General features: G+C 42.0%; 2 protein-coding genes across 2 annotated transcripts in view; one reads left to right on the top strand and one right to left on the bottom strand.

The window, feature by feature from the left end:
- The window catches only part of cep68 (centrosomal protein 68), a 73,524-nt gene extending 45,145 nt beyond the window's left edge, over window positions 1-28,379 (top strand). The window contains exons 6-8 of the mRNA XM_084321141.1: window positions 416-512; window positions 25,516-25,723; window positions 27,440-28,379. Coding sequence (XP_084177267.1) covers window positions 416-512; window positions 25,516-25,709 — 291 coding nt within the window. The 3' untranslated portion in view covers window positions 25,710-25,723; window positions 27,440-28,379. The remainder of the gene's footprint in view (window positions 1-415; window positions 513-25,515; window positions 25,724-27,439) is intronic.
- Window positions 28,380-36,755: 8,376 nt separating this feature from the next.
- LOC311233982 (ras-related protein ORAB-1-like) lies at window positions 36,756-66,674 on the bottom strand. The gene is made up of 6 exons (XM_084321055.1): window positions 66,181-66,674; window positions 45,585-45,657; window positions 43,659-43,754; window positions 43,135-43,230; window positions 38,811-38,942; window positions 36,756-37,862 (listed from the first exon to the last, which is right to left on the bottom strand). Exons 1-6 carry the CDS (start codon window positions 66,192-66,194, stop codon window positions 37,665-37,667), a joined length of 609 nt encoding a protein of 202 aa, XP_084177181.1. The 5' UTR covers window positions 66,195-66,674; the 3' UTR covers window positions 36,756-37,664.
- Window positions 66,675-72,089: the final 5,415 nt, after the last annotated feature.

Genomic DNA, 72,089 nt, shown 5'->3' with positions numbered 1-72,089 from the left:
CTGTTGGCAGACTAGCGTCATGTCCAGTTGGGGGCGGTTGTACGTGAAGTTGCTGCACGCTGCAGAAATGGAACAGCCTAGAAGAATCCTGGCTCGATACTTCTGTATCCATCCTTGTAAAACACATTCTCTTTGTCAGAGAGGCACTTGAGGGGAAGATTTGGGGGTGGGGGGGGGGGGGGGGGTATTGAAGGTGGATGCCATCACACTTAGAAATGATGATCGGTGATAATAGATTTAGATAATAGATTAGAAACAAAACATTGATTTACCCGTCTACCATCACCTTGTTAAATTTGAACAAATTACCCACTGCCCAAAGTCAAAATAATATTATAAATTATAATATATAATATTATTATTATTATTATATTATTATTCTTTTTATTAAAATAAAATGTGTTTTGGTCCTCAGAGCTTTCAGAGGGAAGTGAGTGCCCACCAGCCTCTTACCTGCTCTGTTCTCCTCACTGGAGAGCGTCTCCTCAGCTGCATAGACTCTACCTCACCAGGTAAGGCCTGCCAGACTGACCTGATAAGAGGGAGATGAGATTTCAGTCCATGTTGGACTTTCCTCCCAGACTGAGACATGCATGATGATTCACTCTATAAACTCTACAGGTGTGTTTGTAATGACCTGACCTGCTGGCAGTTGGCTCCATGTGTGTCCAAATCAAGCCCTAGATCAGGGGTTCCCAAACTTTTCAGGCCGGGACCCAGAAAATAAGGCGTCAGAGAGCCGCGGCCCAATGCACATCGTCAGGCTTTTTTTTTTTGCCAGTCGACCGATTTTTTAAGCCAAATATCACTTCAATCCTATTAAGTTAGTTCAAGTTAGTTATTCATTTATATGTGCTATTTATGAGAGGGCTAACTTGTTGCAAAATAATAATGATAATAATAATAGCCTCATTAAAATACTATTGTTGCTTCGGTTGTTTTCAGCGTTTTATGTGCATAATCTGTTATTTAGTTTGAAATGTTCGTTGAAATAAGTAGATTTTTCGTTTTTGTTTATTTATTAAGTTAATATAAAACCATATAGTCACATTTTCGAATACAATAGAATAGAATTTTAGAATACAACTAGAAACACTGTCCTGGCCTGCTTCTAAGTTCAGTGGCCTGACAAAAAAAACATTTTTTTTTTTTTTTTTTTTTTTTTAATCATCTCGCGGCCCTCCCGTGGCTGCTCGCGGCCCACCTTTGGGTCGCGACCCCGACTTTGGGAACCACTGCCCTAGATCACCTGCAGAGAACCCCACATATAGGGGGACGCATCATGCATGCCTCACTTTGCACTGAGGAAAGTCCAACATGGACTGAAACGTCTGCAATATATATTTCTCTGTTTGAACAGCCCCGTTATGTGTGTGTGACTGTGTGTATATATATATATATATGTGTGTGAGTCCTTCCTCACTGCACTAGACGAAAGGGTGCCACTAGATACTCTAGACAAGAATCATTCATTCAACAATGACATCAATAATCACATAATAACAACAATATTAGAAGAGGTAGAGCTCCGGACTCATGATCGGAAGATCACCGGTTCGAGCCCCGGTCAAGGCTGTGAAAGTGGTGTTGTTGTCCAGTGGGGAGACATCTGTCCTCTGGACTTGGCAGTTACAATGCCCCTGTTATGGTGATAGGGACACAAATTTTTTTCATACCGTCATACATTGATGACCTAATACCCCGGTATACGGTATATGACGGTATGACTTTCATTTTCATCAGCGCGGGGGGGGGGGGGGGGGGGGGTTCCCCTCCTCCACCTCCTGTGTGTAGACAACCAGCTCTGCGGCTCGCTCCACTAGTGAGGACTGGTCTCGCCCTCTGCTGGCACGTGTGTGCACTACAACCAACCACTGTTAAAACTCCGTTTCAGTGTAATATAAACTGAAACGCATCTGTGATTTTGACTGTATTGATTTTCAATACCGTCGGGATTTCTAAATACCCTGGTATACCGTAATACCGTCATACCGACCAAGCCTAAGGGACACCGTATAGCTGCGAGTGCCGTCCTTCGGATGAGATGCTAAAGTAAACCGAGGTCCTGATTGAATTTGGTCATTAAAGAAACCAGGGCATCTATCGCAAAGAGTAGGGGGTTCCCCATTCTCTTGGCCAAATTCCCAATCAGGTCTTTGACATCAAGGCCACCTAATCATCCCTCCCCCTTAATTGGCTGATAGGCGAGTCAATATATGGTTTAACCCCAAAAAAATTGATACAAAAGGTTTTTCAATGGATTCTGGTAGTATTGGGCATGCTAAATAACATACTAAAAGTCGACCAAAATCGACCCCTCCGAAAGCCGTCATTTCCAAGATGGAGTCCCAGATGGCGCCGGGGCGATTAAAATGGCTATATCTCAAATTAAGAAAATGGTGCAAAGGATTTCTCAACTGATTCTGGTACCTCTGGGCATGCTCACTAACATACTAAAAATCTAGGAAAATACACCTTCCAGAAAGGCTTCATTTTCAAGATGGCGTCCAAAATTGCGGCTGGCCAAGCTTAAAATGGCTATATATATGTCAATATAAAAATTATATAAATGATTTTGTCATTTGATTCTGGTACCCCAAGTACCCCTAGACATACTAAAGGTTTAGGGAAATACACCTTCCGAAGAGGCTTAATTTTCAAAATGGTGTCCAAAATGACGACTGGGAGCTTAGAATGCCTGTATCTCAAATGGGAAAACATTTCTAAAGGATTTATAAACTGATTCTGGCACCTCTATACATTAATAACGAGCAAAATATCTAGCTAAATATATCTGCTAGGAATGCATCATTTGCATCATCAAAATGGCTGCCTGTAGCTTATTTTGGCTAAAATTAAAATTGGTTATTATATTCAACCTAGAAAGCTGGCTTTGGTGTTGAACACAAAATAAATGACCCACTTATTGTGGTCTTTAGGCCTACTCATCATCATCTTCAGGATCCTCTGGGAGAAACTTGTTATGTGGATTGTCACATTCATGAAGTTGACATGGTCCACAGACAGTAGTACAAGGTAGTCCATATTTTCTGCATGAGCAGCGAAGTGTCTTGCAGGCAGTGGTACAGTTACAATGAATGACCTTCAAGAGACTGTCTGGAGCAGCATTCATTGTTGACATGAGTGGGATAAATCTATTGTCCTGCAGGTTCCAGCCCCAGTCTAGAGCATCTATACCATCATCTGTTCCCATCCAGACCATGACCTGGTAGTATGCTCTACGACAGTGGAATTTGGTAGCAGATTCAGTTGGTGGTAGACGTTCAGGCGTTACCGTTGATGAAGCTGAGACAACCTTCTTGCTGAAAATGTTATATCTCATTTTTGCAAGCGAATCTGTGCACTTTCCACCAAAAAAGACAGCCATTGCTTGGCACCCAAGGTCATCGATCACATCTGTTGTCTGGTTTGGTACAGTGAATGCATTGGCACAAGCCTGAAGGACAGGATCCCTTTTTACAAGTTTTTGGAATGCTGTCTTTTTGCCAACTCCGAAGATCCGGGAAGTTGTGTCACAGCCAGTCACAGCATGGATGAACAGCAACTGAGAACACACATCCTGTCCGAGTACTTCTTTCAAATGGTTTATGGCGTACACTTTAAAACTGCCATCAGCTTTCGACTTGTCTGATCTGAAATAAAGGCCCTTGCTATCTCTCTGTGCATAGTAAAGAAGTAAGACGAGGAGATCAGTATCTTCTCCAATCAGCGTTGTGGTGTGAAGAAGAGATGATCCCACTGCGGCCCTTACTATGTCTACATCAGCATCTCCAAGTGAATTGACCACAGTGCAATCCCGTTCTTTCAGTTCATCACTTATCATGTGGATCAGTTTCTGTTTATTCAGATCTCTTGACAGGAACTCCTCCTTCTTACCTGAGAACTCTGTCTCAGCAGTGAAGTTGACAATGGGATGAATATTGTTTCCTCTTCTTTGATGTGTGTTGTCTTTAATGGATGGCCCATCCTCATAGCCATCAAACACAATGGTTGTAGCTGAGCCATAATGTTGGATGGTGAAGTCTGCATATGACTGTGCAATTTTACCATAGCTTTGTCCGTGCTTCCATTGTATTCGGTGAAGGAGTGAACCACCATCAAGAACATAATGCTCCGTTTCTGGTACAGAATCTAGGATTGCATCACTTGCATGATCACAGATCGCGTGCGCTAGTTGTGGTTTATCAGCTTTGCGGAAGACGTTTCCGGCTTCAAAGAGGGCAGGAGGGAAAGGACTGAGTTCGTAACGCATAACCTCCTCCAATGACAGCTCTCCAGTTTGGGAGACAATAAGGAAACGTTGAAAAAGAAGTGCATAATCAATGATTCAATCAGGAGCAACCTTGATAGACGATTTTTGTCCAAGGGTTATGGCTTTATCCTTTCTACTAAATGAAAATGTGAATGCCGGCTGTCCGATCATTTTGTGCATGATGTTGCGTCCAACAGAGTCATAATCATGCACGTTCACTCCATCCTCAGCGACAACACCTGTAACAACATTCCTTAAAGAAGAGTCTGGAGAGAAAGGTGAACATATAGCAAGTTTTGAAGTGATCTTCTCCAGGTCAGCAGCATCCCTTTTCATCCTTGCCTCTGTTGAATCCTTGTGCTGTTCTGATGTTGTGTATGTCTGGTTTGAGAACTCCTGCATTGCGGTGTTATACTCTGATGTTATGCCCTTTGACATTGTCCAAAGGGATCTCTGATTGTCGGTCATTCCACTTCCATGTGTCATCCCTCCTGTAGTCTTCAATGACCTCATCAATGTTGTTTCGATTACAAGATCTGAGCTGAGGCCTGCCCATGATTGGCTGCTGCGACGGATAACATGAAAACCCTTTTCAAATTGTCTGAAGACATCTGGGTGGTTGATGTGAAGCTGACTCATCTCTTGGACATAAAAGTGTGCCGATTTCAAATAATTGTAATGCCCAGCCGCAGCGAATATCGGCATGCATTCAGAAACAGCGCGTAGGTGCAAAAGCCAGGAACCTGTGCGATCTGCTGTTATCAGTGACCTAGCAACTTCTAACATGTGTTGGTAATTTAGCCACAACTGACTAGTTTTGGATCTAGCACACAGTTCCATCTTCCTTTTTCCCAGCTCTTCATTTATTGTAATGAGGGTCTCTGATGTGAACACTGTTTCCAATGGCATTTCACCCTTAACTATTGAGGTATACATTGCTTCAGACTGTTCAACCATTGCTGCAAATTCATGACTATCATCTACCATTTCTGATATTATCATGCGGTTAAGACATTTGTCAACCAGAAGATGGCCACGGAATGCTCTCTGAACTGATTTGCCTGTCATCATATGGGCTACTGAGTTCTCCCCATAGACTACCCCTAGAATGTCCTTAAGTCCTGTACCGTCCATCAGTGTACCAATTGCTCCTAGCAAATTCATAAATGTGTGAAATCCTCCTAGGAGCAGGACAAAGGACTTGAGGTGACTGCACTGTGGTGAATCTAGGATTATCTCCGCTGCTTTCCAATATAGGGGTTGGTCAAATGTAACTACTGGGGCAAGGTGGTGTTTGGATGCCAGACCACAAATGAACTCCAGTGTTGACAGAATGCATGTTTTGTCTCCGGAGTACATGTCTATCATTGGTAAGTATCTCACTGAAGACTGCCCTGGATGTTCATCTCCCTTATGAACAGTGTTGTGCTAGTTACTGAAAAATAGTAACTCAGTTACTTTACTAGTTACTCATTTAAAAAGTAACTCCGTTACGTTACTAGTTACTTACACCCAAAAGTAATGCGTTACTGTGAAAAGTAACTATTTAGTTACTTGAAGAAGAAAAAAAATGCTCCCATGCAGCCAGATACAGATACTCAAAATCGGTTGATCAACTTGACAGTTTCCATTCACATCACTGAACTCTGCTAAGCAATGTGGTCTAGATAAACACAAATCTGACACAAACACAAATGTCCCGACGTAATAAGAAATGCACCGTGCCTAATTGCTCTGGGAGGTTGAGCGCAGGCACGTTTAGGTTGCGCGCATGCACGTTTAGGTTGCGCGCATGCACGTTTAGGTTGAGCGCATGCACATTCTAGGTTCTAGGTTGAAAATAAGTGCTTGAGGAACAGCCTTGATATCTGTCGCCGGAGCGTTTCATTATAACAGTCTTGCAACGTTGTTTAAGATATCAATCGTGCATTGCAACGTTAGAATAGTTAGGATATCAATTGTGCATGAAAGGACTATATTTATATTGTTTGATTAGTATTGATGAGATTCCCTGGCAGATTTGTAGTCAGAAATGCGTTGATCAACTTGAGTTTCCATTCATTTACATTCACATCACTGCACTCACCAGTGTCTGTCGAGATGTAAAGTTAGTCCTGCAGCCCCTTAAACATTTTCTTTGTTTCATTTCCATGTTGTACTGTATATTCTCTCTCCAAGTAGTTGAAAAAAGTTTTCCGTCCCATTTGCTGTGTGTCGCCTCGTATCATTCTACGCGGGTGGCGAGTGGATTTGGATGAGTCCTCGTAGTTAACGTTATACTCCAGTATCTTTGAGCCAAAACAAAAGAGAAATACGCGAGTAGCAGTAGCTGGGCGCTGCCATTATCAGTCAGGAATCTCAGGAATAGTAAACAAAACACGCCCCCAGCATAGCGTTTCCTCGCAGCCAGGCAGACAGGATATGAGGATAAATAATAATAATAATAATAATAATCACTACCGCTCGCTATCAATCTACGCCGTATATAACGCAAATAACGCAGTGACGAACCATTCAGTAATGTAAGTAGCGTTACTGAATTTGAAAAGTAATGCGTTAGAGTACTATTTATCGCAAAAAGTAACTTCGTTACTGTAATGCGTTACTTTGTAACGCGTTAGTCCCAACACTGCTTATGAATAATGTGCATCATCCCCTGCCAACCAGGTGCAGGCTGTTTGAAATTGAACGATAACTCCCAAAGCAGATCAACCATCTTGTTACATTCTGCGAGTCTTGGAAGTTCTTTAAATGTGGTGTCTCTGCAAAAGTGTTTGGCAAAGTGATAATCTATTATCACAACTTTTGACCTCTGCACAAGATTCAGTTCATTAATTCTGAACCTCGGAATCCTTTGGTCTGTCTTCTGTCCTGGTGTCAAGGCAGCTATCATGCCCATCCCATGAAATGTCCCTTTCCCATCAATTGTTAGAATATTATGATCTACATTGTCTGCAGCAAATAAGACGGTCGTGTTCAACACATCAATATCCTTACCAAGCATGTTTGGTGCAGTACAATTTGGGCGCCAGTTTGGACGCCATCTTGAAAATGATGCCTTTCCGGAAGGTGTATTTTCCTAGATTTTTAGTATGTTCACAAGCATGTCTAGAGGTACCAGAATCAAGTGAAAAATCATAGTTATATATTTTTTTCTATTGAGATATATAGCCATTTTAAGCTTGGTCTGCCGCCATTTTGGACGCCATCTTGAAAATTAAGCCTTTCTGGAAGGTGTATTTTCCTAGATTTTTAGTATGTTAGTGAACATGCCCAGAGGTACCAGAATCAGTTGAGAAATCCTTTGCACCATATTCTCAATTTGAGATATAGCCATTTTAATATCTCCACCGCCATCTGGGACGCCATCTTGGAAATGGCGGCTTTTGGTCGACTTTTAGTATGTTATTTAGCACGCCCAATACTATCGGAATCCATCGAAAAACCTTTTGTATAAATTTTTTTTGGGTTAAGTGCTTTTTTTTCATAGATTGACTCGCCTATGATATCAATCCCTGTCTCCTGAGCCGTTCAGCCATTGTGTGCCTGGTGCCAGTGTGTTAGGAATCCAGGTAAGAATGTTGAGTTCAAGTGTGGCACAGAAGAAGGAGACGGAGAGGGTGTTGCTCTTCTCGAATATGTGTTTTTTACCTGGGAATCGATACCGGTAGGCCTACCCAATGGTACCTTTTTTTCTGTACTTTACTCTCCCTCTCTGAAGTCTAAACTTCAGAAGACACAATCTAAAACCCCTTAACTCCCTCTCCCAAACCGATCTTGTATCTCAATGGGACTTCCTGGTTAATTTTTTTTTTATTGCGATATATATATTTTTTTGCGTTTTTATAATTGCATCATTCCAAATCGCCATTTCAATTAAAAATCGATTAATCGTGCAGCCCTACCCGGCACTGTCCAATATCTTATAAGTTTCCTTGTGTGCTTGTGACTCTGCAGCAATAGGGTATATCTGCAGAGCCACAGAGCCCAACGTCTGGGCGGGGCTTCGTGGCGTGGACGGGTTTGAGGCGGGGCTTCGTGGCGTGGACAAGTATTGTGGCCTGGACAAGTCTTTGCACTACTGCGCATGCGGATGAGGGGGGGGGGGGCTCTCTCGTTTGCTCTCTCTCTCTCTCTCTCTCTCTCTCTCTCTCTCTCTCTCTCTCTCTCTCTCTCTCGTTTACGACATACACAACTTTTGTCTTGTTTACATCAGGGTCCCCCATTTTCAATTCATCATAACATGACATACAGATTAGGGATGCACCGAAAATTCGGCTACCGAAAATTATCAGCCGAAAATGGTTAAAAAGGCTCTTTCGGCTTTCGGCCGAAAGGGTTTTAGCACCGAAAATATATGACCGAAAGTCAAATAACGTGTTGTTGTGATGACGTCATCAAAACGCGACTACATACATACCGGTAGCATGCGCAACATGTAACGTGAGCAGCTTGGCAGCTCTTCCTGCATTCTACAGCCTGTGAGTATTGATCAGCTCCGACGTTAACGGTACTGCTATCAGTAGTCTAGGAGCGAATTAGCTACGGAGCTAACAGTGTACCATCCATCTGCGACGCAACGGTGGCAGCAACAGTGGACATTGAGTAATGTTAACGTTATGACGAGTTCATACTACACTACACGAAAATGTAACGTTAACCGGAAAACCGGAAATGGAATGCGAGGACAGGAAGTCGTCATCAATCGTTGTAGTCTTTTAGTCTTAACAGTCTGGAATTAATGTATGCATTCAAAAGTGCTGAATAAATGTTTTATGGGCCCATAATAGTGATTATTAATATTATTTAAGTTAAGTTTAGCCATAATCATGTCTTTTGCCATAATCAGGTAGCTAAAAAAAAACATATATATATATTTATATTAATCATTTTCGGCCTTTCGGCATTCGGTTTTCGGCCAACTGTTTCCTATTTTCGGTATCGGTTTCGGCCAAGAATTTCCCATTCGGTGCATCCCTAATACAGATAGACAGTAATGTTACATCTAGACATTTATGACATACCAGATCTACAAATATACTAGACATTTATGACATACCAGATCTACAAATATACAGCACTGTTTGTGATACAAAAATAGTAGAGTATGTTACATCTAGACATTTATGACATACCAGATCTACAAAAATACTAGACATTTATGACATACCAGATCTACAAATATACAGCACTGTTTGTGATACAAAAATAGTAGAGTATATATAGTAATAATAGAGTATATACATTTGAGGGGGAATAAACTGTACATTGGAAGAGGTCTACAAATATACAGCACTGTTATTTACTCCTAAAAGCAACATTTGGTATACTATCTTCCCGGGCCCCAAGATGGCGTTTTAATACGATGCTGCTTAACAACAAGGAATTCATTACACAACTCAAAGAAGCTCTCACAGTATTCCTACGGGAGAATGCAAACGCGGTGCAAGACCCCAGAATAATATGGATGTCGGTAAAGGGTATGATCAAGGATTTCACGGATAGATTTTCCTCCATATTGCGCAAGAATCAATGCACAAAACTGTCTGAACTGGAAACGCTTTACTCAACGTTATTTAATTCTTTAAAATACAACAACTCAACTAGACTAGAAAATCAAGTTAACGTACTAAAAACAGAGATCAATGCCATATACAGACAAAAATCGGAAATGCAAATACGCAGCACAAGACAACAGCAGTACTCCCAAGGTTCTAAACCTAGTCACCTATTAGCCATGCGATTAAGAATTAATGCAAAATTTGCAGATATAACTGCCATTAGAAAACAACAAGTACTTGTAACAGACCCCAAAATAATAAACGATACATTCAAAGAATTCTACTCCGACTTATATAAATCAGAAACGACCTTTGATCAAAACAAATTGGACACATATCTTAATCAAATTATTCTCCCTAAACTTTCGGAGGACGACGCTAAACAGTTAGAAGCACCGATCACATTAGAGGAACTCAAGAAGGCCATATCCGAAATGAAAAATGGTAAGGCTCCTGGAAGAGACGGTATCCCATCAGAAATGTACCTTTCTTGTTGGGACATATTTGGACCCTTATTACTAAATATGATCTTATACTCAGTCAAGGAGGGGAGCTTCCATAAACACGACAATATTGCACTCATTTCAGTCCTTCTCAAAAAAGACAAAGACCCCACCGAGTGCGGTAGTTACAGACCCTTAAGCCTCCTCGGAACCGATGTCAAACTGTACTCTAAGGTATTAGCCATCAGATTACAAAAGCATATGACGTCTTTAGTTCATCCGGACCAAACTGGCTTCATAAGAGGTCGCCTGATCAATGATAACATAAGACGAATACTGCACGTACTAGATGCAGACAAAGAAGACACCATACCTAAGGCGATGCTGTCCCTGGATGCTATGAAAGCATTTGACAGGCTGGAATGGTCGTTTCTATGGGCAGTATTAGAAAGGATGGGGTTAGGAAAAGGATTCATTGATATGATTAAAGTATTATACAAAGACCCATCGGCCATGATTACAACAGGTACATTCATCTCCAAAATCTTTCCGGTATCACGCTCAGCCAGACAGGGTTGCCCTCTTAGTCCCGGACTATTCGATCTATCATTAGAGCCTTTAGCACAATATATAAGACAATCCCAATACATAGAACCAATCGTAATCAAGGGCACACAACATAAAATTTGTTTATATGCGGACGACGTAATATTGTTCATGCAAAGCCCCAACACCACATTGCCTCATCTACTCAAGTTGATAGAGAACTTTGGTGATTTATCGGGATTTAAAATAAATTGGCCGAAGTCGGCTTTCCTTCCACTTAACACCCATGCAAAAAAAGACACAACCCTCCCAGGTGAGATACCCATGGTAAAACATTTTAGATGCTTGGGTGTGGAAATATTTCCCACCATAAGACAAACGGTGAAGCACAATTACACAAAAATACAGAACAAAATCAAAGACGACCTGGACAGATGGGCAAAACTTAAAAACTCAGTACAGGCAAGGGTATCAATAGTTAAGATGGATGTACTACCAAGAATCAACTTCATCAGTTCAATGCTACCGTTACCCCCTCCAGAGGGTTACTGGAAAAGATTACACTCCTCCACATACAAATTTATTTGGAATAACAAACCACCTCGCATAAAAAGATCCACTGCACAGAGAAATAAAGCAGACGGTGGCTTGGCAGTTCCAGATTTTTTCCAATATTTTAAGGCATACACATTAAGACCATTGACAATATGGTTTGATCCCCAGGCATTGGCATCCTGGAGAAAATTGGAAGAAAACATAGTAGCCCCACATAGACTGAAGGACATAGCACACACTAAACTACCAATCAAGCACTGTGAGCGGAAATTTGGCCCCATAATTACCCATGCAATCCGGATATGGCGTGAAACACAAAAGAAATATCCTAACCCTCAAAAATGGCATAATCATACTCCCATATTCAATAACAATGCACTCTTAATGGAAAAACGTCCTATAAGATTCCCTATATGGGAAGAGCAAGGCATACACTCATTAGGGGATATTTTTAATAACCAGGGTTTTTGTAGTTATGGAGAAATATGCACAAAGTTTAACCTCACCGAGTCCACATGGCTTTTTTACATACAGTTACGCCTATGTTTGAGGTCTCATGGTGTTCCATTAGACATACCAGTTGAACACCACAGATACCACAAATTCTTCTATGAAAGAGATACATTGAGAGGTTTTGTATCAGGTTTTTATTATCAATTACTAACGTCCTCGTATGAAACCCTCCAACTAGACTCTGTCTGGAGGAGGGATATACCAGACCTGGAAAGTGACTTTGATTGGCAAGAAGCATGGGCAAATGTCCATCTTACATCAAGGAACCCGGACCATCAACAAATCAATCTTAACTATATTCACAGGACATACTTGACTCCTGTAAGACTGAACAGAATGGGCCTTAAACAAGACTCAAAATGCTCCCAATGTACAAATGGAGACGAAGGGACATTTATGCACATGTATTGGGACTGCCCACCAGTTAAGACATTCTGGAAAGATGTGACCCATCAATTATCAAAACTCGTATCTTGGAATATACCAGTACACCCCTCTGTATTACTATTGAATGATGTTTTTGAGTTTGCAGTAAATCCACAGCTAAAGAGATTGGTTTTATCGGGTATCACAGTAGCTAAAAAAACTGATCGCATCACGCTGGTTTCAACCGGAAAAAATGTGCAGGAAGGTTTGGTCTCTTACATATCTCGATGTGATTTATCAAGAAATATCTACAGCAAGAATTCTGGGTCTCAACGAATCCAAAATGTCAATGTGGTTAGAAGTGGTGGAGAGAATAAAAGCTAGCTTATAATGGTAGTGTCTGGTTAGAGTGAGGGATAATGGAGGTACTATCCAAGGAGGGGTCCGGGAGGGGGGGGTTCGAGCTGGAGCATATGTGTGTAGGGTTTTAGAAAATAGGTATTAGGGGTATATCCTGTATAAGGCATTTGTATAATTGGTAATTTCGTTGGATATACACTATATACGTTAAAATATTACTATAGACTTTTTTTTTGTTTTCTGTTTCTGTACTTGCATGTCATTTTAGCCACCTTGTCTGTTAGTTTCATTATGATTATGTGTTGAGTACTGACTTTTAATAATTTTTGTTTTGCAATAATAAAAAAAAATATATATATATATATATACAGCACTGTTTGTGATACAAAAATAGTAGAGTATATATAGTAATAATAGAGTATATACATTTGAGGGGGAATAAACTGTACATATACAGCACTGTTTGTGATAAAAAAAATAGTAGAGTAGATTAAGTAGATTAACCTGGCACACAACATACTTGTTCACATGTCCTTTTTCTTTCACTCTAAAGGAAATATGTCTCACATACAGTAGACCCCCCAGTACTTTGTGGAGACGAAGATGATGAGTACCAGTCTTCTCCTCAGACATATAAAATCAGTTTTAGACAGAGGTTTAGACAGATGATGTTTTATGCTTTCCCATTAGGGGTGTAAAGGTACACATATCCGTACCGAACCGTTTCAGTGTGTAACGTACCGAACGGTATGTTAACCACTAATGATTGGGACGGTCAGGTGGCGTAGCGGAGATTGTGCTCGTCACCAATGCAAGAGGCTGCGGCCAGTCATTCAAAAGAAGTGTCCGATATGTAAGATTACCATGAACACCAGAAATCTGAAGAAACACATCGAAAGGAAACACACAGGTCAAACGCATGACATAACAGCAAGGCATCACCTTACCAGTGAGTGCATAGATTCAAAGAATAGAATGTTCATAGTATTCAAGTCATTCCAGGGGGTGAGTACTCCACTGCATGTCGTGCAAAAATTTTGGGTGGAAAACATTGATGTTGGTTGTGAGTCACAGGAGTGCCAAAAAAATATGAAGTTAGCATGGCTGAGTGGATTCAACTCCTTCAAGTGTATACATCTGAGGTCACTTGACTACTGCACATCCAACGCTCCCATTGAAGTGCTAGCCGAAGAAACGCTCTCTAGGATGGTGAAAGAAAAATGGTTTGGTGAAGATAAGAAGAAGGACTGCCTTAATCATCAAAGCCGTAGCCCAATATGTACCACTTTCTGTTTTTTCTAAAATTGCAATCCCTCCGTCAAAGAAGTACATTTCCGTATATGAGCCCAAAGCTTCATGGTACAGCCGGCTTGGAAGAGTCATGGTTGTGTACGATACCAAGATCAATACGTGGCACTGTCCATGCGCCAAACCCAAAAAGTCATGTATCCACAAGTACATAGCAAAATGGCACTTGTTTCAAACGGACAGTCAATTGTTCAGGACAGCCAGAAGCACAGAGTTGGATCCAAGCACTATACCACCACATGCATCACAGAATGAAGGTGATTGTGACATGTACTATCCACCGAAAGACAAACTGCAGAGCATGGTTGAGTACATGCAGGAAAAAAAGATGATCCCCGCTGTGCTCCCAGAAAACTTGAGGCTTCCTTCAGTGGAAACTGTTTATCCACCATGCCTAGTTCCTGAGGAGATGATGTGCCAGCGATGCCCAGACAATGTGCCCCTCTCAGATCCTGTCCTTATTACTACAAAGGCCAAAATCCTGACTAGCACCAAAATTATTCAAGGTATTTTGATTATGATATTGAAATGTACAGTGTTAATTTAATCAACCATGTGAGAAAGTACTGTATCAAGTGTAATGCTGCATATTTCCATCTCTAGATGTTTCCACCTACTACAAATACTGCAAACAATGTAGAATGCATTACCGTTACCAGGAATGGAAAGATGGTCTACACAACTTCAACGACAGTGTTCTCCTTGATCTACCCTTGTGCCTTTTCTTGAGGAATATGTTACAGGTTAGAAACTGTGGCTCAACAACTTACAGTACTGTATATTTGAATACCGTATATGTCACATGTATCGGTACTAAATACCTGTATGTCCCTATGTCGATATGAATTGAAAATGGGGGACCCTGATGTAAACAAGACAAACATCTTTCTCTGGTCTGCATCCCCTTAACAATTGTGTGTATTGAGCCGTACTGTATTGTACCCATTCTGCAATCTGTTAAAATAAAGTTTTCATTCACACTCAAATCTGTGTTCATTTTTTATTTTGCATACTAATGTTCTGTGTCTTGAGTCGTACTTGTATTGAAAAACTGATTTTATATGTCTGAGGAGAAGACTGGTACTCATCATCTTCGTCTCCACAAAGTACTGGGGGGTCTACTGTATGTGAGACATATTTCCTTTAGAGTGAAAGAAAAATGACATGTGAACAAGTATGTTGTGTGCCAGGTTAATGTACTTGTTACAAAGGATCAGATTAAACCGAATATATATATTTATTTATTGATATATATTGCATAGTATTTGTATATCGTTTGATATCCCTTGTATATTCCTTGTACATATACACGGAATATCCCTTTAGCCCAGACCATAATATTTCATTCTCCTATTGGACAGCGGTCCACCGGCGCCAGGGACCAGCCTCCAGAGTCAGGTTCAAAGTCACCGTCAAGACATGTCTGGACATGCCCGGCCTTGCCCAGGGATACGCGACAGAAATGAGATTGGCACTAGTTTGTTCACCGTGCATATAAATACGGCGCAGGTGAATACAGAAGCACTTAGTCTTAGTCTTACTTAGTCAGAAGTCAAGAGTTACCCTATAAGTTGAAGCCTCACCCACGATACAACGTGCGGTGAAGTATGGCCTGTTTTGGCCCCAGAATAGAGCATTGAGACCGCGTGCGAATTAATAACTGAATTGTCAGAGTTTGGCGCTATACTGTCGAGTGCGACATATTTCTATTAAGTCAGTGATAGTCTATTTGTGTATAGTGTATCGTGCGGCTAAAGTTCTACAGTGACCAGCATCCCCAACGCTTCCTCGTATTAGCTAGAGTTCTTATCCAGGCTGGGCTGCTTTCATGGCGCTTTCACCCGAGGAGACCTAGACGAGAACCGTGTGGACATGTACACTGGATTAATCTACCCGACGACTACATAGCCCTTTGCGGCTGGAATATATTTGCTTTGGTCCCGTGATTTATGGAGCGGAGAATCGCAGACGCCTGCACGTGTTGGATTTACCCCGCTAGGAGCCAAGTCGAGTCGGCGCCTCAGAGAGCCTGAGGCCGGCTAGCTTTCTTCACTGTGGAGCTACAGTCTACGGAGAACAGCTGTATTCGTCTGTGGATCAAGAGGCTATTGCACCGTCTCCTGTACCTGGAGTCTCCTTAGTCATCGTTGACCAGACTCTCTACTACCGACAGATCTTCTACCCCTGCTGGCTTACAACCAGGGGGACCCTTCCAGTATCTCCCGCTATATTACTAGTGTACCATAGATATAATTCCCTAAGATTCAGGTTGTATAATTACCTCCTGCGTAACCAGAGAATGGACATTCATTGTTGATTTGCCTACGCACATTCCTTTGCCTTACAAGTGCATTCAAAGTATATCGAGAAGTATTATGTACCTTTTGCTGCAATAAATACTTAAAGACAACTTTGATTGGAACCGGTTCATTGTGGGAAGTGTTCATTATATTTATATATCATGTACTGTATGGCCAGTAATTAAAGTACATAAAGCGGTAGTGGTTTAATGATACCATACTTATCAATACAGTCAGGGAATTGTACCCCTCAGTTACAATTGGTCCTTCGAGCCGGAGGGTAACTAGTGTAATATTAATATAGTGGTATTAATATTGACATGGCCTATGATGAACACTCCACAAAACGGTTCTCCTAAAGTAGATCGCCCGCAGCGTAGACGGCAGACACCTCAGTACTTAGAGGATTACGTTGCCAATATACTACCTAGCCTTCTACAGACGGTAAACGCGGAAAAAGTAGATAGTAAAATTATGTCCGACCCTATCGCCCAGGCTACCCCGCCAATAGAGGCCCTAGTGGGTTCTAACGTAACTGACCAAGCTCACGGTAGGGACCAGGAGGGACCTGACACGACTTTACCCCCCGCCAAGACCGAAGAAGTAGTCCCCGGAGAGCTCCAGGATAAAGACAGCTCTCCAGGGATGGAACTCTACCCGCTACAAGAAGAGGAGAGCACCCCGGAGATGGATCTCCAGGACTCGCCACAGGAGAACAGATCTCCAACGAGTACTGCCGGGAGCCGATCGCCTCGACCGGCGTCTTCCCCCAGCGAAGCGGACAAGATGCTGGCACAGGCACTCATCGCCACCCTGGCAGCCTCCACCGAACGCGATCGACTTCAAGCGCAACAGACGCGCGAGCGCGAACATTCTGCAGCCGAGCGAGAGCGCTTCCAGGCGCAACAAAGGAGTGAAGACGACCGCATAAGACTGGAGACCAGACGCCTTCAGACGGAAGAGAACATTGAAAGAAGCCGCGCCGATGCACAGCACGCCGCCGCCAATGCACAGCGCGACGTCGCAAATGCACAGCTCCACGCCGCCCATGCCAGCGCCAATGCCCAGCGCGACGCCGCCAACGCACAGCGCGACGCCAGCGCCAATGCGCAGCGCGACGCCGCCAATGCCCAGCGCGAAGCAGCGCGCGACGCAGCCCATGCCCAGCGCGAGGCAGAGCGCGACCGGCTGCAGGCGCAGCTGATGGACAAATTGGTTGCCATGGCGACACCCCCTCTCTCCGCACGGAGCTCCCGGAGATCGTCACGACAAGGGTCTAGGACGCATTCCCCTACCCGACCAAGCGACCCGGGACCCCGCCAACAGGAGGATCCTGTCCACGTCTCCGAACCCCCTTCCCGGCCGGTCCATACGAGACCCAGCAACAGGGAAGAACCGGACCACGCCGAGAGACTGAACAGAAGACTCCAGGTCCTAGCAGAGGAAGAGGAGGAGGAAGAGGAGGAATGTCAAGCCGACCAGCAGCAACGTGCTCTGGACCAGGAGGCCCAGTACAGCCCCGACCAGCAGCAACGTACTCTGGACCAGGAGGTCCAGTACAGCCCAGACGTCAGCCCAGAGGCACTGCGCTACAAACCCCCGACTCAACTCACGGGTGAGTTTGACGCACCGCCAGCCCAGAGGAACAGCACCTGGGTACCCGGCCCTTGGTACCCACCAAGTACCAGCCCAAGACGACACGTAAGAGGAGACTCGCCTAGGAGGCCTCTCCCCCAACGCTCACCGATGTGCCAGTCATCCATGGCATCGTACCTTGGCACACCGACGTTCCCGGACTTCACACACGAGAACAGAGCACAGTACACAGAGCTACGAATGTGCTTAGAGACAATGATGTCCGATGTAGTTGATGAACCGTACAAATATGCTATCCTACTGAAGCACCTCAAGGTGCCCCCGAGCGCACAATATAGCGCTGGCCTATGCCACCTCTACTACCCCATACACCGCGGCTCTAGCAGCACTCGACCAAAGATATGGACGCATATGGGACTACGTAATACAAGAGATAAGGCATATTGACCGCCTACCCCCAGCCACAGACAATCGCTCACTAGATGACCTGTCTATCAAGGTACAATCCCTGGTAGGGATGCTGGGGGCGCAAAGAGAAAAGGGTATGCACGAACTGTACGCGAACTCTAATGTCGAGAGGATTTTAGAGAAGCTTCCGCCCGCCCGACAAGAGCGCTTCAGGCGGCAAAGAGACCACCGTGATCCTAACGGTCCCGAGCCATCCCTCCTAGACCTAGCCGACTTCCTGGCGAGAGAAGTCAACAGCCTACGGTTGGATACGTTCATGCGGAGCACACCAAGCTCCAGAGAGGGACCTAGGAGAGCAAACGATGGCCGCAGATTGGTGACCGTCATGCACCAATCAGAATCAGTACCGAGCAGCAAGAACCACAACACCCCCTCGACGAAAGAGGACCAGTGGAAGATTGAGTGCCAGTACTGTGAGGGAGAACATCGGCTGTACCAATGCGACACTTTCGGGAAGCTGACCGCGGACGAGGTGAGTCAGTGGATCAAGGACCACCGCCGCTGCTTCCGCTGCGCGCGCAGCCACCTAGCAGCTGAGTGCCGCTTGAAGAAGAAGTGCAGCAGGTGCGGTGGCACCCACTTGGAGGTCCTGCATGACATCAACAGGCGTCAGACAGGACAACAGAGTGGGCCCGTCGCGGTAATGTACCATGCCGAGGCGGTGGCACCAGTACCGAAGAGCCACCAGACCGCTCCCTACTGTACCTACTGCGACGGCGGACACTGGCTGGCACAGTGCGCCGAATATAAGACACTGAACCCCGTCCAAGTTGACCAGTGGCGTGAGGCGGCCCAGGCGGGCACCGCTTACCGCGCAGGGGCGGCCCAGGCGGGCGCCGCTTACCGCGCAGCGCGGTGCGGAGCCCACCAGAAGATCCAAGGCAACCGACCAACAGGAGTGCTCCACATTGACCAGCATAGCGGGACCCCCCGAGTGCTCCTCAAAGTGGTCAGAGTGCTCCTGAGTCACGAGGACAAGGTCCTGGACACTTACGCCGTCCTGGACGATGGGTCTGAAAAGACTCTCCTCCTCGCTTCCGCAGCAGCCCAGTTGGGCCTGCGGGGTGTCAAAGATACCATGACCATACGCACCATCAGAAGGGACCAGAAGACCATAAAAGGTGAAAAGGTCTCCTTCAAGATAGCAGCGGTGGACCAGCCCGAGAAGCAGTATAGTATAACCAACGTCTTCACCAGCCACGACATAGGCTTGACTCAGTACACCTACCCCATCCCACAGCTGATGGCTAAGTATGTGCACCTACATCAACTACCTATACCGCTTATCGACGGCGCCACACCGACCCTGCTCATCGGCTCCGACCACGCGGACCTCATTCTCCCAATTGAGGCGGCCCACATCGGACCCAAAGGATGCCCAGTCGCGGTTCAGACCCGACTGGGATGGACGCTCCAGGGCCCCCTCTACGGACTTGACAGTCAACCCACGTCTACACGCTGCCTACACACAAAGGCGAGCGACACCGGCCACTCCCTCGTACAGCAGAGGCTATTGACATTAAGCGAGAGGCCCGTGAGAGAACCGTGGGCACCAGAGGGAGTTCGGAACTCCACCCCCCTCAGCTGCGCTCCAGACGTAGCTGACCTCGAACCTAGCACCCCAAGCGACTCCTTGATGGGGCGGCCGGGACCGGCCCCTCCTCAGACGGGGTACAGAGCAAACAAGAGAAACAGACGGAGGAGGAGGAGGCACAGCCAAGCACAGATCAAAGCAGTCTCAGGCCCGCTTCCTCCTAAGCCCCCCTTCATCCCGTCCAGTCGTCATGACCATAGACCAGTCACTACCCCGAGCTGCGTGGCCGGCCGGCCGCGTAAGCAAAGTGACCACTGGTACCGACGGAAGGGTCAGAGCGGCAGAATTGCTCGTCCAAGGGCGGACCTACAACAGACCCGTGGCGAGGCTGATAGAGTCGCCAAGGCTCCCCGACTCGCTTAATGACGACCATGACCCCATGACTTTGTGAACTGCCCGACCCCTCACAACAGACATTGAGTAGTGGACAGTGCGGTTAATCTGTCTCTGCTTAGCTAATTAGGTGGGACTAATTAGGGGGCGGCTGTTACAAAGGATCAGATTAAACCGAATATATATATTTATTTATTGATATATATTGCATAGTATTTGTATATCGTTTGATATCCCTTGTATATTCCTTGTACATATACACGGAATATCCCTTTAGCCCAGACCATAATATTTCATTCTCCTATTGGACAGCGGTCCACCGGCGCCAGGGACCAGCCTCCAGAGTCAGGTTCAAAGTCACCGTCAAGACATGTCTGGACATGCCCGGCCTTGCCCAGGGATACGCGACAGAAATGAGATTGGCACTAGTTTGTTCACCGTGCATATAAATACGGCGCAGGTGAATACAGAAGCACTTAGTCTTAGTCTTACTTAGTCAGAAGTCAAGAGTTACCCTATAAGTTGAAGCCTCACCCACGATACAACGTGCGGTGAAGTATGGCCTGTTTTGGCCCCAGAATAGAGCATTGAGACCGCGTGCGAATTAATAACTGAATTGTCAGAGTTTGGCGCTATACTGTCGAGTGCGACATATTTCTATTAAGTCAGTGATAGTCTATTTGTGTATAGTGTATCGTGCGGCTAAAATTCTACAGTGACCAGCATCCCCAACGCTTCCTCGTATTAGCTAGAGTTCTTATCCAGGCTGGGCTGCTTTCATGGCGCTTTCACCCGAGGAGACCTAGACGAGAACCGTGTGGACATGTACACTGGATTAATCTACCCGACGACTACATAGCCCTTTGCGGCTGGAATATATTTGCTTTGGTCCCGTGATTTATGGAGCGGAGAATCGCCGACGCCTGCACGTGTTGGATTTACCCCGCTAGGAGCCAAGTCGAGTCGGCGCCTCAGAGAGCCTGAGGCCGGCTAGCTTTCTTCACTGTGGAGCTACAGTCTACGGAGAACAGCTGTATTCGTCTGTGGATCAAGAGGCTATTGCACCGTCTCCTGTACCTGGAGTCTCCTTAGTCATCGTTGACCAGACTCTCTACTACCGACAGATCTTCTACCCCTGCTGGCTTACAACCAGGGGGACCCTTCCAGTATCTCCCGCTATATTACTAGTGTACCATAGATATAATTCCCTAAGATTCAGGTTGTATAATTACCTCCTGCGTAACCAGAGAATGGACATTCATTGTTGATTTGCCTACGCACATTCCTTTGCCTTACAAGTGCATTCAAAGTATATCGAGAAGTATTATGTACCTTTTGCTGCAATAAATACTTAAAGACAACTTTGATTGGAACCGGTTCATTGTGGGAAGTGTTCATTATATTTATATATCATGTACTGTATGGCCAGTAATTAAAGTACATAAAGCGGTAGTGGTTTAATGATACCATACTTATCAATACAGTCAGGGAATTGTACCCCTCAGTTACAGTACTCTACTATTTTTGTATCACAAACAGTGCTGTATATGTACAGTTTATTCCCCCTCAAATGTATATACTCTATTATTACTATATATACTCTACTATTTTTGTATCACAAACAGTGCTGTATATTTGTAGACCTCTTCCAATGTACAGTTTATTCCCCCTCAAATGTATATACTCTATTATTACTATATATCCTCTACTATTTTTGTATCACAGACAGTGCTGTATATTTGTAGACCTCTTCCAATGTACAGTTTATTCCCCCTCAAATGTATATACTCTATTATTACTATATATACTCTACTATTTTTGTATCACAGACAGTGCTGTATATTTGTAGATCTGGTATGTCATAAATGTCTAGTATATTTGTAGATCTGGTATGTCATAAATGTCTAGATGTAACATTACTGTCTATCTGTATGTCATGTTATGATGAATTGAAAATGGGGGACCCTGATGTAAACAAGACGAAAGTTGTGTATGTCGTAAACGAGAGAGAGAGAGAGAGAGAGAGAGAGAGAGAGAGAGAGAGAGAGAGAGAGAACATTGTTAGAAACACTACACTTAAACACTTCTTGAGGCACAGTCAGAACTGCATTTTGGGTCAACAGGCTGTCATCTTGGGCACTTTCTGTTTTATCAATGAGTGGTTTTATCAACCACTCTTTAGAAGGGGTATGGGGTGCAATTGTCTCCACAGACTCTTCATTGAGATCAGTGTGAGACTGAGAGACTTGGTTTTGAGAGGAAGTGGGCCGCACATGTCGGCTTCCACCAGCAGGGGCAGCACATCTTGCTTTAGCTTGGCCACTGGTCCATCTCTTCTTCTCCATCCTCTTCCTCATCCTCCTCATCACCATCCTCCTCTTTGTTTTCATCATCGTCGTCCTCTTCTTCAACCTTGACAACCTAGGATGGCTTAGAGTAGACGACAGAGTACAGCAACTTGCAATGGGCCTGGTCTACAAGATACACTACACGACCAAGGTACCCATGTACATGTCAAAATACTTCCCAAAGGTCAGTGAATACCACGATCACAACACCAGAGGGAGCTCCACGAATCATGTTAAACCCAGATTCGGCTCAAACAAGGGACTAAACACGTTTCGCAATTATGCCACATCAATGTGGAACGCCCTACCCAAAGCTGTAAAGGAATGTGAATCACTACCCACTTTCAAAACCACTCTCAAAGAACACCTACGGGAGACTGCAATTCGAAACTGGCCCCTGTAAATGTCTAACCCAACCCCCTCCAATGTACAGTAAATGACCAAGTATGGTTTTGTCAATATTCCAATGTACAGTTTTGCTTGTACAGTTGTACAGTGTCCCCCACCCACCCCTCCTACTCCTAATTTTTTTTTAATCTCAATTCCATAAGAACGTAGAATACACATTTACAGACTTTTTTTAATATGGTCCATTTGCATGTTCTTGGTATCTGATTCTAGGGACATCTATGGATCTCAGGGAATGTATTCCCAGTGTCAGAAACACTGGGCTAGATCCACAAAGAATGGATTGCAAGTTGCACCCTTACTTACAATTCATTATGAATTGAAAATGGGGGACCCTGATGTAAACAAGATGAAAGTCTTTCTCTGGTCTGCATCCCCTTAACAATTGTGTGTATTGAGCCATACTGTATTGTACCCATTCTGCAATCTTAATAAAATGTTCATTCAATCAATCAGTGATTGATTGAATGACATTTTTAGTAAATTGTAATGAACCAAATGAGAATATCAATACAATTTTTTTTTATCTTTGACTGTGAATAACACCATGCTCAAATTGACCAGACCTGAAAAATCTAAGCAAATTAATAGATGGAAGATGATTAAACAGAAGGTTTTGTAGATACAGTACTGAATTCTGCCATTCGGACACATGCAATTTGAAATATGATTATAGAATATAGAATATCAGGCATAAAATGGTTATGCAATTAAAATGTGATTAATTAGATTAATTAATTACAAATCCTGTAATTAATTAGATACATTTTTTTAATCGCCTGACAGCACTAGTATGTATATATATATATATATATATATATATATATATATATATATATATATATATATATAAATACATATAAACATATAAATATTTAAAATCCAAACCCTAGTCTGAATTCCTCTTTTGTTCTTGCATGTCCTTCCTTATTGCACTAGAAGAAATGGTGTCACTAGATACTCTAGCAGCCCATTGAAACCGGGAAACACATTTGTGTGTATATGCAGGCTATATAATGCATTATTAGCAGGCGTTTTAGGTCTAAATGGGCTAGACAAGAATCATTCACTCAACAATGACATCAATAACAATACTAGACATTAAAGCATCACGTTAGAGCACATCAGAACATCTCTGTGCATTCAGTGGAAAGCTATCCGCCTGCAAGCTAGTCTAACTTAGCACAAATGAATGGAAGTGGATACGGACCAGCTAGCCTAGCTGTTGGCCAAAAACACCTCTCCCGGAGTACATCACTGTTGACTCGCTGCCTCGACCCTTGAAGTGCAGAGGAGAAGTCAGCGAGGGCATGTTAAAGGACTAATGAGGACGTGAGGACGTTCAGCTTCAACATCTAAAACCCTTCTTCAAGTAGCATCAGCACACTAACGATTCCTCATTACATTACATGACTGGCTTAGGTGTTGGTGTGAATGCCATCTTGACCCGAGGCTTGCGTTTCCAGCTGGCGAACAGTGAAAACTTGCTTGCCTGCTTGGGGTCCCAGCAAGGGTCAGTGCAACAGTTAGTATTGGTGTACAGAGGTCTGTTGTAGTGAGCTAATGTAACTCTATACCACAGTCCTCTCCACTGACAGAAACAGGAAACGCGGTGTGAGGAGAATGCAGGCATGCATGCTTAACATTTCTTTGCTCTTTCAGCCTAGTCCTATTTGCTACTTTCACGTTTCATTGAATGAATGAAAGTATAAAAACAAAAATATATCTGTTCATTTGACATATACAAAAGATAATAAAAAAAAGACAACAAAAAGAGAAACGGATAAACAAATCATAGTTTACCCTGTTCGAAAAAGGAGTAGGAAGAAGTATACACTTTTATTTTATTTTTTATTCCTACACCTTTTTAACTCAAATTATATAATTCTATTCTATTGTTAATTATGTATAAATGCTGTATCTCTATACAATCCAATACATTTATATATAAATATATAATATATATACTAAATAAATACCATATGATATACATCATTTCTTCAATTTTTTATTTACATTTTACACATACTCTCAATCAACACACTTCCTCTTCCAGATACCCATTTAAGAAAGAAATGTGTACCGGTACATCTTTTTAAACTGATTTATGTTTGTACTCCACCCCACAGATTTACATGCACACACTATTCATTTAGGTTCTGACACTGAGTTTAGCTGAGAAGTTTAGCTCTCCTCTCAGATTATAGCCACCTTTCCCTGAACATTTTTTGTATATTTTTTGGCAACAGGTTATTTCTGGCTTTGTACATGATTTGTGATGTTTTAAATTTGACCAGATCCATACATTTCAAGGTGTTTGATTTAAGAAACAGTGGGTTTGTGTGTTCTATATATCCTACCTTGTTTATTGTCCTTATTGCTCTTTTCTGTAATATGCATATTGGCTGTAGGGTGCACTTGTACTTATTTCCCCAGACATCCACACAGTTAAGACAGATACGGTCAAAACAGTGAACATTCCTTTCACACCAAATGGTATATCGATTTGTTTTCTCTCCGTTCCTCCATCCATCCTTTTACAGTTTTGAAAGACACCCTGGCTCTCATCGAGAGGCAGTCCAGAGCCTTGGAGACCCACACGGAGCACCTCTTCTCCTCCATCCTGTCTGCTATGGACAGCCTGACGGGTCAGGCCAGAGGACCAGAGCCCAGAGGGGGGCTGGAGACCGGGGCAGGATACCTGGAGACGGCGGAGGTCCAGAGGGCAATGTTGTGAAAACAATATTCATGGTATGTATTCAGGCATATAATGTCATACTGAATGTACAGGCATGACATATTTGATGCAGTTTATGTGGGAAAATCTGAACCAATTTTGAGAATACACACCACAAAATTAGATGAGGGCATGTTCAACATCCTGATTTAGTTTGACGAGCTATTGTAATGTTCAATTAACGTTAATGTTAGGTTAAGGGTAGGGTATGGTAGAGCTAAGGTAAGGGTTAAGTTTAGGATTACGGTTAGGGTGAGGGTTAGTTAAAGAATGAATGTACATCTATGTAATCTCCCCATATTTCACCCAAACATAAGTATGTGTGGGGGAGGGGGGGCGGGTGGTCCTGGTCACATTCCTAATGTAGCTATAGCTCCCTCTAGTGACACAGGATGGTTTCAATCATTCATTGCCTGGGATAACCTAATGTTCACTCCTCTTGTTTCGATAAGAGTTGAAGTTTGGACTCCCTCACTATGTTGGGAGTGAAGAACTGAGTTTAACCCTTAATGTTGGTTGAACTGTACTTTTAATCATCTCCCAACTCCTTCCTACTCGGAGTTAATCCATAATCTGGCCAGACTGATTGATTGATTGAAAATTGTATTAACAGATTGCAGAATGGGTACAATACAGTATAGCTCAATACACACAATTGTTAAGGGGATGCAGACCAGAGAAAGACTTTCGTCTTGTTTACATCAGGGTCCCCCATTTTCAATTCATCATAACATATATGACATACATGACATACAGATAGACAGTACTGCTACATCTAGACATTTATGACATACCAGATCTACAAATACAGTACTGTTTGTGATACAAAAAGAGTCTAAAAAAGAGAGTATATACATTTGAGGGGGAAGAAACTGTACATTGGAGGAGGTTGGGTAGGTGGGATGGGGTTGGGTTGGGTAGGTGGGGGGGGGGAACTACATTGGAGGTGGTTGGGTGGGTGGGGGGGGGGGGGGGGTTGGGTAGGCGGGTGGGGGGGGAACTGTACATTGGAGGGGGTTGGGTTAGGACATTTACAGGGGCCAGTTTCGAATTGCAGTCTCCCGTAGGTGCTCTTTGAGAGTGGTTTTGAAAGTGGGTAGTGATTCACATTCCTTTACAGCTGTGGGTAGGGCATTCCACATTGATGTGGCATAATTGCGAAACGTGTTTAGTCCCTTGTTTGAGCCAAATCTGGGTTTAACATGATTTGTGGAGCTCCATCTGGTGTTGTGGGCATGGTACTCACTGACCTTTGGGAAGTATTTCGACATGTACATGGGTACCTGTGTGGTGTAGTGTATCTTGTAGACCAGGCCCATTGCAAGTTGCTGTACTCTGTCGTCTACTCTAAGCCATCCTAGGTTGTCAAAGTGGGCAGGGGTGAGGTGGACCATGGTTGATGCATGACCTGAAGAGGTTAAACAAAACCAAAACATAGATTTTTGAACCACCTCAAAATGATGAGGATGGTTTCACTTAGCACATACTCTCACACGTTTGCAGCTGGGAATGATGATGATGATCAGTTAGAGATGCTCTTACTACTAATAAACAGTATCAGGCAAACCCGTAACTGTTAACCCATCAATTTCTAGCTAGTACCGTTTGTTTGCCATTAAATAAGAGCGGATAAAACATCATCATCACCATCAACACATTTAATAAGAGCTGATAAAACATCATCACCATCAACACACTATCACTGAAAATATATTTTGTTTATGTTCCAGGGATGGACGTTATGGTGGAGCAGATGATGACATGGAAATAACCTTGACCACAATGAGAACCATGACTGTTGTCTTGTCCATATGTTGTGCTTTTGTTTTGGTGAAGAGCTTTCAGAATGTGTCTCTGAAGAATTTATGTTTGCCTCATGAAGTATGAAGTTTACTTGTGCTTTTGTTTTGGTGAAGAGCTTTCAGAATGTGTCTCTGAAGAATTTATGTTTGCCTCATGAAGTATGAAGTTTACTTGTTTTTTGCTGAACAACACTAGTAGTAACCTAATGCACTTTTGCTACAGATACCATTAGTATTATACTGTATATATATTTTCTAAGACTTCAGTTCAGCCCTTTTCGATCATTTGTTTTTAACATTTTGAATGTAACATGCTCACATATTTTAAGTAGCTGTGTTTTCTGTCAGCCATTTGTAGAGAAATCCTTTTTGTCTCTGCAAACAGAGACAGGAAATCCTGCTTGTCCTAATCCATGGCCAAAATACCCACTTCTTTCTACCTACACATGCAAGGTTTTGTCCATCTTCGAAGTCAAATACACACAACTGCATTACATGCACTCCATGTAATCAGGTATTATGTGGTATGGCATTAATCTGACGGCAGCTTAAACCAGATGGGCAGCTAAACACAGGATGTGGCTACTGGCTACTTCACTTAGAATCACCAGCAAGGGACAACTCACTCCCCAGCACTGTCTCCTGATTGATCTCCTGATCTGTCATGAATACAGGGCATTCTTACCTACTTTTGAGGAGTATTCATATTAAAAGTGCATTTAAACATAACCACAGCCTTAAATTAGATGCTTTTTGTGACGTTTAACAGGTACAACATCAGTGACAATTTTATAGAACTGCTTCAACCACTTAAAATAAGAAGGCTTTGTACCTGAAAGGCTCAACCCTTTTTATAATATTGTAATTGTCTCACATTCACACATTAAACCTGGTTAGAATAATAATCTTGCCTCTTCTTGTCTATGTGTGCCCCATAGCTCTCCCTTCAACAGAGTTCTATGTGGCTCAGGTTCTACTAAATGCTGAGTTATCAGGAATATAGAGGCCGGAGATTCGTAGGATTTCCTGTAGGATTCTGCTGACTTGTTTGCACTGGAAACTAGGCCACGCATTAGCTGCTTAGGCTCCCGGTTGAGGTTAAAGGACTAGACCAGTGCTTTTGACATGTGGGTTCCAAGTCATTCTTGCCTTCATACAATTTCTTTTTACTGTTACTAGGAACATTATTTTCTGCCGATTCACCACTGCAGCCAGAAGCTTCCAGTGTATCTGATTCACCACTGCCAGCGGCTTCCAGTGTATCTGAAAATGCATCTTAAAACACCACATAAACGTCACATTTGTCTAAAATGCCATGCTAGCATCTTCTGTGTCACTCCCTTTCTGAAAGGTTTTGTCATCGTGATACAATACAGACTGAGGAAGTGTCCTTTTTAGACACTGTTTCACAATAGAGCAGCTTTTCAGGGAAACAAATGCACCTCAGATGTTAGCAGGGCATTCTAGTCAGATGTACTGACTTTCATGGGTTTATAAATGCAGACCTACAAAGTACAAATCTTGCAGGTCCAACTATTTTAGTTAGTATATTTGTTTCTCTGGCCGAACTAACGTTAACGTTATTAATCCTGCGGCCGCACTTTATTTAAAAACAGACGATCAATGGAAAATTAATACCCATGCTGTTTGGTCCTTGTGCAAGACTAGAAAGTGGGGATCTTTGATAAAACACCTGCTATCAGAAGAATAGACTGTCAGAAAAAAAGTTAAAACTTTGACTTTTTAGTACTTAAGTAGATTTAAAAGTAGAAACTTTTTAACTTTTACTCAAGTGTGTTTTAGCCAGATACTCAGACTTTTACTTGAATACGATTTTGAGACGGTACCCATACTTTCACTTAACACATTCGGGGCCATCCACGTATATATACGTTATTGGGAGCCGATGCTTGAAGGCCAACCACGTATACGCGTTAAACTCGTTTGTGCTTTTATTCCATTTTAATATCCTACTCAATGTCACGGAGCTGTATTTTGGCTGGAAAAGGCATATTGGGACTCGGAAAGTGCAGTACCGGACAGATCCTGGTAGTGGCGCTGTCTCGAGAATGCAGTAATCCTTGATTCACACCTGGTGTCACTCTTTTTTAGCCTGAAGCTATGGCTTCACCAGATCGCCTGGAATACTTTCTGCGATGCCGAATTCAGTATGCAGTAAAGGAATATAGCATCAGCCAATGGACATATCGATCTACCAGATGGCGATCAAATAACTGGGAATTTTTTTTGGAATCCAACCGGCCACAGGTAAGAGCGATTTGACGTCAATTTCAGCCTGATCCGGCCTTGTTCTCATAGCCATCCATCCGGTCAGCGTATGTTGTTGTAATAACGAATGTCGTTATTGGTCATCAATTATCAGAAACGACTTCCCCCGCCCCCCCCCCCCCTTTCATGCATTCATGGTGGAACATGATACCGATCATATGCATTTTTTTTAATCCACTTTTTCTCCAATTTTTTTCTATTTTTCTCCCATCCCAATTTAGCCGTGCCAATTCTCCCCTTCCCTGTCTTGATCGTTGCTCGCATGTGCCCCCCACTGGCCGGTGGGGGGCACATGCCCAAAAATAATGAAGAAATATAGAAACGGCTCCTTGAATGCAACAAAATATTTATTAGTGCTATAGTTGTGCACAGAATTCAACAGACACTCAGAAGCCAGGAACACAAATGGCTGTATACTGTACATACATCCAGGAGTAGCAACTAGTTTCAATGCTGCCTGAGGAAGAACACTAGTTCAATGCTGCCTGAGGAAAAACACTAGTTCAATGCTGCCTGAGGAATAACACTAGTTCAATGCTGCCTGAAGAACACTAGTTCAATGCTGCCTGAGGAAGAACACTAGTTCAATGCTGCCGGAGGAAGAACACTAGTTCAATGCTGCCTGAGGAAGAACACTAGTTCAATGCTGCCTGAAGAAGAACACTAGTTCAATGCTGCCTGAGGAAGAACACTAGTTCAATGCTGCCTGGCTTGATTGAATTGATTGATTGAAAACTTTATTAACAGATTGCAGAATGGGTACAATACAGTACAGCTCAATACACACAATTGTTAACACTTTAACTGCCGGAAGACGTGTTTAGGCGTCCTTCCCCGCCATGCTCAAGTTGCTGAAGACGCCGTAACTCGTCTTTGATATCAATATTTCAAAAATCTGTGATCGGATTCATATTTCCCATCCGCTGGCCTGAGACCCACCAAAAAGCCCCACTGAACCCTCTAGCGGTTCAAGAGCGCCATCTGGTGGCCGATCGGCGCAATCGCCTAACAGGAAGTTACTTGGACGATGTGCTGTTCTCCCATATTACTTCCGGGCACTCGGTAAAGGTCCCGGCACTCTAGCTCGTCACAATACATAGCGATCCGTTGCCAATAACTCGATAAACAACATGATTTGGACGTATATACCATTATACAACCTGGAAATGGACCGGGTATTCCAACATCCCATAATAGGAAAATGTATACTCCACGCTCATCGCCCAACGGCGCGAGGAAGATACGGTAAGATTCAGCGTTATTTTTCAATGTCTTCTATACTAACTGATCTGATGAACATTTGATCCACATTAGATGAATGGTATAACGCTGCCCACGGAATTATAAACGCCCCCTCGCCCATCCGGTCAACATCAGATGACAACATCAGATGACAGAAGTCCGTCCAGTTGGATTTTTTTATATCGCGCCGATTGCTATCAAACTGTATTTGATCATCAATATAATGCATTTGGGGCTATAAATCACGTTCTGGAGAAAGCTGCAGAAAGAGATGAAAACATACTTATACTTTAGATCATATTTTAGTATGAATATGTGAATGAAAATGTTTAACGTTCATACACACTGAACAATACATATAGGACATTGAATGGGCCCTAATAATGGCAATTTAGCAATAGAATTTAAAAAGTTATAGCCCTGCAAAGAAGGGGAATTTCTCCATAGACAAATAGAGCTGGCAACCTATGGTATATCATGAATTTAGCCTTAGGCAATCAAAGTGTTAAGGGGATGCAGACCAGAGAAAGACTTTCGTCTTGTTTACATCAGAATCCCCCATTTTCAATTCATCAGGACAGGACATATATGACATACATGACATACAGATACAGTACTGCTACGATCTATACATTTATGACATACCAGATTTGCAAATACAGTACTGTTTGTGATACAAAAAGAGTCCAGAAAAGGGAGTATATACATTTGACGTAAAAACTGTACATTGGAGGTTGGGGGGGGGGGGGGGGGGGTTGGGGGGGGGGGAAACACTGTACAACTGTACAAGCAAAACTGTAATTGGAATATTGACGACCATACTAGGTAATTTACTGTACATTGGGGGGGGGGGGGACACTGTACAAACAAGCAAAACTAGTTCAATGCTGCCTGAAGAAGAACACTAGTTCAATGCTGCTTGAGGAAGAACACTAGTTCAATGCTGCCTGAACTAGTTCAATGCTGATTGAAGAACACTAGTTCAATGCTGCCTGAGGAAGAACACTAGTTCAATGCTGCCTGAAGAAAACTAGTTCAATGCTGATTGAAGAACACTAATGCTGCCTGAAGACCATGTGTTCACAACTGATTGATTGATTGATTGAAAACTTTATTAACAGATTGCAGAATGGGTACAGTACAGGACAGCTCAATACATACAATTGTTAAGGGCATGCAGACCAGAGAAAGACTTTCGTCTTGTTTACATCAGGGTCCCCCATTTTCAATTCATCGTAACATATGACATACATGACATACAGATAGACAGTACTGCTACATCTATATATTTATGACATACCAGATTTGTAAATACAGTACTGTTTGTGATACAAAGAGAGTCCAGAAAAAAAAGTATATACATTTGACGTAGAAACTGTACATTGGATTGGGTAGGTGGGGGGGGGGGGGGCTGTACATTGGAGGTGGTTGGGGGGGGGGGGGGGTTGGGTAGGAGTGGGGGGGAGGTTGGGTAGGAGGGGTGGGTGGGGGACACTGTACAACTGTACAAACAAAACTGTACATTGGAATATTGACAAGACCATACTTGGTAATTTACTGTACATTGGAGGGGGTTGTGTTAGGACATTTACAGGGGCCAGTTTCGAATTGTAGTCTCCCGTAGGTGTTTTTTGAGAGTGTTTTTGAAAGTGGGTAGTGATTCACATTCCTTTACAGCTTTGGGTAGGGCGTTCCACATTGATGTGGCATAATTGCAAAACGTGTTTAGTCCCTTGTTTGAGCCGAATCTGGGTTTAACATGATTTGTGGAGCTCCCTCTGGTGTTGTGATCGTGGTATTCACTGACCTTTGGGAAGTATTTTGACATGTACATGGGTACCTTGGTCGTGTAGTGTATCTTGTAGACCATGCCCATTGCAAGTTGCTGTACTCTGTCGTCTACTCTAAGCCATCCTAAGTTGTCAAAGTGGGCAGGGGTGAGGTGGGTTCTAGGAGTAAGGTCAAGCAGTAGTCTGACCAGTTTGTTTTGAGATGTTTGTAATTTTGTTTTTAGCACCTTTGAGGTGCTTTGGTACCATGAGGTGCAAGCATAGTCGTAGTACCCTTGAATGAGTGCTCCTGCCAGAGTCTTCAGGGTATTCTTGTTTACCAGTGAGGAGATCCGGTACAAGAATCGAGTTTGTTGGTTGACTTTTTTTATTACATTGGATGCCATTTTGTCACAGGAAAGATTTGCCTCTAGGATGGAACCCAGGTAGGTAATATCTTCTTTCCTCGTGACAATATTGTCACCCACTGTAACTGAGAAGCCGTCGGTCTTGCTGAGTTTGTTATTTGAACCGAAGAGAATGGACTCTGTTTTGCCCATGTGTAATGATAGTTTGTTATCAGCGAGCCATATGCAGATTTTGCCTAGTTCTGAGCTGAGGGCTTTTTCAACCTGTAACTTGTTCTTGTCAGAGACCAGCAGGGCTGAGTCGTCCGCAAACAGGAACAAGTTGCAGTCACAAGCTGACGACATGTCATTTGCATAAATTAGGAACAGTAGCGGACCTAGTATGCTTCCTTGTGGAACACCACAGCTTACTGTGAGGGGGGGGGGATAGGGTACCGTTTACCTCCACCATCTGCTCTTTCCCCTCCAGGTAGGATTGCATCCAGCTCACTGATAGACTATCAAAACCAATTGCTTTTAGCTTGTCAATCAGAATGGTGTGATTGACAGTGTCGAAGGCCTTTTGTAGGTCCAGCATGACCATGCCGCAGTATTTGCCCGCATCCACCTCTTGTTTGATGTGGTCGTTTAAATAGAGAAGGCATGTGTCAGTGGAGTGGGATGTTCTGAAGCCAGATTGGAATTCGTAGATTAGATTTTTTTCCACGAGGTATTTTTCGACCTGTTCGTATACAATTTTTTCCATGACTTTCGAGATGGAGGTAAGGATAGAAACAGGGCGGTAGTTGCCTGGGTCTAATTTACTGCCTTTTTTGTGCAGAGGGGTCACTCTCGCGATTTTGAAGTCCTTGGGACGTGTGCCTGTTTATGGAGAGGTTTATTATGTGTGTGATGACTGGGGTGATGGCGGCTGCTGAGTCTCTGAGGAATTTGGAGGGGATGTTGTCATGCATGGCCAGTGGCCTTGTTAGGTTGGAGGGCGCTCAGTTTTTTGAGTACCTCATCTGTTGTTACCATTTCCAGTTTGAAGTCGTCTTTGTGGACCCCTAGGTTCTTGTAGTATGCTACTATGTGTTCTACCCCATAATGCCCTGAGTGGAGGGTAGTTTGTTTACCAGTGTTGTGGCTATGTTTGTGAAGAAACTATTTAAGTAATTGGCTACATCCAGCTTTTCTGTGATGAGCGTGTTGTCCGTCTTTATGTTTATGTTTGAGAATCTGATTTTAAGTTTTTACTGCAGCCTAGTTGGTTATTGAGTAATTTCCAAAGTTCACGTGGTTTGTTTTTGTTTTCCTCGGTTTTGTCATTGATGAATTTTTTTTTGCTGTTCTGATCATGGAGTTTACATCATTTCTTAGTCTGTTTCTTTCCAGTTTGAGTTCACTGCTCGTGCTTATGGTAAGCTTTGACTGACTTTTACGAAACTCAGAGCATTTTTTGTCTCTGGTTTTCAACTACGTGTTGCTACAGCTGAATAGATATACTTATACTCCTTTATTGATCCTCTTGGGGAAATTCGGGAATGCATATCTACAGCTACATCTTAGGGCCGGTTGAATTCTTTGTACAACTATAGCACTAATAAATATTGTGGTGCATTAAAGGAGCTTCCCATTTATATCCCCCCCCCCCCCCCCCCCCCCCCCCCCAAGGACCTTGAACCCACATGTCACAAAGACTAGTATGGTCCTTTAAACTCACAAGCGCTGCATGTGAGTGTGGAGACCCTGAGCAGACTGTTGACCACATCCTGACCATCTGCCCCCTATACAAACCACCCTCTTTGATGTGGGACCAGAGTTAAGGGCATGGCTACAAGATACAGAGTTGGACCTCTGATGTTACACGAAAGAAGAAGTCCTTTAAATCAGTGTTTCTCAACTGGTGGGTCGCGGCGCCATTTTGAGTGGGTCGCGGATGTGTGTAAAAAATTATAATAATAATAATAATTTCTGCACTACCTATCTTTGTGAAAGTGGTTTCTCAGCTCTGGTCAAGCTGAAGACAAAGCAGAGGAAAATATTGGACATTGAGCATGACCTCAGAGTTGCTTTGTCTACCATCACCCCAGACGTTGAGACTCTTGTCAGGAGCAAACAACATCCCCAGTTATCCCATTAGTTCCCTGGGATGTTAAGCTAAGAAGTCTGCTAAGGATATATTATTTATTATTATAATAATTTTATTTCATTGTGTTTTTAGCCCTAGTTGCACTTTTGTTGCAACCCCAGTTATCCATTAGTTCCCCCAAACTTACTGTAGGTCTGTTATGTTAAGCTAAGAAGTCTGATAAGCATAATTATTTATTATTATAATTTTATTTCATTGAGTTTTTAGCCCTAGTTGTACTTTTGTTGCAACCCCAGTTATCCCATGAGTTCCCCCAAACTTACTGTAGGTCTGTTATGTTAAGCTAAGAAGTCTGCTAAGAAGCATAATTATTTATTATTTTATTTCATTGTGTTTTTAGCCCTAGTTGCACTTTTGTTGCAACCCGTTATCCCATTAGTTCCCCCAAACTTACTGTAGGTCTGTTATGTTAAGCTAAGAAGTCTGCTAAGAAGCATAATTATTTATTATTATTTTATTTCATTGTGTTTTTAGCCCTATTTGCACTTTTGTTGCAACCCGTTATCCCATTAGTTCCCCCAAACTTAGGCCTGTTATGTTAAGCTAAGAAATCTGCTAAATATATTATTTATTATAATTTTATTTCATTGGGTTTTTAGCCCTAGTTGCACTTTTGTTGCACTTTTTTGTGTTTATTTCATGTTTTTAACAGTGCATGAACGATTGTGTATTACTGCAAATAAATTAATAATTGGGAAATAAATCAGTGGTTAAAAATCTGGGTCGCGACTTAATGACTAAGGAAAATGTTGGGTCCCGAGGCTAGACCAGTTGAGAACCACTGCTTTAAATGGTGCACAATGTAGAAATTAGAAAAAAATGCGGAAATTAACATTTCATGGTATATTTTAATTATTAAATAAATAAACTGAGTCTACAGAAGTTTGAACTTACCTGACAATTTACTTAGTTACTTTAGATTTATGACTTTAGTCATCTAATTCTAAATGGCATGCATGGTAAATATTTTGTAAACTAATTGCAGGCTCTGCTAACATAATCGGTTTTCTCTCTCCAAACTGCACAGTGCACCTTTAACAAGAAGTATATGAATGGCTGGTGTATGCACCTACCCTCCATAGGTTTTCTGCTTTGACCCGACCTTCATGTATCATGTTACAATACACAGCGAGTCAATAGACTACTGTTCTCCTAACATGCTTATCCATAATAGCAAACATTGAGCTGGCCAAACGGCGCTGGAGAAATGGTTCCAGAATTCATTTGAAACTGAATTCAGTTGCCTTTATTATGAAAAACAAAACAAAAAAAACAGTGTTTTATATGCAATTCTGTATAGATTACACAGGTAATGGCCAATTTGCAAACATACCCCAAGTTAATGGGCTGGTACAATAGATTTTCCATACAAATGTAGAATAAATAATTAAAACATGTTTTCTACATATCCCATCAAGAATTGCAGACCGATCTTTCTTTTCATACAGTATTGGTAGTACAATATTTATTTTTCCTTTTAAATGTTACATGTTGGAGCAAGAAAATGACAATTGTCTTCAGCCACACATTTGATGCAGAGATAAAGTCAAGACTACCCAATAATGTATTGAGTACTACAGAACTGGCAAATCAGATTTTACATATATATACATAATGTATATGTACATATATTTTTCCACTACACTTTCGATGCTGGACAGTGAGACACTGTTGTGCAGAAGTTGATGAGAAAAAAAAACACTTTCAAAAAAAAAAAAAAGGCGATAACTACGCATGCTGATACAAACAGCAACATAATAATGAGGGGACAGGGATCCAATAAAAACAAAGATGATACCTACAAAGAGAAAACATAACCACTCTTGAAACACATACCAAACCCCCTGTAGGAATGCAGTGAAATAGACACGTACACACTCACGCAACACACACACACTTCTCATAAACCTGCACACAAAACCCATAGTCTCTGAAGGAGTTATTTTGGGTGGGGGGGGGGCTTCCAGGAGAGGGTAGAGCTAATGATTAGCATGACTGTTATTATTTATCATCTATTACCTCTGCAATAAGAGAGGGAGGATCCTTTTTTTGTCTTTTTGGTAGCGCGGCTACAGTATTTACAGTACAAATACAGGCAACGTCATTTAGTATTTTTATTTTTTTGTTCTTTTTCGTATTTTTTGTTTGTTTTTTTGTCGTTTTGATTTCCTTCTCACATACATCCTTACATACATACACACGTGTTGTATCACTCTCTCCCTCCTCTCATTTTGCAGTTGGGTTTTGCTGGGACATGGCGGAGCCTAGAGAATGGGACCAGGTGGGTGGTGGATGGGGCTGACAGGACAAAGAAAGGGGGGAGGGAGGGAGGACCAGGGGCGTCTCTCTCTTCCTCAGCAGCATCCTCCAGGGGCAGGCTTGACGGGGGTGCTAATGATCTTGATGTTGGGCTTCTCCGAGCCGCCGGTCGTGGCCCCGGGGCCCATCCTCTTCTTGATCTCCGCAGCCATGGTCATGAAGGCCTGCTCCACGTTGGTGGCGTTCTTGGCGCTCGTTTCCAAGAATGGGATCCCCAGGGAGTCCGCAAATTCCTGGGTGAATAGAGAGGAAGAGATATGGGGAGGGGGTAAAAGCGATCCATCACCATTGTTAAAGAGTAACTAAACACATGGCCATTTTGTTGTTTTCAACCTGCTGCACACTTTGCCCCACTGCAATCTGTGATGTTAGAGTACACCCCCCCCCCCCCCCCCAGTCTTTGATAGATTACATTCTAATTTATTGTCATTGTACAATACAAAGAAGTTTGGCATCCAACCAGAGTGCAAATGTAGCAATAAACGATGTACAGGTGATTAAACTGGGTACAAAATATACAAATGAGTACTACAGAGTGTAGTGCTAATCAGATGTCTGTACAGAGTTGTAGTATAATATGTGCAGTGATACAGGTGTAAAGACAGTATGGTAGTAGTCATACTGGCCAGCTGCGTAACTAATAAGAGTAGGATATGTACAGATATAGATCTGTAGTATCTACAGATATGTAAAAGGATATGTGCAGGTAAGTACAGACCGGACTATATGTATATATATATATGGTATATAGAGCATTATTGTACATGCTATGATAATAATAATAGGTTATATGCAAGTAAGTATATTAGAGGGGTTATATGCAGGTATATTCAGATCCATATTCAATATGGATATATATGCGGTAAATATAAAGATTCTGTATATACAGCACTGTTGTACATGCTATCATACAGACTATGAACTAAACACATGGTAATTTTGCTGCACAAATTGATGTTTTCAACCTGCTGCACACTCTGCCCCACTGCAATATGTGATGTCAGAGTACCCCACCCCGACAGACTTTGATAGTACCTCCAGGTACTCTGAAAGCACCTATTCCAGTGGGGTGGAGGACGCAGCATGGTGCAACTATCACCCACTAGGTCAGCAAAATGACCACGTGTCTTGTTACCGTTTAATGAATGACATGCATGTCTCAAGTCATGTCCGTCTCTCACCTTTGCTGTTGTGTAATCTACCACCTTCTTGGTCGTCAGGTCACACTTGTTTCCAACCAATAGCTTGTTGACATTTTCACTGGCATAGCGGTCAATTTCCTGTAGCCACTGTTTGACGTTGTTGAAAGACTCCTGAGACGGGGGGGGGGGGGGGGGGGGGGGAACGGATCAAATGACCAACCAGTATAGACCTTTTCAGTGGAATTGCGTTGCTAGGGGAAGAGCTCAGGCCTAGCAACGCAATGTGTATTTCCAGCCAGCTATTGAATTTATATGAGCGAACACTGAAACAGGAAATAAACATGGGTCCATTTAGAACGTGTATGTTGTGAAGTTAGAAGAGAAAGAACAGCTAAATTACTAAATGTAGGTATGAGAACCCATGAACCATCAACTCAGTGTAAAACACGCCAGAGAGCCGGTACAGATCAAGTAGGAGGATAAGAATCAGGGCTGGGCAGTGACCTGGGCCCTCATTTATCAACAATTCTTAGAAAGTGTTCTATGTTCGTACATAAGCACAGAATTTAGAATGTGTGTACGCACAGAAATATTGGGATTTATCAACCGTGCATACAAGGGTCCTACGCTTCTCTCCGTGTTGATAAATACCTCTTTGTTCTACGTCAATGCTCGTGCATGATTATACATATATGGTCATGAAACCCCCCCCATGGGATGTGAAATAATGGACTGACCGGAGCGAACTATGAGAAACTCCATGAGCGAGATTGTTCACGGAACCAAGAAGACACAACCCGTGTTATGGGATAAATAACAGGCTGGCGGACTTGTACATGGTGATGTCAGATATCAAGACTCCCTAAGACCATTGCTGCAATTCTGCCTGGGCAGCTCAAAATACTAATAAAGACCGTTCGTTAACCACTGTTTGGCGTTAGTGTGTCATTATAACCATGCTGGAATATGAATGCCTTTATTCGTTCTGTTCGATTGGCTACCGGGTATAATATGATTTGTACTAGAGGCATACAATCTATTTCATTGTCGGTATTAGGTAGTGTGACGTACGTGGGTTGGTCATTATCATTTTTTTTTTTTTTTTTTTTTTTTTTTTTAAACTTTATTTTTTAGCGTGTATCGCTTTTCTGGTCAAGCATGACCGACAGTTGTAGGGTGAAACGGGAGAGAGAGCAGGGGGAGACATTCGGCAAATGACGGCGAGTCCGGGAATCGAACTCGGAGTCAACCAGATCCGTGACGCAGCACGGAGTCCCGCGACGCAGCGCGGTAACATGGTGTGCTACTGGAGCACCTTGGTCATTATCATTATTACTGTATTTGGAAGACCATGTGAACATCAGATTAGTATAATTAGTGTTATGTTATGTTTTGTATGTGTGTGTGTGTGAACATGAGAGCTGATGCTGTCTCTTCTTCTCTTCCTGTCAGGTGCTGCCCGTCCCTACACTGAAGAGTGCTGATTGCCTAATGAGTGACAGCTGAGGGCAATCACTTCGAGAGGGACGGGTGGACAAGTAGCTGACAGGACACACACGTCGGGGCGCCTCACTGTGTCATTTTGCCAGTGACCAAGTGGAGTGAGGTTGCCTCTGCTTGCCACTATTGTGTGGGATTATCATTGTGCTAGTTTATACCAATTGCCACTGTGTATGGACTATTGATTATGTGCTGCCTGCGTGGACCAAACCCTGTGTGGGGTATGTATATTGTTGGCCATTTTAGATTCATCCTACACTGTGAGCTACATGGTTAGAGTGGGGTTTTCTTTGTTCCCAGATTGCCAACCACGTGGCAGGTGGTTGTGTGGTTAGTGTTTGTTTGTATTATATGTATATCTTGTTTGTCCTCCCCTACCTTTTCCCCTGTGCACCATGGAGGAGGTTTAAATCCCTACCTCCATTTAAATACATAATTTACTATTTGGAAAACGTCTTGTGTTGTGTCTTTTTTACCTACCTGGGACATTGTTTTGAAAGCATTTACTGAGAGAGGCTGCTTTTGCTCATGTGCAGCCAGCTCCAGTCATTATTCTGTGTGGTCCTTAGACCTTCGTACATGACAGGTAGCCTATATGAATTACATATAATAGCAGCCATAGCCTACATTATGCAACAGTAACGTGCGCATATTTAATAACACATGGCACAGCCCTGCGAAGCCCTGCATACAGTAAACCAACTTGATCATTAATCTAGCTGTTGTATCTTTATGCTTATGAAAACATTAAATAATATGTATAGGCTATAGGCCGTCGCTTTGCATTAATAGCCTATATTCTCAAATGGCATTTAATGGCTATCAGACTCCTCGCTATCCTCAGACGGACCAGTATACCTTTATATCATATCATATTCATATCATAGTTTACTCTATCAGCCTACCCAGCATGTAATACGTTCTTTGTTAGAACTCAACTCGTTATTTTGCGCATAGATTGCAGAAATACGGGAACGTTTTGATTTATATTAACACTATGGCGACCGACGGGGCGCGGCGATTTAGGCCTCAGAGGACAGCGGATTGTAAACAAACCGATGTACTTTCTAAGAGCTTTATATATCATTTATAGTATTGCTATCTGTCCCTTGTCACTTGAGTGCATAAACCGTGCCTTCATAATGGCTTAAAGAAAATAAAAATCCATCGGTTGGTTGTCATTTTATAGCGTCGTGAATATAAGGTATATCGCGCTTTTAGTCTAGGTTTTTCTGCAGGAGGCTGCAAAATAGGCCAAACGTTGGCGCCGTTATATCAAACGCCATTTCTGCTGTATATATACGAATGAAATAAAACAAACTGCGTAGCATCCGGACTATTACAGAGCATCTATGGATGAAATGGGGGCGGCGGGGAACGCCGATTACTATTATTGATTAGCAATACAGTGTGCGTTCAATATAGCATTCATTGATGATCACGTTACGTTATAAAACAATGTCCAATCCAGCTGTAATTTGGGGTAATATTATCCTACCGTCAGGCCATGTGATCGCCGGCAGCATTTCCTCACCAGTCATCGGATTCTGGTAGATCGATATGCACATTGGCTAATCATAAATCCCATTATTCCACGCTGAAAAAAACGCTCTGCAAGCTGATCCAAGATGAGGGTCTTCTTTTGGAATCAAGGATCTATGATCCGCCCACAGAACTGTATTTGCATTTTTTTTAAATCCACATAATGATACTGCAGTGGAGCGATGGCGCCCCTAAGCGGGTGTGGCCGGTACTGCATGTTTCGAAAATCAAATATGTGAAAAGATCCGGCTAGTGGATCGGGTACCTAAGAAGCGTTATAAATATGGAATAAAACAATAACAACTCGTCACGTATATACTCGTGGCTCTGGTCCACAACGCTCTTTTTCGAAACACGTATACCGGTATATACGTGGACGGACGACAGTGTTAAAAGGCTTTGACATTGTAAAACTAAATACGTGGAATTCTGTAAGCAGAATACAAGTCATATCACCCACACGATATAATATGCCCTGTATCCAGAGCATGTATGCTTTTCATTCATTCAAGACACATTTATTGCAAGGGTTTTGTATACACATAAACTCAACAAATAACCTCTGTTCTCGTTGCAATGCGTTTTTTATTCTTTCTTATAGGAAGGGGGAAGAACACTATCGTGGGTGTTCATATGACTTGTATTCTGCTTACAGCTTCGGGGGTTCCACTTATTACGTTTAGGAATGGCAAAGCCTTTTAAATATAATCAAAACGTTCCCGTATTTCTGCAATCTATGCGCAAAATAATAACGAGTTGAGTTATTGAGTTGAGTCAGTGCTTATTTCCCCGTTGTAAACATATTCTACCACCGGGCGCCAGCTACGCATGCTCCGAGCTGTGTGTAGATATACGCACAAAGTCAAGCACAAGTTCAAATTGATAAGTCCCACACTTTGCTTAAAAATGATCATACGCACGGGTTACGCACGTATCTGTGCGTACGCAACGTTGATAAATGAGGGCCCTGGAATCTACATCATGGTATATTATGACATTTACCTTGGTAACTATGAATGAAACCCTAATTATTTAAAAAAATATTTACACCAGCAAACAAATACCACATTCTCTATCATGTCGGCCCTCTGTAAACATGTTTGTAACATGTTTCAACAAAAAAAGGGCACAAAACTAAACAGCCTATCCCCTGAAGGGATAGAACTTCATAATGTTGGTATCTGTAATTTGTCGGCCTATCGCCCAGCCCTACTAAGAAATTGACCTATCTCAAACCACACACTCTTTTCTTGATCCTTGATTAATAAAAAGAGGGCAGGGTTTGAGACCGGTCGATTGGATATTTTAGTGTTGAACTAACCTGGTCTGTGACATCGTAGACTACTATGATACCGTGAGCGCCTCTGTAGTAGCTGGATGTGATCGTGCGAAACCTCTCCTGCCCTGCCGTGTCCCACTGGTATCACAGAGAGAGGAGTAGGAGAGACGTTTAACAATGCTGCCAAGCAGGTTAACCTTTTTGTTATGGTACGCATTCTGTAAAGCAGGTTTCTGCCAAATCTTGACTCAAAAACATCCACTTCAAATTTAACCATACAACTCTTCTGTGATTCATCTAATAACTAATATTATTTTCACAAAAGGTATAAGAATAACTTTTCTGATAATAACATTTCACTCTCTCCACAGTGATTTCCCCACCCACAGTATAGGACAGTTTCTGTAATAAATCGTATCCAACAACTACTATCTCTTCAGAAAATCAAATGGGGGTCCACAGCTGTTGAGAACCAACACTATACAGAAGTCAGTCAGAGAATCATCATATGAGAGTCTACAATAAACACCAAGAGAAAGCGGAAGGAGGGTCTTTAGGCTACTTACGATCTGAAGCTTGATGGTTTTTCCGTCTAGGTCTATGGTTCGTATTTTGAAATCCACACCGATAGTGCTAATGTAACTTTCTGTATATGTGTCATCCTGGGGAGAGAGGAGGAAGATAGTCAGGGTGAGACATCCTGCCAGTAAAGCAACTGTTACATCAACAGTATGGTTACTCAGTCAATATTAGCACTAGTGGGACATGAAAGGTTAGGTACACTAATAGTTCGTAATTATAGTATGGATATAAATCTAATCGTTTTTATAGTGTATACACAGCTAGTATGGATATAAATCTAATAGTTCTTATAGTGTATACACAGCTAGTATGGATATAAATCTAATAGTTATCATAGTGTACACAGCTAGTATGGAAATAAATATTATAGTTCTTATAGTGTATACACAGCTAGTATGGATATACATCTTAGTTCTTATAGTGTATACACAGCTAGTATGGATATAAATCTAATAGTTATTATAGTGTATACACAGCTAGTATGGATATAAATCGAATAGTTCTTATAGTGTATACAGCTAGTATGGATATAAATCGAATAGTTCTCATTAGGGCTGCAACTAATGACTATTTTGGTAGTCGACTAATCTGTCGATTATTATAATTTTTTTTTTTTTTTTGTTTTTTAATAGATTTTTTTTTTTTTTGAGACCAGGTGCTGCTGACTGTTCTAATAATAATGCCAGTTCATTTATATAAATATTGAACAGTGTGGGGCTGAGGTTGCAGCCTTGCTTCACCCCTCTGCCTTGTGGGAAGAAGTCTGTGTGTTTATCTCCAATTTTTACAGCCAATTTGTTATTTTCATATATGGATTTAATAACATCAAAGGACTTCCCCCCTATACCACTTTCTATTAATTTAAAAAGTAAACCCTCATGCCAGACTGAGTCAAACGCTTTCTGGAAATCGACAAAGCATGCATGAATCTTTCCTTTATTTTGATTTACATATTTATCGATTAGTGTGTGTAGGGTGAAAATGTGGTCAGCTGTTCTATAGTTTGGGAGGAATCCAATTTGACTTTTGCTTAAAACATTGTGCTCATTGAGGAAATCTATAATTCTTGAATTTAGGATGCTGCCAAATAATTTCCCCAGATTACTACTAACACAGATGCCTCTATAATTGTTGGGATCATATTTGTCTCCGTTCTTGAAAATGGGTGTGATCATCCCTTCACTCCAGCTTTCAGGGAAATATCCCACACTTAGTACCAAGTTAAATATTTTTAAGATGGCCAATTTGCATTTTCTGTTTGTATGTTTTACAAACAGAAGAGAGAGAGGTATCTCGAGAGAGAGAGGTATCTCGAGAGAGAGAGAGAGAGAGAGAGCGCGAGAGCGAGAGCGAGAGCGCGAGAGAGAGAGAGAGAACATACCTCTCTCTCGAGATACCTCTCTCTCTCTCTCTCTCTCTCTCTATTATTTTAATAATCACATTTTATTTTCCTTTTCGAATCCCATGCCCATCGAACTAAGCTTCGAAGTATTTAAGACAGCCCTAATGTGTACATGGTATATACCTTTGATTTGAGAGTATAAGGTTTCAGGGGATCAACCAGAACGGTTTGGGCTTATTGCACATAACGCGTTTTATCTCGCGATCTATGGAAAAATACTGGATTATATTGGAAATGCGCGATGTTTAGCGTGTAATAAACTACCAACTACAGTGTGTAGAAACAAACTATTTCTTCCATGTTGGACTACAAGTAGTGTCTGTCAAATGAGCCACACCATTGTCTCCACAGCTATAATACAGAACACACGCACACAGATCTGCAAACATCGTGAAACACCGCAAAAATTACAATTTTAAGCTGGCCTGAAGCGTTAAGAGATGGGGACAGCTTATGGCGCTGAATGAGTTAAGGGCACGAGCGTACGGAACATCCCAGGAAAACTTACTGCGAATCGGAGAAGAAGGCAAGACTTTCCAACACCAGAGTCACCAATCAGGAGCAGCTTGAATAAATAGTCACTGTGGAGAGACCAGAAACACCCCTGTTAGGCTAAAACAACAGATCACCATCCATGTCTCCACATTCACACTTAAAGCAGGGTTGGAGAAAGACTTCAAATCAACTATGAAAATCACAATATGGATACTTGCAATATCCTTGATGAAGGAGGCTGGAATATTTTGATAAAAATGTCAAAATGTGTGTCAGAAGGCCATTCTAAATTATTATAAGCCCTACTGGTGCTGCAGAAGTCCTCTGGCCAACGAATCAGAGTCTACAGATTTAAGCAAACGTCTTTGTTGTTGGCACAGACACCTGCAGAATTCACATCATCATTGTAAGAGAACACTTTTTTCAATGAAAATTAAAACAAGGACACAAAAAACATGCCATCAGGGTTAGAAATTAACATTTTTTTTCAAGGGCTTTTTTTGCCCCCCTTAATTGATTTTCGGGGGCTTTTTTTTGTATTTCGGGGGCATTGAATTTTTATGAAAATTAACATAAGGATTATAAAACATTGTTGACACTTTTTTTTACAGTCTTCGTCCCTATGTTTGATAATGTAATGTTAATGTCTCCATATATAGGGCTCTACGCTAACCTTTTTCCCAAGGAGCACATGTGCTCCTAAATAAAATGTTAATAAATAAAATCTAAATAAAAATTTAGGAGCACACAAAGAAATTTAGGAGCACAGTGAAAATTGTTCAAGTAACACAGAGTTTATTAACTATTTATCTCATGCATTATTATACTGTGCGTGTGCACACTATGAATTGAAAATGGGGGACCCTGATGTAAACAAGACGAAAGTCTTTCTCTGGTCTGCATCCCCTTAACTTGTGTGTATTGAGCTGTACTGTATTGTACCCATTCTGCAATCTGTTAATAAAGTTTTCAATCAATCAAACGCAAAGGATATCGGTTGTCAAGCTGCTTTTGTATGTTGTAGTGTTGTTATGATACCAACATTTTGACTTTGATACAGATAGGAAAGGTAATGGAATATATTATTAGATGACAGAACATTGAAAATTCTTTATACAATTATTTAATTCATTATGAAATAGAAATTCCGTTTTTGGGTGGAACGTTTGTTGCAAGGAGGGAGGAGGCGGGGACCGCTGCGTGTTACACACAACACGGAGAAATGGTCTAGCTGCTTCGGTGCGTCGTTAACGTCGGAAGAAATTCCCCACTAAGCCCTAAATTCAGAGCAGAGCAGTATCCCAATGACTTTTATGCTTCAGTCGATAAGGTGTTTTGCGAATTCTGTCAACATACCGTGTGGACTGGACCCGCAAAAACACGTGCGAATATCACTTCAAAAGCCATGTCAGCCGGATTCCTCTCTTTCTCCTCGTCTCTCTTTTGCTCAAAATAAAAATGAATGGGCTTCATGGCTGGCTGATTTTTTTGCGTTGTCTGATTCTGAATGTATAACTTGCCTAAGCCGGTACCGTGACTTTGTTTTCGGGCGCTACTGTGATTGGACGTTTATGCGCCTTGTGTAATGTGGGACTATTATAACAGCGGAGCTGTTTTGTAATCGTCACTCGTCTCAATGCTCGCACTGTAGATCATATATATAATTATATATATAATTAGTAAACTGTCGGGGGCATTTTCTGCCCCCCTTAACTGATGTTCGGGGGCATTTTGTCCATTTTCAAGGGCATTTTGCCCCGAGCCCCCGTTAATTTCGAACCCTGCATGCCATTAATGCTATCAACCATATCGCAATCACAATATGATATTTTTCCAACACCGTTCAGCCCAAAAAAACATTCAGTTTGACGGCTTCCAGTTCCTGGCTCTGGCAGAGTCATTTATTTTGTTAAAAAAAAATTAAAAAAATACTTGCCAAGAACCAGGACTTGCTCCCGTGAGTAATCACCTCTTGGGTTAAGAGAAGAGACAACTCCAATGTTCAGGAAGTGAGTCGAGGCGAGTATAGTGAGTCTTAGGGGTTGTTTAACAAATAATAATGTCCAACAGAGGCCTTTCACGTAATGTTTAGAATGCTCATTTGTCCTCCATGTTGGAAGAAACAGCAGCTGTTGTGTTGATATGAGAAATATATATGCAAAAAAATGATGTAATCATTTGATATTTATAATAGATTACAGAGTCTTGTAAACAAGTAACAGTAGAACAGTAATATCATACCTTTCCAGTACCTACTCTACCACTGCACAGAAACTAGGCATTTTCTTTTGAAAGTGGTTACCAATGGTAGCCATGTTGGAAGAAAAATAACTAAACAAACATTCTAGGCAAGGCCTCCATTGCTTCAGTTCAGACTGCTACATGTATAATAATGAACAAAACAAAAACCTCTCTGAGGCAAAGTGGAGAGATTAATATGTGTATTGGAAACGTTCCAATTGCTCAATTCAACATAGGCTTCAGCTACCTATAAAATGCCAATTGGCATAAGATTCATTTCGGCAGGGTGGCAGAGAGGCGTCTGCGTTTTACAAGCAAATTAAACTCCCACTGACAAGTGAAGACTGCTGAGCACAGCAACATCTTGAAACAGAAGGAAACGCAGCACGTTGGGAGAGACAGACCAACTGACATCTCATGTGACCGACCATATGAGATGACCTGGGCAGATTGTATAGTACAGGCCGGAGTCTCTGTGCTTTATGAAGACTCGTCCCTTCTCCAATAGGAGTCTCACTCCAGCTTGATGGAGATATGATGTCTCCTCCTAACTGAATCCAACAGCCTAATCCAAGTTTATGAGCGGAACGGACATAATTGCGATTCCTGAATTAACCAAAGAGGGAGAACAGTTATATACACACATCTGAGTGCTGACTGCTGAGTCAGAAAGATGATAGGGCTGTCCTCCTTGACTAAAGGAATTCCTAGTTGATTAAGTCATAGGATCTGTTGAGTAATAGATTAGTTGATTTCATGCAATAATGCAGAAGGCCCCTGTTTAAATCTAGTGTTTACCAGAGATGTGCTCGTCATTTTTCAGGAAACGGCACAAAATGTAAAAAAGCATAAAGACGACGAATCGACTAACATAACAAGGTCTTCTTGGTTGACTGAGACCAAACCGATCGATTAAAGGATTGAGAAGGGGCAGCCCTAGAAGACAGAGCAAAAAAATACATAGGAGCCACAACAACTATGGTTCAAGTAACCTATATCATTAGTTACTTAACACTTTGAATGCCCAAAACGACATAACACGTGTTATCAGCCCGCCCCCTGAATGCCCACCACGACAATTAGCGTGTTATTTTTTTATTAGCGATCTGAATTCATATTTCATCAACGGAGTCTCCCGTTGGTAAACCAGCCCCATCAGGAGCTCAGATGTGAAAAACCGCCCCCTATCGTCTCCCAGATGGTAATGCACCCTTTTGGAATGGACTCACTGAAAATGGATGAGAAAAGAAAAATCCGGAATCCACATTTTACTTCTCAGGCATGTAACCCGAGCCGATCGGATTCATTGTGGACCATCAGAACAGTATGTAGCATTGGATCAATAAAAGCGATCGATTTTTGGAATGATCTTTTTGGAGAACATCTGATCTGAGGTAAGGAATCTATTTTACAAGTCTTGGGATAATCAGAGTTGTATTCGCTGAGTTCTCAGCGTTCGCCCTATGTGTGTGTGTGGGGGTATGGCTTTGAGGAAATCAGAGAATCGATTTTTCAGATTGCCTATATAGCGTGCATACGTACACATATACTATCGATAATCTAGCGTTTATTTGAAAACGATTCATAAATAGGCCGAAAAATTACAATGTTTTTGTGTATTCTAGAATATTCCAGTACAGGGCGTTTATTATGGAATCTTTTAATTTTCCTTGAAAACGAGGGCTTTTCAAAATGCTATAAAACGAAAATGAACAGATAAAAAAAACATTCCGCTTCGACAATGTTGACTGGAAAATGAGTCATTGATAAGCGACGGGCAGATTAGAGACACAGCCATAATTTAAAACATAGATTAGGCGTTATTAACGCTAACATTGAAGTGGATGCTGGGCATTCAAGCACTAAATCGTGCGCCCCCTGCTGGCACTGAAAGTGTTAATTAAATAGACAACTAGAGATGTTCCGATACCATTTTGTTCCTTCCCGATCAGATTCCGATACCTAAGCTTTGGGTATCGGCCGATACCGATCAGCGTTTCCGTTAGCCGGTATTTGACCGGCAAAATCTGTTGAAGTCCGACATATTTAATCTCTCCGGTCTTAATGTCCGGTGAAAATAATTCCCTGAGTCTAAGCACAATTTGATTATTTGAATTGTATTAAAATAGGCTAAAATTAAATAGCCTATGCGATGAACGAAACGATCATTACATTTGTTTCCTCGTTGCTTCTAATAATGACAACGACGTTGTCAGCGAGAGCTTAGTGCTGGGTGTGCGAACTTTTGTGAAGCTGCAGAGCCGGAGCAGCAGCAGCACAATGCAGTATTCCAGCAGTACTCCAATTCAGCCATTTTCAATTCAATGTTGGGTGGGGGGCGCTGCTGTGCGGTCCCCAGAAAAGAGCCAATAACAGCTGAATCAGCTGCTCTGCAGCGCCATACTCTTTGCAAATAAGTCGTTGCGAGGTGGAGTCGTCACGCAAACCCACGATAATGTTGCCGTCTCTCTCTGCCAAATTTCTCAGTTCTTCGCTTGATATAATTAATACAAATGTCCAATATAACGGAATTCGTTAGCTCATAAAAATGTGATTATAACAGACTGTTGTTTATTAATGTCGGGCGACTGCCCACAGACACCTATTTGATTTAAAGTCGGCAGCAGCACGAGTCTCGGGACTTCTTTTATTTGGAATATAATGACTTTATATTAAAGTAGCCTAGTTTTAAGTAAAAATATTATAAATCTACATGCCTTGATGATGTCACTTTTGTTTTGTTGTCATTCTTTTGCCTATCAATTGTTTTTAAGCTCAATAAACTCTGACCGGAATTTCTCTCATTTGACCGGTAGATTGAAATCTACCGGACACTGAGGCCGGCAAAAAAAAATTCTAACGGAAACCCTGATACCGATACTGATCCGATACCAGTGTGTACATAAAAAAAATTATAAAATTTTCTTTTTTTTTTATAGCTAGTTTTGTATACTGTTTTTTAGTAATAACTAGTATAGAGTAATGGTATTTATTCAACAGGTGATTGTATAGATTAATCATTCATTGACAACTATGCTCAATGAGTTCACCCACGGAAAGGTTGTTGGGACATTGATTCCGCACGGACGTTATACGTTGTTGCACTTGCTACCAGAAGGCTCCGGTTCAGTTAGCTAGTAGGTGAGGCTCTGTTGTGATTTTTGCACAATAAATATTCAACATTCTCTTTTGAGACTCCCCGCCTCAGACTCTTATCATTTGGCACTAAAAGCTAAACATCGTCACCGGTATGGCTGTCCGCATTATGTCATTAATTGCGTGCATGTGTGGGAGAGGTCGATCAGCCACGTTAGCGTGAGCTAGGTTAGCCAGTTAACATGAGCTAACGTTAGATGGAAACAAGATAATGTAACGTTACTGGTGAAAAAATTTTTACCTTGGAATACTCCTTTGCCAACTTGCTGTACTTTGCTTGCAGGTCTGCAGCCATTATTGCTGGATTATGAATAGTCCCAACTTTAGCCAAGGTAACGATAAGCTAAAACTAGCTTTTCAGATAGCTCTTCAGCTAATGCTAATAACACCAGCAAGCATCAGACATCAGAGCTCCCCGTCACACTGCTGTCGGGATGATGGCATTTAAGAAAGTATCTGCTGTTAAAATGACAAACAGCATTGACACTTTAATTCACGTCGATTAAAAACATGTTTGTTTTATAATGCCCACTCTCAGCAGGATGCCGCACGTGTTGTTGATAAATTACGTCATATGGTATCGGAGGCTAGACTTTCGGCGAACTCGCCGATACCAGCATTTTAGGCTGTATCGGAGGCATTTCCGATACTGGTATCGGTATCGGAACAACTCTATAGACAACAGTCCAGCCACAGAAGGCCTTCACCAGTCTCACTTCAGGTCCTACGTCTCATATTAACACTTTGATTGCCACGCAGCATGCCCATCCTTATGCACAGTCTGCCAGCGCTGTAACCCTATGGAGATGTTTACCTTCTTTGCAGGGCTATAACTTTTTAAATATTATAGCTATATCGACATTACTATGGCTCATTCAACATCGGGTATCTAGTGTTCTGGATGTGGGAACGTTATATTTTTTCATTCATACATTGTGTTAATACCGTCGAGAATATAAGTATGTTTTAAGGTTTTCTGCTGTAATTCCAAAAACACAAGTTATAATTATTTGATGTCGATCTGCTAGATCCATTTCCGGTTTGTATGACGCAATAAACGCCGAAATCATATTGGTTATTGCGTTTCGAAAGCGATCCCATGCACTCAAATGTGTATCTAGACCCACGTTACAAGATATTACTGCCGGAGGAATTTCCTCGATGCACCAGCGCCACTTCCGGTTTGGTTTGGAGTGTAACTCGCCCGATCATCCACCAGGCGGCGGTATTGAGGCGTTGCAATATCAGACAGGGTGCAGCTGCAGTCCCGGAGGGAGGCTGGATGAATTGTGAATGCCATGGCGAAAAAATTTAATATTGATCCCAAAAACGAGTTAACTCGTTTCTGGCGCACAACGCATGGCGGGCAATTTTGAGTATACTCGTTTTTGGCGTCCAATGTGTTAACCAAAGCTCTATGTAAAGTTTAAATTCTTCTTGACTTTATGTAAAGTTTAAACTACTCTTGACTTTATGTCAAGTTTAAGTCTCCCTCACCCTCTCTTCTCTCCGACACTCACACACAGGGCAAGGCAGGATGTCAGTGACCATGGCAATAGCTAACACACAGCTACAGGAAGTGGTGTAAGCCGACTGAAATATGAGCTTACAGCTACAGTAGCCTGACATGGTAGGTTACTGTGTGAAGTAGCCGAGAGAGGTGCTCATGAATGTCTTTATTCCTTCAGCCTTTAAAAATTGTTCTTGGTCTAGACATGTCTGCTAAAATCCCAAGGTCCTACTAAATCCTTCAGGGTATCAAGCACCAGCTGCGAGAGACACAAGGGCAAGGCCATTTCATCAAGATGGTAAAGAATTAAATTAGCTTGAACTAAACGTTTTAGGGCTGCAACGATTCATCGACCACATCGACCATGAAATTTCATCGATTTGCACATTCATGATCGACGCATCATATTGTTAATTTTGTATGTGCATTTTGTGGTGGAAATGGCAGAAGTCATAACATGCACAATGTGTAATCTACCTAGTCATGCGCAATGAATCACGTTCAAAATATAAATCAACTATTCGTGATTCTGCCTAGAGCCAGGACTCGACAGTGCGCGTTTCACTCTCATTTGATAACTTCCGTGCTTCGTCAACTCCAGCTGTAAGGGGCTGAGCCCGATACCCCCAACTTCAATTAGAAGCTATGACAGCTCTTTAGCCCTGCGTTCTACAGCCTGTGACAACTCATCTCGCAAGTCGCACTGTTTCCATGTAAACTCTGCGAGCAATGGGTCATTGGAATACATGCGTCTTAACTAGGGATGGGTACCTTTCACATTTGAACCGATACCGGTACCTGTGAATCGATACCAGTACCCAACGGTACCTTTTTTCGGTACTTTAGTCTCAAGAAATTTAATTTACCTACATCAGTCGTGAAAAAAAAATCCAAACTTCAAATAACTACAATTTCGACAGTTTTCGGCTTGCCATTGCTCCGACTGCTTTGTTGTTGAATCAAGTCAAATCCTAGGTAAGCATATATTGTGCGTGTGAACGTTGACATGAAGAAAAAAGTAAAAAAAAAAAAAAGTAAAACATTTTTTTTTGGTATCTCACTTGATTCGATACTCGGTAGTACCGACGTGTTTCGGTTCGGTACCTCAAAAGTACCGAATTCGGTACCAATCCCTAGTCTTTACATGCTTTATATCATCGCCATTCCTGTATGCCCACGTCACGGTAAAAACCTTAATTAACTAATGTTAGCTGCTAACGCTAACTACGCTAGATAGCTCACAGGCACAGGAGAAATCAGTTATGTGGAATTCCAATAGGGAGATGGGAAGGAGGGGGGGGGGCTGAGCCTGTCTCTCTCTCCCTCTTTCTCTCTGTAGTCTGTACGTTCAATGACGATCAATGAAGTAGCCAAAAGTTACACTATAAAAACTAACTGGATAGTTGATAATAAATATTTCACTTCATTAGCAAAAATATTGTAAAATCCTTAAGTCTGCTATAAACTATTCTCCCTCTCGTGTGTGTATACATTTACTATAGACTACTGTTTTTGACATAGATTAGGCTAATTCGCTTTTAACAATCCTGATTCCTGAGCCTATTTTATTCAAAAGGAAGATATTGATTTAAATATGTATATAGCCTTGTGACGTACATGGGTACATGGGTTGGTCATTACCATTATTACTGTATTTATGACACCATCTGAACATCAGGTTAGTATATTTAATGTGTTATGTTTTGTATGTGATGTGTGTGTGTGTCTGTGCATGATGGCTAATGCTGTCTCTTCTTCTCTTCCTGCCAGGTGCCGCCCGTCCCTACACTGAAGAGTGCTGATTGCCTAATGAGTGACAGCTGATGGCAATCACCTCGAGAGGGGCGGGTGGACAAATACCTGACAGCACACACACATCGGGGCGCCTCATTCTGTCAATTGTCAGTGACCAGAGTGGAGTGAGGTTGCCATTGTTTTCCACTGTTGTGTGGGATATATATATTGTTGGCCACTCTGGATTCATCCTACACTGTGAGCTATATGGTTAGAGTGGTGATTCATCCTACACTCTAAGTATTAGGGTTAAAGTGGTGTTCATCCTACACTGTGAGCTGCATGGTTAGAGTGGTGTTTCTTTGTTTATCCAGGTGAGCTTGTGGACTTGTACCTTTGATACCTTTTGCTGGGGGTTTTCCCAGTACCAACCTCTGGCTGGTTGGTTAGTGCCTGTGGGTGCTTATTTAGTTTACTTGTATTATTATTACCTTGTGTGTTCTCCCATTACCCTTCTCCCTGTTTGTTAATTGTTTGTGGGTTGTTTTTTCCCTTTGTTCAAATATCAGTGGAGGTTTCAATCCCTACCCTGCATAATAAATATAATTTACTATTTTGGAAAAGCGCCTTGTGTACGTTATTACCTACCTGCCCGGGACTGTTTTGAAAGCATTTACTGAGAGAGGCTGCTTTTACTCATGTGCAGCCGGCTCCAGTTATTATTCTGTGTGGTCCTTAGACCTTTGTACTAGGGATGCCCCGATCGATCGGCCACCGATCGTTACCGGCCGATAATCAGTATAAATATGCGATCGGTGATCGGTGATAATGCTTTATTTTCGCCGATCGTCAAAACAGATCTCACTCGCCGAGTTCTGTCTCAGACACCGGGAGCTGCACACAGTGCTGCGCGTCTGCTCCTCCTCCAGCTCCTCCCGCACGCATGTAAACACGGGTCTAGTCTAGTCTAGTGGGACGGGACCTCCATGAGCTAACGTTAGCTACCGTTACAAAATGACCCAGTCAACTATTCACTTTTAGTTTAATACATGATGAGGCATTGTCTAACTGAACGGTATCTAGCCGGCTAGCTACCGATAGCTCCTGATATCAACAAATGCTCCAGCAATAGTCTAGTTATCTAGTACTAGTGTACGATACCTCTGTTAGCTCACGTTAGCTTAGCTCACTGTTCAAAACGAAATGTCCCATTCAACTAAATAGTTCACTGAGGCGTTGTCTTAACGTTATATTTCCGGCTAGCAGTAGCTACAGACAGCTCCTGATATCAATGTCTTATAACACTCATTCGATGCATATTCGAAGCCCGGCTTGTGTCGCAGTCACTAACGGGGATAGCTGAGGGAGTAGGGTATATCTGCAGAGCCTAGGGTAAATCTGCAGAGCCGAATGTGATTTGATCAAAGCAGAGTATACACACAGACAGTGGAGATAGCGAGCATTTTGACTTGTTGCGTGGTGGCGTTGTCTCGCAGATAATACAACTACAAGTACAAGTCTAATTATATAATATATATATTTTATAAAAAAAATATATATATATTTTTTTTTTTATTAATCAAAAACGATCGGTATCGGATCGGTATCGGCCGATATGGCTCAAGACGATCGGTGATCGGTGGCAAAAAACGTGATCGGGGCATCCCTACTTTGTACATGACAAGCCTATATATAAAAAATACATTTTTATCATATCTCCTGTGCTGGCACAAGCACTACCATAGTGTGGAGTGGAGATAACACACAATATAATAATTCATGGAGATATACTAAAAAGCTATTTATATTTTTTGGCTGGTCGTTTTTTAAATCTTAAAGTACATTTTGTTCCCCGTTTTTCAGCATTTAGCTACAGGCATGGATAGATTGTATGTAATGATAAACAATATCATAGTAACGGGCGGGTGTTATATTATTTCAAGATAATAAAGTAGCTATAATGAGTCAATAGATAAAAAGCAATATTGGCATGTAGGTTACTCACCCTACTCATGTACAGTAGGCATCCACACTACACAGCATTTATAGACGTAAAAAAAACATCATGGCTCATCTCCTACTCTGGGTATTCAGTAGGTGGTGTCAAAGAGGCAACTACCGATGTGATTGCAAATAGAATCAATTGTTGTAGTTTTGTTAAATTAATAGTTTATATTAACACTTTCAATGCCGACGAGATTTATCATTAGTTCTGAATTCATATTTCATCAACCGAGCCTCCCGTTAGTACAGCAGCCTCTCTCTGAGCTCCAATGGGAAAATACCGCCCCCTATCGTCTATCCCTGTGTAACTGCACCCCATTCGATTACACTGGTGGATGTGTGGGGGGGGCCTCCTCGCTCCACTATGCTGGTGAGGGATCTGATGAACAGGGAAGTGATCGCGAGATGGAAAACAACCTGAAATATATATTTACAGTAGCCAATAATCAATCAATAAACACGATCGATATTTGGAATGGCGATCAGGAATTGGAATAATCTTTTTGGAGAACATTAGGGATGGGTACCGAATTCGGTACTTTTGAGGTACCGAACCGAAACACGTCGGTACTACCGAGTATCGAATCAAGTGAGACACTGATTTTTTTTTTTTTATTAATTTAAAAAAATATTTTTTATTAATTATTTTTTTTACTTTTTTTTTTTTTTTTACTTTTTTCTTTTCATGTCAACGTTCACACGCACAATATATGCTTACCTAGGATTTGACTTGATTCAACAACAAAGCAGTCGGAGCAATGACAAGCCGAAATTGTAGTTATTTGAAGTTTGGATTTTTTTTTTACGACTGAGGTAGGTAAATAAAATTTCTTGAGACTAAAGTACCGAAAAAAGGTACCGTTGGGTACCGGTATCGATTCACAGGTACCGGTACCGGTATCGGTTCAAATGTGAAAGGTACCCATCCCTAGAGAACATCTGATCTAAGGTAAGGAGTCTATGTTACCAGTTTTAGGATAATCTGAGCTATTTTCACTGAGATAACAGCGTGCCCCGTGTGTGCGTTGATCAGGAAATGAGAGAATCGATTTCTCAGCTCGCTTCTATAGCGTGCATAAGTACACATACTATCGATAATCTAGCGTTTATTTGAAAACGATTCATAAATAGGCCGAAAAATTACAACGTTTCTAGTGTATTCGAGAATATTCCAGTAAATGTCGTTTTGACGGAATCTTTCTATTTTCCTGAAATTTTCGAGAAAACGATAGCTTTTCGAAAATGCTATAAAACGGAAATTAACAGATTAAAAAACAATCCGTTTCGACAATGTTGACTGCAAACAAGTCATTGATAAGTGACAGGCAGATTAGACACATAGCCATAATTTAAGACATAGATTATGCGTTTTTAACGCTATCATTGAAGTGGATGCTGGCATCCACCACGTAAAGGACGACACCCCCTGCCGGCTCTGAAAGTGTTTTAATCAACTAATAATAAGCCCTAAACGTTTTAAAAGCAGATTTTTATACAAAGCTGAAATACTGATTAGGTTAAATAGGGTAGAGCAAGACAATCTGTAGGCTACTAAAGGCCAAAGCATTCAGTCTACACTACAGTGAGTCCACCATACAGGGTTAGAAATTAACATTTTTTTTCAAGGGCTTTTTTTGCCCCCCTTAATTGATTTTCGGGGGCTTTTTTTTGTATTTCGGGGGCACTGAATTTTTATGATAAACGGTAGGGGTGGGACGGTTCACAAAATGGACGGTTTGGTTCGTATCACGATTTTGGGGTCACGGTTTTCAGTTCGATATACGTTAATCTTTATTAAAAAAAATGTAACACTCAAATCTAAACATGCTTCTCATTTATTAAAAATAAAAGGTTTACAGTGTTTACAGCCTTAAATAATGTTTGGCACACAAAGACCGAACTGACTGAAAAATATAGGCTACATTTGTCAAAGAATTAACTTAGTGCAAACAAACAATATGCTCAGCCAGCACTAGACTTTCCTTTCTTTAATTAATATAAACACACAAAAACAATGTCAACCATGTTTAAATTCCCTGATTGTCAGTTCTTAATGGAAAGATTCGTTTTCTGCTTGAAATTATTATGTTTCTGTCTACATTTATTTAGACTAACATTATTTAAATATTGAGTGCATCTGTGGTGGATTACGCAATTCGGTGAGTTGGAACTATCTATGGGTTGGTGCCGGGTCCCCACGGACATTTTAGTGTCACGCACCTTGGCAATGTTATTATCAGCTCCGGTAACGTTAGGAGGTGATGGCATGCAGTGGGAAAGCGGCAATAGTCCCGGTTGGAGTTAATAAAACACAGTTGTATGTTAGCCTTCTTGGATGTTGAATAAACGCCTATCATTGTCTTTAAACACCCCGCCTCTCAGACTCCCATTTCCTCCTCTGCTACAGTAGCTACGGTGACATTTCATTGACTGTACAGTATTAGCTTGCGGGCTGCGTCGGGCTACCATAGTTAAAACGTGCGTTGTGTTTACAAACTGCTATGGCAAGATGTGTGTATGCCTATGTAATGTTAATGGCTATGTTTTTAAAGTCGTAATGAAGATTGATTTATATTGTGCGTGCCATTTTTACACAAACTGACTAGCACCTGGCTACAGTGCTGCTGCTGCTGCTGCTGCCTGCAGCCAGTGCAGAACACCGGCTCCGCCAAATTAATTTTTTTATTTGCGCGTCATCTGAACCGTACGATACAGACGCTCCATTACCGGATAAATATAGATATAATTAGTAAACTGTCGGGGGCATTAAGTGCCCCCCTTAACTGATTTTCGAGGGCATTTTGTCCATTTTCAAGGGCATTATGCCCCAAGCCCCCGTTAATTTCGAACCCTGCCACCATACATTCTGCTCCGCACTTTGTGAATGAGGTCAAACACTAATGCTCCCCAACTTAAAGTAGGTCACTCACAACACTAGGGCTGTCTTAAATACTTCAAAGCTTCGTTCGATGGGCATGGGAATCGAATATGAAAATAAAATTCGATAAAAAAAAAAACTGGAAAAATACAGGAAAATATTTTAACGGGAGGGCGGCGGGAGAGAATGTTGAAATTAAAAAAAAAAATCGAAGGTCAGCCCTAAGGCCAAAGCATTCAGTCTACTGTCTACACTACAGTGAGTCCACCATACATTCTGCTCCCCACTTTGTGAATGAGGTAAAACACTAATGCTCCCCAACTTAAAGTAGGTCACTCACAACCAGTGTTGGGACTAACGCGTTACAAAGTAACGCGTTACAGAAACGAAGTTACTTTTTGCCGCAACTAGTACTCTAACGCATTACTTTTGAAATTCAGTAACGCTACTTACGTTACTGAATGGTTCGTCACTGCGTTATTTGCGTTATATACGGCGTAGATTGATAGCGAGCGGTAGTGATTATTATTATCCTCATCCCCACCCGCGTAGAATGATACGAGGCGAGTCTGGCCACTGGCCAATCAGAAGTGCGAAAACCAGATGCGGCTACGGAAAGAAATAGACCCTCTCTATTGTAAACAAAACAAACGCTCGCGCTATGAATCCACATAAAAAGAACGCAGTAACAAACTAACAAACCATTTAGCAACTACTTGGAGAGATAATTAATATACAACATGGAAACGAGATAAAGAACATGTTTGAGGCGCTGCTGGAGTCGACTAACGTAACGTTACTACATCTCGACCACCGCAGACTTTGGTGAGTGCAACTGAAACTCAAGTTGATCAACGGATTTTGACTGTACGAAATCTGCCAGGGAATCTCATAATACTAATCAAACAATATAAATAGTCCTTTCATGCACAATTGATATCCTAACTATTCTAACGTTGCAATGCTTTGATTGATATCTTAAACAACGTTGCAACTTGCAAGATGGTGATTGAATGAATGAATGAATGAATGAATGAAAACTTTATTTAACAGATTGCAGAATGGGCTCAATACATACAATTGTTAAGGGGATGCAGACCTGAGAAAGACGTTTGTCTTGTTTCCATCAGGGTCCCCCATTTTCAATTCATATAGACATTTATGACATACACAACATACATGACATTTATGGCATAGGGACATATAGGTATTTAGTACTGATACATTTGTGACATAAACGGTATTCAAATATACAGTACTGTTACCCGTAGGGCGTTCCACATTGTTGTGGCATAATTGCGAAACGTGTTTAGTCCCTTGTTTGAGCCGAATCTGGGTTTTACATGATTTGTGGAGCTCCCTCTGGTGTAGTGGTTGTGGTATTCACTGACCTTTGGGAAGTATTTTGACATGTACATGGGTACCCCGGTCGTATAGTGTATCTTGTAGACCAGGCCCATTGCAAGTTGCTGTACTCTGTCGTCTACTCTAAGCCATCCTAGGTTGTCAAAGTGGGCAGGGGTGAGGTGGGTTCAGGTCAAGTAGTAGTCTGACCAGTTTGTTTTGTGATGTTTGTAATTTTGTTTTAAGCGCCTTTGAGGTGCTTTGGTACCATGAGGTGCAAGCATAGTCGTAGTATGAATGAATGAATGAATGAAAACTTTATTAACAGATTGCAGAATGGGTACAGTACAGTACAGCAGTACAGTTCAAGTACCCTTGAATTATAATGGTTATAATGAAACGCTCCGGCGACATCAAGGCTGTTCCTTCAACCGCCGCACTTCTTATTATATCGACTCGGGACAACATTTGTTTGTGTCAGATTTGTGTTTGTATCTAGACCACATTGCTTAGCAGAGTTCGGTGATGTGAATGGAAACTGTCAAGTTGATCAACCGATTTTGAATACTATCTGGGGCATGGGACTCGGGAGCAATCTTTTTTTTTTATTTATTTTTTTAAATAACTAAATAGTTACTTTTCACAGTAACTCATTACTTTTGGGTGTAAGTAACTAGTACAGTAACGAAGTTACTTTGAAATGAAGTAACTAGTAAAGTAACTGAGTTACTATTTTTCAGTAACTAGCACAACACTGCTCACAACACTAGGGCTGTCTTAAATACTTCTAAGCTTCGTTCGATGGGCATGGGATTCGAATATGAAAATAAATTTGATTATTAAAAAAAAAAAGGAAAAATACGGGAAAATATTTTAACGGGAGGACGGCAGGAGAGAAGGTTGAAATTCAACAAAAATATTCGAAGGTCAGCCCTACACAACACACAGATACTGTCCAGCCATAGTATGAAACCTGCCTCAGCAAAACACACAGACCCTCATCTGCTCCCTACCCCAACTAGGCAAAGTAAAATATATTGTTGGTTTCCTGTTGGTTGTCAGTTTGGCCATGGGTAGGTAGGGAATTTATTTTATTTTATTTTTTTATTTTATTCTTTCCCACGGCGACTATGGATAGGGAATTTCTTTATTTAATTAAAATGTTCACAACAACATGGATGCATGTACTCTGCCAGCATGTTTAATATCCATAATACTAAATGTTTGACTAAGATTTCTATGAAACTTTATTCTAAAAAAAAAAAATCTGATTTTTTTTTTTTTTTTTGATTTTTAAAAACTCATAAAATATATTGGGTCGCACCTAAATCGGCAGGGTCGGTCGGCAACCGGAAACCAACTATTAATTTAGTTAGGCCCTAGCCTTGGCCACAACAGTAGAGCCATATGAAATCCGCGTTCACGGAATCGCGGACGGAATCGCGGAATTAACCAATAAAAATGGAATCAACTGCAAAACGTGGAATATTGCAGAATTTGGCCTAATCTGGACTGAAATTTTGTTTTTGGGTGGAACGTTTGGTGCACACACGACCGGGGAGGCGGGGACTCTACAGCGTGTTACACACAACACAGCCGCGGTGCTCAAGCGTCTGGCTGCTTCAGTGTTAACATCGTCAAGAAGCTAAACAATTCCACAATAAGCCCTCAATTCAGAGCAGAACAGTATCCTAATGACTTTTATTATGCCTCCGGTGATTAGGTGTTTTGCTAATTCTGTCAACGTTCCGTGGACTGGACCCGCAAAAACACTTGCGACACTATTGTGATTAAATAGCTATAACGTTAGGACATGAATACATGATACATAGCTTCTAGCTAAATCTAGTGCACCCATCCATTTGTTTAATGCAAACGATTGTCATTATACACTGCCCTTTATAAACTAAATACACTTAAATAGCTATGTAACGTTATAGGACTATAGATGGAAATGATAGCTTCTAGAAGTTCTAGCTAAATCTGGTGCACCCATCCATTTGTTTAATGCAAACGATTGTCATTATACACTGCCCTTTATAATCTAAATAAACTTAAATAGCTATGAAACGTTACAGTACATAGGACTATAGATGGAAATGATAGCTTCTTGCTAAATCTAGTGCACCCATCCATTTGTTTAATGCAAACGATTGTGATTATACACTGCCCTTTATAATCTAAATAAACTTAAATAGCTATGAAACCGCGATGCGGTTATGTGGTCAACTGTACTTTACATATTATCTAAACGAGGACCACATAACCGCATCGCTGCTTCAGCATAATTGTTTGTGTTATTTCCCCGGGTGAGGAGACCGTGCGCGCCCCGGTAACGGAGTGCCCAGCGCCCCGGTAACTGAGTGCCCAGCGCCGCGGTAACTGAGTGCCCAGCGCCCCGGTAACTGAGTGCCCAGCTCCCCGGTAACTGAGTGCCCAGCACTCTCTGCGACTGTAGAGGCGCTCAATGTACCTGTACTTTTCATACCTGCAATTGATCAAATAAGGAAACAAACACAGAAGATGCACATACATGGATGTAATGACAGCAAGAAGGCGTAGACACATATATGAACGTTGCGACCAGCGTTGCTAAGGCTTTAATGCGGCGCGTTCTGGCATGTGTGATTAACCATGTTGAATGGGGCGTCTGAACCAAGCGAGGACCTCATGCGCATGCGCGGCGAGGAATGCGGAAGCGCTCTTGCACTCTTCGGCTGGGATTAATATAGACGCAGCTGGGACACTGTTGTGGCCACACTAGCCTATTATTTAACCTGGTCAATGCCAAACACTGTCATGGATCCATAAAAAAGTATGGATCAACAATGGTATATACAAATTTTAAGATCATAGGCTGATGCATTTCTTTAAGTTAAAATAAAATGTGTTTCTTGCAGCAGTATTATAAAGATTTGGGGATAAATATAGTCTTAAAATATACCCTTTTGAATGAAAAAGCCATGACCATATTGTCCATCTTGTACTTTCCTTGATACTGTGAGAGAAATTCTGGAATGTCCCAGAATGTCCCTTTTCAGGCCCTTCTCCCATTTGGTCAAGTAGTAAGCTACCAGTGTCAGAAGGCCAGTAGAGTCAGAGAACACCTGGGGGAAATACTCTTGTTTAATCTGACTCAACTACTGCAGGCCTCTGAGCCTGGATGCAAAGGCAGCTTCCCATCTCTCAGGAGTCAGGACCATCTCCTTTCCCTCCCCTCTCTCCAGTCATGCCCTCTTCATTATGGCTGCTGTTAACAATGACCATCCCTGTCCGACGGTCATGGCTAGAAGGCCTTTCGTTGAACTTGTAATTTACCTTAAAAAAGTTGTCTAAATGGGCTATCTTAAACATAACCTTAACCTTATTAGGAGACGTATCATGTAGGGGTGGGAATCACCAGTTTCATCATGATACGATACGATATCGATTCTTTGGACAACGATACGATATTTGCCGATATCACAAAGTCTCTCACGATACAATACGATACGATTAGATTCAGGTGCCTGCGATCGATATGAGATGATATCATATGCCCATTTAACACAATCAGTAACATTTAGATCAACAAAAAAAAGGTAATGAAAATATCATTTGACATTTGTATTTTTGAGCTCTTCCAGACATTTAAAGGAAAATCAATCTATTGTTTTTAATACAAATAGACCTCCTGTTCACTGTAAAGTGCCACGTTTTTATATATTGAGCTTTAAACTTTAAGCTACATTTTTTGGAACTCAAAACTCACACCCTCCCTCTCCCAAACAGTTCCTACAACAATTTGTTGATGTTGCATGATCATGTATAGGCCTACATTTATTATGTATTATATTGTTTATGTTTAAATAACATTTAAACATCAAACTCCTCTGACCTCATCTGGTCTTTCCAAAGACGCGCGCACACACACACACACAGAAAGGGAGAATGCTATGCTGTAACATCTACACACACGGAGCTACTGCTGTTGTTCTTGGGCGGATATGAGACTCGCCACAGGATTTTCAAAATAAGAGTATCGATATGAATCGATCTTATTACATCGCATCGATCCGATTCGATTGTTGATAATTACATCGATGTATCGATCTGGATCGATGTATCGTCCCACCCCTAGTATCATGTCACACCCTAACTTGAAATATATATTTGTGATTCAAAGATCAAGTTCAACCAAATGTGGATGTCTTCTAGCCCTGACCACGTCTGAGCAAGGCTTAGTTACTAGTAATCAGTACTAAAGCAGGCTTACATTGGAGCACATTCAGAAAAGAAAGGCTCAGGGGTGAAATTAATCTGCTTAACCCTCTCCTCAAACTGGGAGAGATCATGTCATGTGAACGGAGCAACATTAGGCTACACCTTCATTTAAAGTCCAAGTCTACAAATTCCAAGTGTCATCCTCCCGGCACAGCACAGCAGTGCTCCCTGTGTGTCCACCATAGTATCCAACTGAATATAATAATCCTAAATAGGCCTATGCCACTCCAACAGTATTCCAGGATCAAGAGTAGGGCTGAACGAGTTGAAGGGGGAAATATCATATTGTGATTCCTTTGACAGATATTGCAATTGGATATGATTCACAATATTAGGACATTTTCATTGAAAAAGTATTAAAATTACCATGATGTGATTTTGTACTACTGGCTAATAACTATCTTCATCACTTCACCTACAACACACTGCCAGTTCAACACAGGACAAAGTCAGTCTACAAAGGTGCAAAGAAACAAAATACCCAGCAGGCCTTGTATAGTGACAGTATCACTACTAGACAGTGGATTGCCTATATAAACTGAATAAATGTATTCATGTATGAATGAAAACCAGAAGATAATTGTGGTGCTGGCCCAATAACTGTGGTGAAATAGTAAGCTTGTCATAATGACATGTGACCAACACATGACTGAAACACTGCACAGTTTGTTGCACTGCACTGTTGGTGGCTTCCTGTGCAATTCATGTGCAATTATCTGCAATGTAGAGCAGAGACCACGATTAACTGGATGTAAACAAATCAATAATGCCATTAGTTGACAAATCGTGGTTCATAAACACTGGTTGCCTTTATAACTGGGCCTTGTATAGAGAATGTCAGCAACAGGTTCCAGTCTGTAACAAACGTAGCAAGTAGTATCAAGCAAACAGCCTGACCTCCAGAAGGTATTCACATCCATCAAACTGTGTCAACTAAAGATAGTGGGGTGCCTTATGATTTAACTAAACTAGAGAAAATGATACCAACTCAACCAGTTAAAGCAAACTAATATGCTCGTAATAGCAAAGATATACAATTACATTCACCAGTTATTAACGCCAGCTGCAAATGAAACATTGACAAGCCAACGAGTTGACATTTGAGTTGACAACGCTGTTTGATATCAAAAGGAGCACTGCGGACAGCTCCAATAGAATGTAACGTCACACTACAGTCGGTGATCGAGCAGCAGAAGGCTAACAACTTTTTGTGTTAATGTTAGCCAACAACAGTTGACTCGTTTAGCATTGAAAGTAAAACTAAACCCCTCTAAAAGAAACACATGTGGGATTATTTTAGATGTTGTTACAGAATAACGTTGATTTATGTCAGGTGAAACAGGGACACCACCGGTGTACAGAACAACAACGTCAGCTAACGTTACACAGCAGCTGGCTAGCTAGATAGCTAACGTTAAGTTGCTTGAGCAAACAAAGCTAGTCAGCTAGCCCCAACCGACTTGGGTGTTGGATACTTACTATTCGGGATTCATTGTTGACTCGTCTTACAGTAGATCCCCTCTGGTAAAATGTCACGATCTTTCCCTTCCTTCAGATAATAAATACCGCTCTCTTGTTGTCAGACCGGGAGCGGTGCACTGTTCCCAAAGCCAAGGATGCCTGGCTTCTCGGTAAAAACCCAAAATGGCTGCAACTCCAACCAGGAAATAGCTAACATTAGCTAGCTGACTCAAAAACAAGCCACGAGAGATACGCAGTGGTCGACAGCTATGTAATTCTCCAAAGCAGACTTAGCTATGTGGGTTTCCACCTGGGTGACAAAGAATGTGCAAAGAAGACCGATGAGTTGTTTAAACAGCTCGCTTCTCTCTCCCTGACGTCACCGCAACAGTGCAAGCTGTCAAACCCCAGGAAGGATTACGTCATTTAGTGAAACGTGGCAAATAGGAGTAAGTAGGCGAGTACATCAAAGGTCCCCGGCTACACTGCATACCTGTCAACCCTCACGTTTTTCCCGCGATTCTCCCGTATTTCAACCTTCTGTCCCGCCGTCCTCTCGTTAAAATATTTTCCCTATTTTTTTATTTATACAAAATGGCTGCAATTCCCCTCCGTGACGACAGGTGGCAGCAGTGTAGATTAGAACGTTAGCACAGGAAGTCAGACCGGAAGACGGTTGCCCACAAACTTCTTCTTCTACTTCTTGTGAATTTCCGGCAGTCTAGGCTATGGTCTAGATCAGTGGTTCTCAAACTGTGGTACGCGTACCACTAGTGGTACTTGGTGGTACTGCTGGTGGTACTTGAAAACATTTACAAAAAAGCACAAAAAAAAATGTTTTTTTTTTTTTTTTTTTTTTTTTTTTTAGGCCTCTGAACTTAGAAGCAGGCCAGGCCAGTGTTTCTGGTTGCGGCGGCGCGATAGTTAGATAACCTAAGTGGGGAACAACCAGGAGATCACTGTGACAGAGAGTAATGCAGTCTAAACAGTCATACATCTTTAATTCAACTTCAGCCCTGATCATTTATTTTTAGATTTTTTTGTAATGTCAGATAAAAAAAGTACTCCCACTTTTCTGAAAAGAGTTGGTGTTAAATCTGACATTACAAAAAATCCATCAAAATCTGTGTTGCTGCTAATCATTGACACATGCCTATAGCCTGTAATAATCCCCCCCAGAAAAATGTACTTTGCATTTGATATATTGAAAATATTTTACTTTTTTTGTGTTTTCTTTAACAATAATTTGTGATGCCATCACACAAACTGGCATTTAAAGGGTAAACATTCAAAAATGTATTGAATATGTGTTTTCTTTTCTTTTTTACAATAATTTGTGATGCCCATCACAAACAATGGCATTTAAAGGGTAACATTTCAAAAATTCCTGCACCAGAATGCAGGAAATTAAGTTTTTGTAACAAAATAAGTGTGTGTGTGTGTGTGTGTGTGTGTGTGTGTGTGTGTGTGTGTGTGTGTGTGTGTGTGTGTGTGTGTGTGTGTGTGTGTGTGTGTGTGTGAGAGAATGACTTGCTTGCTGTGTGAGAGAGAGAGAGAGAGAGAGAGAGAGAGAGAGAGAGAGAGAGAGAGAGAGAGAGAGAGAGAGAGAGAGAGATCGAGAGAGAATTAAGTACATTTGCTGAAATACAGTTGTTCTTAATTTTCTCACTTGCTATGTGAGAATGTTAGTTATTATGTTCTCAATGCCCCTTGCATTGTATGAGTTGTGTGGAAGCGTTTGCTAGTTCTAGTGCTATCCCTTTGTACATTGTGGCTGTGTCTGACAAAAGTTAACAATAAATAATGGTATTAGGAATACATTTGCCTCCTGCGTGAACTGTGCATAGCTGAATAGACTGTATTTTAACGCCGGTCATATGGTGGTACTTGGAGAGCCAGCTACGTTCTCAGGTGGTACTTGGTGTAAAAAGTTTGAGAACCACTGGTCTAGACCATAGATATAGAACACTATATCTATGGTCTAGACTATAGATATCTATGGTCTAGACACCCTTCAGCGTATTGCTGCCTAACTACAATCTAGTTTACAATCTTCTTCTTCTTCTTTGGAATTAATGGCGGGTCGGTGCAAGACCCGGCAAATAAAAGAAAACAATAAAGAAAAACCAATAAACCCCATAACACACAAAACAAAATATCCAACCCTAACATCACCACCCTATCCAAACCTAATCTATGAGTCACGCATTGCCTCCTGTGGGCTGACTCTGGCCTTCTTGATCTCACAACCCCCTTCTTTAACTCTCTTACTACTTCCTCCCATGTCAACCCCTTTATTCCCATGTGCTGTACTGCCACTATTAACTTAATCCTTTTGTTTACTGCTAACCAACGCTGTTGCATTTACTACTCCTGCCACAAGGGCCACTACATTCAGCTTCTCCCCCCAGTGGCCCCACACCCTCTCTTTCTCCTCCTGTACTACCTCTACTGACAAATGCCCTTTTCTAAAACCCTGTTCCCTATCTTGCTTTTCCTGATCCTCCTGTACTACCCTTACTGCCAAATGCCACTAAACTGTTCCTTATCTTGCTCTCCCTGTCCTACCTTCCTAGCTGCCTCTGCATATGATATCCTACCTTCCCTTCTGACCTGCTGGACCTCTACCTCTCGTTTCATCACCTTACAACCCCAATACGCTACACTATGCTTCCCACCACAACTACAACGCTTCGGCTCGACTCCCTGTTCACATTTCCCATATTCATGCTCCCCACTACATCTTGCACACCTCTCTGCTCCTTCCTACATGACTTGGCTATATGTCCGAACTTTTGGCACTTGTACCTCAACGGTTTCGGCACAAACTCCCTAACCCTATAGGGGAGAGTGGGGTGAGTAGTGCCAAGGGGCATGTAGTTCCACCCCTGTTATCTAGAAAACAATAGAAGAAGTTGGTCATGTGACAACATATTTTTGAAGAGGCATCCATTTCACTCAACCTGCGAGAGGGAGACACCTGGCTTGAGAGGTAAGCACATTTAAGTTCAAAAAACAGTTTTTTGCCCTCCAAAGTAAAATTTGTATGATCAAGGTTTTTTGATTGCTGTGTTTGAACAATTATAGACAACTTTGAAAACAGTTCACATGTTTTAGTGCTTTAGTAAGCTACACCGTGAGTCTATACAGTTAGCATGATGCTAGCTCAAAACAACTGGGGGATGCATTTTTTTCAAAATGGTAGGCTTGGGGTGATTTGTGCCAAAGGGCCTGGGTTAAGTTGTGCCAGACATTCTCTTTGTTAAGTTGCCCCAACTTATAATTATTAACTATATTACTTTATTGTATTTTATTGTTATTGTACATTGCATTCTTGCATTTGATCACTAAAACTATGTGATATTCTTAATTTTAGACCAAAATCCATCATGCCACGCAGATATACAAACGGAAGACAGACAGGGTTTCAACTCCTCTTGAGAAGTTGGAAAGAGCAGTGAAAGAGGTGCAACAGGGGAAGACTATACGTCAGGTTGGAAAGGAGATGAAGATCTGCAGGATGCTTTTACCGCTTTTGAGATTAAAATGATCTGTTTTACGTAAAATTATAAATGGCACAATTTACCCCAGTGTATTCTCTCTAATGTCACAACTTACCCCGCACCGGTAACCACTTTTTTTTCTAAAGCTATATTTCTGAAACAGTTTATTTAAGATCCAAAGTTATTGTCCCCAGGGATGCACAACATCCTAAACTATATGTACATATTTTAGTTGGGGGCCTTACTGTAATCCCCTTGCTTTAAAGGCACTTTAAGTAAAAAGTGGCACTGCTCACCCCACTCTCCCCTATACCCTATAAATATCTCTTTTGGACTAACCTCGTCATCTTCAAACTGAATTGCTATCGTCTCTGTCTCCTTCTTCTGTGCTCCTCTTCTCTATTTCTCTTCTTCTTCTTCTTGTGAAGTTGAATTCCTCTGTCGGGCAAAGTGGGGTTGTTCCCGGAGAGCTCACTCTCGGCCGTGGTTTCTCGGTGTATAATGTATGGTGCTCTCCCTCAACATGCGAGTAGGGTGAGACAACACCATTTTTTAGTCCAAATAATACCCTACTATTTACTATATTATTGTCATTCGTTTAATGTAAAGTCAGTCTTACATTGGCACTGCTTTAAAGTTGCATTTACCCATAATCCATTGCTGTATTAGACCCATGTGCCAGTATAACTTTTGTAAAGTAATGAAGCGCAAATGTAAAGTTAATCAATACACAATGAAACAATATCTTTATCTATATCACATGTCAAAACTACTTTAATAAAACAAGATTTCGGTTTTTCATTTACATTTAGTCATTTAGCTGACGCTTTTATCCAAAGCGATTTGCAAGTTCTGTACGACAAGTCATCAGGAAGGGCACAACTCTATCAGCTGAGTAACAATGTTCATCAAAGTGTTGAGTGCTACAGTGTAGGTTAGTTTATTAGGACAAGTGCATGACAGTAAGGTTAGTTAGGGTTAGATTATTATTATTATTTTTTATTCAGATAATGGTTGAAGAAGTGTGTCTTTAGTCGACGGCGAAAGATTGGACGGGTTTCAGCTGTCCTAACTGGGGTGGGTAGTTCATTCCACCATTGTGGGGCAAGGACTGAGAATAGGCGACTTCTCTTTGATGACCCTCCCGGAGCTTGGATAGGAGTAGGTCTGAGGCGGCCAGAAGATGCAGAGCGTAGGGGTCTTGAGGGTGTGCGGTTCCCTTTGCCGCACGGTATGCCAGGTCGAGGGCCTTGAAGTGGATTCGTGCAGCAATGGGGAGCCAGTGCAGGTCCCTAAGCAGTGGGGTGACATGGGCCGACTTCGGTAGGTTTGAGATCAGGCGGGCCGCTGCATTCTGAATGAGTTGAAGAGGCTTAGTGGCAGTGGCCGGGAGGCCAGCGAGCAGTGTGTTGCAGTAGTCGAGGTGGGAGATGGCTGTTGATTGGACGAGGAGTTGGGTGGCTTCTTTTGTCAGGAAGGGGCGGATCCTTCTGACGTTGCTCAGGAGGAATCTGCAGGTTCTGGTTGTCGCTGCGATGTGAGCAGAGAAGTTCAACTGGTCGTCGAGGACAACACCAAGGTTCTTGGCGGTCGGGGACGCGGTCACAGCTGCATTCTTGACTGTGATGGAAAGGTCGGTCAGGGGGGATGATTTGGCCGGCAGGTGGAGCAATTCTGTTTTGCTTAGGTTCAGTTTGAGGTGGTTGGTCGTCATCCAGGCGGAGATGTCAGACAGACAGGCCGAAATCCGCTCAGAGACGTGGATATCTGAGGGAGGGAAGGAGAGGAAGAGTTGAGTATTTTAGGGAGGTGGGGACCACCCCCGAGTTGAGTGAGGAGTTGATGGTTGCAGTTAGGAATGGGAGGAAGTGCGGCTACGTAGCGTAGTGGGCAAGGCGCTCGCCACGAATACTGGAGACGCTGGGCTCGCCTGTTCGAGCCCAGCGCTCCATATTGCTTTCAGTTTAGCTGGTCGTCCGTACTAATACACATTGGCCGTATTAGGGGGTGGGAAACTGATGGGTGGGGATCTGGCGTTGTGGACAGCGACTCCTACAGGTCGGTTTGGTGCGCCTGCGCAGTAGAATCAGGAAGTGTCGGGGGCAGCGTGAGCCTCCCACGCGTTACTCCTCGTCACTGAAAGATCGCGCTGTGCAGGTGAAAAGATGCGACTGCTGTTACCTCAAGTATCGGAGGGGACTCGTGCTATGTATGACTTAGTCCACATTGCAGCCGGCTTGTGGGAGGCAAGAAACAGCGTTCGTGACAGGCACAGGGGAGGGTTGAATTGGATGATACGAAATTGGGATGGGAGAAAAAATTGAAAATGGGAGAAAAAGTGGATAAAAAAAAGAAGGAATGGGAGGATGTCTGGTGCTATGGTCTGGAGGAGTGGGGAGGGTAGCTGGTCCAGCTGGCATGTAG

This window comes from Notolepis coatsorum (assembly GCF_963971535.1).
Source record: "Notolepis coatsorum genome assembly, chromosome: 9".
Lineage (NCBI taxonomy): Eukaryota > Metazoa > Chordata > Actinopteri > Aulopiformes > Paralepididae > Notolepis > Notolepis coatsorum.
Note: the sequence above shows the minus strand (reverse complement) of the source record. Positions and strands in the feature narration are given on the sequence as shown.

Bases quoted from the DNA above. Each gene is read 5' to 3' on its own strand.
- LOC311233982 (XM_084321055.1), bottom strand. The intron at 43,755-45,584 runs GTAAGTTTTCCT...CTCTCTCCCCAG, and splicing joins GCCTTCTTCTCCGATTCGCA to GATGACACATATACAGAAAG. The intron at 37,863-38,810 runs GTGAGAGACGGA...CTATTCACCCAG, and splicing joins TAGATTACACAACAGCAAAG to GAATTTGCGGACTCCCTGGG.